We start from the raw sequence: 72,089 nt of genomic DNA, 5'->3' as shown, positions 1-72,089 counted from the left end.
AAACTTGGCTGTTCAGACGAACTTATGTATAAACAACTAGGACAACAGCAGTGGCCTCCTCTACCCCAGGACCCCTAGTATGAAACGGGGGTTATTAACAAGGCTGCTAGGCAAAAAAAAAACATTGGCACAATCTCCCGAGTCACTGTGGGCAGCACATAGATTCCTAGAGAATTGGCCTGAGGTATTTTCTTCGAGGAACAAGATAGCACCGGAGGCCCAGGCAGTCCTAATCAGTGCAGACAGCGCCAGTGTGCAGTGACCATACTGGTGCCTGTCAACTTTCAGCACGGCCGCCGTCGCTTAGTTTAATTCAAGAGCCTGGTTTATATTAGTAGCTCTGGGACTGCCGCACACACAGCCTACTCTGTAGATCTGGTGCTGCGGGGCTGTGCAGCAGGCAGTGTGCTCCAACTGGGGCAGACACCGCTCAGCAGTGCTGGTAATCACTTTTATTAGGGTTGAACCATCAGTAGTATAGTCAAGGCTAATACAGTGTCCTGGTTGGCTGTAACATGTGCCTCACACTCCTTATTTCTGGTGCTTTTCAGCAGTTTTAAGATCTTAGAGCTTCTTGTTGCTCAAATGGGTGTATTTTCTGATATGTATGTTTCACTCATCACGTGATTTTGCTCGCGACAAAGTGTCACTCATAGACATTGAAATGTCACTCATAATTACAGTAAAATTATGAAAATGTCACACATAGCAATCTGAAACCTTGGCAGCTATGTTTCAATACGAAGATTATATGTCTGTCTGTGGCAGATTCTGCTTTTAAGTGATTCAGTTCTCGATCTATTTTCAGAATCCATAGGCGGAGTTGTGGCCTGACCATCAGAGACGCCATCTTTAAATATGGGAAGCCACATTTGTGTTCAGGCTCTGTCTAATTTTCAGCAAGCCACTTATTCTGCCCTTGGCTAAAAAGGTGCATTGTGATGTGGCTCCTGTGTAAAGCATTCTGATGCCCAAGGACATAGGGGCATATTACCAATGGGGACGATAGGCAATAATCGCCAGTTTAGCGGCCGTTTTTGGCCGCTAAGCGGCGATGATTCTATCGCTTTATTAGCAAGCTGTCGCTAACAGTAGTTAGCGACAGCTTTTAGGCGATAGCGAGCGGTTTGGGGCCCGCTTTGCATGTCAGAGATATTTATCGCTAATGACATGCAAAGTGGGCGTACCCAACCTGTTAGCGACTGAAAACAGTGTATAACGTCACTATCACCTATTAGCAAGGCGGGCGGTGGAAATATTCCCGCTATCGCCAAAAACTAATGCCTGCTCAGACCAGTTCTTAGCCATGCTATCCAATGGGAGGTGGATAACATGGCTAAGAGCATTTTGTCGCTAATGGCGGAAAAATTATCGCTTTGGAGATAAACGTTGCTAATAGCAAGTTATCTCAGCGATAATTTCCGGCGATGATTAGCGATAACAAAATCGTTGCAAAGCCTAGTTAGCGATAAATATCGCTACTCATTGGTAATATGCCCCCAAGTTCGCACTACATTAAAAAACAGCAATAAGAAAATGCAGATTTTCATTTTCTTGTTTAATTAATTTTTCACAGTGATAAACGTGTGTTGCATCCACAGATTTATGGTAGAACTAAAGTTGAACAGGTACTGTTGCCATTAAAGATAATAACTAACAGTGGGGGATTTACAGAAATACTCTTTATCAATTATATAGCTCTGAATATTTCAGGCCATCTCTTTCTTGGGAGACAAAAAGGTTCAGTCGACCTGTTCTGGGATTCTGGAGAATTGATAAAGTAAAAATCTAGATAAGAATCCCAGCTCCTTCAGTACATAGCACTATTTTACATTTCCTATAACACTAGGCAATGAATAATATATATTAATAAAGAGAAATATATGAAACTCCCATTTCTCACTTTGCTGATTTCGTCTGCGAGTGGCAGGGCAGAAATGAAAACATATGAATGATATTGTGCCATACATCATTGCCCTTTTCCGTGATGCCTAATGACCCATTCAATCAATCAATCAGGTTTTTGTAAAGGGTAACTACTCACCTGTTAGGGTCTCAATGCACTTGGATGGGGCAAGGGGGTTGGGATCTGCTGTTCAGTCGAAGAGCAAGGTTTTGAGGTCCTTCCTGAATTGAAGCAGGGACTGTGATGCCTGAGATTTAGTGGCCGGGAGTTCCAGGACTTTGCAGCAAGGTAGAAGGATCTTCCTAAATTCGAGGTCTTTCAGATCTGTTGGATGGTGGCCAGGGTCAGTTGGGCAGAGCAGAGATGTCTGTGTGTGAGTAGGAGGTTGTGGTCAGGGGTGGCTCCTCCTCTAATGCGGAGGAGTGTCGCCTCACTGCTTTCTTGCAGTGCGAGAAGCAGAAACATAAAATGGTAAAACTGCCATTTTATATTTCTGCATCTCGCACTGTGAGATAGTAGAAGTGTTTGGTTGGGGTGGGAGGGGCTGCTCTAGGGCAGGGGAGGAGCGGCTTGCTCACTGCTGAGGTTGCTGACTGCCCTTTGGTGCCGACCAAACCAGTCATGTGCACTCTGCCTTTTCTCCATGTAGGCTGCATGCAGTCTACATGGAGAAAATGCCTTCCCCATAGGCGCCTGGCAGGTCGGCGTCCTATTGCAGTGTTGTGTTTGGCTTAGGGGAGGGGAGGGAGGCTGCCTGCTTCCTGTTCCTGCCAGAGGCAGGAGAGCAGCAGAGACAACATGAGATCAGGCATTCGAAGGTAAGTTAACTTTTTTAATTTTAATTTTAAATTAAACCACCCCCGCATGTTCCGCTGCCCCCCTGCCCGCAAGTCATGCCAGCTGCGACGGGTGGTGGTTGAGGTATGCAGATCTGGCGCTGTTGACAGCTTTGTAGGCATGTGTGAAGAGCTTGAAGATGATTCTTTTGGTGATCAGGAGCCAGTGGAAGTCTCTCAGGTAACTGGTGATGTGGCTATGGTGGGGGACGTTGAGGATGAGTCCTACTGAAACTTTTATCCAGCATGTAATATCCCCCCATGAGAGACCATTCAAAATGGAACTACAGGCCTGCCATTGCAGCCTGTGTAAGTTGGTGCATGCCCCACTTACTTAAGATATAGGTTTACTATATCAACGAGTCACTGCAGTTAAAACCTATAAGTTACCCCTATAGCAAGCCTTTACAATCATAAGAGCAGGATGCTTGGTTGTAAGTAAGAGGGTGCTCCTACGGATTCTATTCTCCCTGGTTGTCAGTGAAGCAGCCATATACTGATATAGAGTGCATTACGCAACAGCGTATTGACCATCTCGAAAACGGCCGCAACAAACCCTAACATGTTGGTGTCAAACACATTGAAATCATACCCCCACACTGGTAACCAGTGTGGGAGGTATGATTCCACCCTCCAGGAGGGCCCTTTGTGGGGCTCCTGGTGTTCCCTGTACCAGCCTTTTAGCTTCAGACAGCACAAAATGGTTTCTGTCGATCAGAGACACATTTCTGCTCTCCTGCTGCTGAGCCAAGCTCAAGCAGGGGAAGGCAGGACAATAGGCATCCTGTCACAGGGAAGTTTGACCACCTCCCAGACAGGATTTAGTTTATTAGGAGTGGGTGGGTGCACTTGCCAGCACCTGAAGGCGTGGGGCACATTTGGTGTCCCTGTGCATAGTCCAGTTCAAACCAGTCCTAGGAGCCATTGGCTCTGACGCGAAACTGGACAAAGGACATGGGAGTAACCTCCCCCCTGTCTAGACACTCACCTGGGAGGATCCCCTAATCTTTTCAACCCTCTCTTGTGGGTACTCAAGTGCTTACCTGGTTGTAGAACCTTAGATTCATCTTGGATAAGATTCAGAGCTGAAACCACTGCACCTCAACCGTCTGGGCACTCTGGACTTCACCGGACTTTGTTTGGGCCTGACTTCCTCTCCCTTTCACTCTGCTGCATTGTCTGTGCCTGTGCACTGTACAGGATCCGTGCAGGACCTGTGCGGAATGCAAGACACCTGAAGATAATCTCTCTTGGAGTGAAGGAGTCACTCCCCTGAATTCGCAGGCAATGCAACACTGCTGACCCCTCTGTTGATCTGAGGCTTCTATGGACTTTGAAGGGCTCAACTACACAGGAGGTGCGTAACTGCATCCCTCCAATACACAAGCTGCCCTCTCACTCAGTTTGAGGCCAGAATCCCTCGTGGGGATGCAATACCCGAACCCCTGGGCACTGCATCCTTTTGCAAGTGCAAGTGCTTGTTGGCAATTCTACAACAAGTGCATTGGGCTCCGAGTAGCCTCAACCTCTGGCAACTGCTCTTGCAAAGATCTTCAACCACCTCACACTGAGTGCTCTGTGGCCAGTTGTTTTGTGAAGCTGCTCGAGGTCATCTTGCGGCTCCTGTTTCTCCAGCCTGTGGGTCCAATTGAGTGTCATCTTTGTTTTCCTTGGCCTCTCCTGATTATTTGGGCCTGCTCTGACGCCCCTGTGTGTGGTAAGGAAAGGTAATAGTTTATTTGTACATGATTAATTAAAATCTTTACCATTTTTTTTTAAAACATCAGTAAAATACATATAGAAAATTCGTTTGTACTCAATCTTATCAGATTAAAAAAATTGGTTAAGATCAGTTCATGGTTATCCTTAAAACCTTACAATGTTCGTCGCACGCTCTTAAGTCTTTTTCCTGTTAAGTCAAAGAACTTTACAACCTGGCAATTTCATTTGGTGTTATTGGGGTTAAAGCACAGTTTAACAGCCTGACTGCACGTCCGAACGCCATGTAGTTTGAAGGATGGTCGTAATAAGTAGTACCTCAAGTCCTTTAGTTTGGGACAGATGCAAATCACATGGATGATGCCCTCCTTGTGTGTGGGAAGTCTCCTGAATCTTGCTGGTCTGAACCATACACTTCATTGACCTCCTGCATGGGTTGCCTTTGCCATGGCTTGTTGGTGCTCCTGTCAGACACCGACTCAGCAGCACTTGACATCTTTCGTGGGGCAGCTCGCATCGAATCCTGGTCAACCTCGACGTTGCCAGGTTTCCGCAGCTGCAGAGTCATGGTCACTGTCAACAATCCTGAAGCAGCCGACAATGGTAGGCATTTGTCTACCGAGCCCCTGATCACTCTAAAGTGAGCCAGAATCTATCCCCTCTGTTTTGAGGTACTCCTCAAGAAGAATCCATTGTTGGATTCCAATGGACACTTTCTTCTCTTCCAGCAGCAGCACTTTCCAGAAGTCCTCCATTGGGTTCAAACGTGGTTTCCAACAAGACTTCACACCTATGCACCCAGCTTCCCTGGGATAGGCAACTTGGGATCTTCAGTATCCAGGGGTGGGACGGCTCTCCAACCTTCTGTCTTCCATGGGGTAACTTCGAAGTCCACTGGGAAGGGCCCTTAAACTTTAAAATTCCAACTGTAACTTGCACATAGACTTGTACGGAGCATGTGGTAGTGTTCGCACGCGGCACACACACTCCGTAGGGTCCCTATCTACTCACTTGGGGTGGCTTCTTGGGGTCCCAGCAATTCTACTTCCTCTCAACATCGTCCTGAGTGGAGTTGTGGCTCTTATGCAACTTTCTTAGTATATGGTTTGCTCCCCCCCCGGAGGCCCACTCTGTATTAGTGCTACTTACTGTCATTTCTTTGCTAACATATTGTGTGGTTAGTGACCATCTCCATGTAGGAGATATTGTACTGTACTAGATTTATATTGAATACGTATTTTTATATCTACTGTGTGGGTATCTTTTCATTTAATCTATACTATAAGATTGTATTCTGGTAAAACAAGCTGCTTTACACTCCTTCAAGACTAAGCCTGAAGGCTGCTCTCCACAGCTACCACTTGGATACCTTTCTAAGGTTGTCTGAGACCTCTTAAATCACCATAAAAATTGTCTGGACTGGTGCAAGGTGCCCACTTCAATTAGTGGACATCGTATGCCAGGCCAGCTTCTCACAGCAACCTTTTAAGTAAAAGCATAAGACCTTGCTGTTTATGTACCTGATAGACCTACACCCCACATTTCTGCATCCACTGCCTCTTTCTCGTATTCTTATCGCAAGAATGCCGAATCATACTGCCATCATGTAAAAAATCAAGATAATTTTTATAGGAGTCATTTCGCACACAACTATTGATATGTCGTAGTGAGAAGGAGGAAAACATATATTCGTTTTGTTTGGGAATAAGCTTTACAATCATCAAAATGTTTCCTGACGCCAGACGTGAGAGAATCAGGAAAAAATAAATATTTTGAATAGTTTTAAAGGCATTATTTCGTTCTGTTTTCAATTGGCAACATATCCATAACGGCCATTGTTTCTTTATCCTATAGCCAGCTATGTGTATTAGGTTCACATTAATGTAAACCTCTTTTTCTTCTAAGAAATTAAGCAGACCTCTGGATAAACTTGAATAGAAAACCTGAGAGGTTGTTGGAATTCATTTTTAAAAAGAAGCCCTTAATTCTTCCCCGTGTTTACAGGCACATTGCCACTGAAACAGTTACATGTATCCTAAGAAGACAGGCTGAAATGTCCTGCTTTCTGCCTTATTGACGAGTTGCACTTTGGTCTGCTCCACATTCTAATCAACCTAAGGGAACATTTAGTTTCGTGGATTTGAAGATCCACAGATTCTCTTTGCGAGAGTTCTTGTAAACATCAGGCCAAGCGTTTGGCAGGAGCAGCCGCATGCAAAGCCTCCTTTGAAAATCTGGCTTGCATGGAAAATTAAAAAATGAAGTAAGGCTACACTGCTTCTCACAGAAAGCTTGTCTGGGCACTGGCAGTCTACTTTGCCGCAATCTACTTTCTATAGACCATTTACTGATTCCATGTGAACCAGGAGCAAAAACAAAAATTATGGCCAAAGCTCTCATTTTACCTTTGCTCATGCCCATTGCCGTACATGAAGTATTCATTGAAATTGGAACAAATAACAAAATCAGCATTGCTGGAGCCAATAGGTCTGACTTTTTAAGTGTAAGTGCTCCTTCAGTAGTCAGCGGATATATGTGAGTAGATGGGCGAGTGCGACATTGAGTGAATGGGCAAGTGGGCGATAGGTAAGTGAGTGAAGGGACAGATGAATGGATGACTCAGTGTGCCGACTGTTGATGAATGGTGACTGCACAAATGGGTGAATCAGGGAATATGTCGAAGGATGAATGAATGGGAAATAGAGTGCCTCAATGAATGGAGAGGTGAGTGAGGTCATAGAAAGGGGGAGGAGGGAGTGCATGGGTGGATGACAGGCCCAATAACAGAATTTGTGAATAGATAAATGTGTCTATGAGTGAGTGGATCGACAGACTAATGAATGGATGGATGAGTGAATGTGGTTCCAATGAATGAGACTTTTAGCATATGCAAATTACGTTTTTTTCTACCTTTTCTACACAGAAGGACGCTGGCTAAAGAACAGCGGAAAGGGGACATGCTATCCATCTAATTTCTCTCTTAGATATAATGATAGTGCATGCCTGCTCTCATTTAGCAAGCATGCTTGTTTAGCAGAGTTTCATTTGTAAAACAAGTGCCAGGGCCTAAAGTTTTGATTAGAAGCTACTGAATGTTGGCGTGTCGAATACAAAGTCTGTGTAATCTTTATTCCACCTCATCCACCTCTAGACAATCCTTGCCCCTTCATCTCTTGCACCTTCCTGCTTTCTCTCTTTGTCATGGTTTTCCATAGTTCTCACCATCCTTCTTGACCAGTGTTTCTTTCGTATTGGCAGGCATGTGAGGACCTGTAGATAAGCTCTCTCTGAGGCCCAAACTGGATCAATGAGAGCACTTGAGGAGGACTGATGGAGCAAATGAGGACTGAATGCCAGAGCAAGGTGCCCCTTTGAGTCATGAGTTACTGCACTGTTTGCCTGCTCATTAATATATATATATATATATATATATATATATATATATATATATATATATATATATATATATATATATATATATATATATATATATATATATATATATATATATATATATATATATATATATATATATATATATATATATATATATATATATATATATATACTATTGTACTGGGGATGCCAGAGGCTGTTGATGGGTCGGAATTTGCCTATCTATATGAGAAGGACGCAGGAGATGACTACTGGCAACAAGACACATACAGCTGGGAATGCTCTGCGGGGGCTGGCAGAATAATCTATCATTAGAACCTGCAAAGCGAGTGATTCAGTAGGTGATTATCTTTTAATTAGCAGGCACCGGGTATCATTGAGAATGAAACATCTGCTGGTTATCCTTGCAGCTTTCTGACACCGGCACATAACAGAACAATAAAGACAGATCTTGTTTTGGTCCGGGCTGATACCTTCAACACCACTATTTCACATACAAGTAGTCCACCATCACGGGCTAAATGAGCCCCCTGTGAAGTCATCTTCGGTAACATCGCCTACCTTCTACGAAAAGCAGCAAAAACAAATCGAACACTGATTTTTGCTCTCATGCTCTCATTTTTCACTGGGAAAAAGCAACGATTAAAGGGACGCTCTAGCTACTGGTGCGGCATTCAGGGGTAAAGACCACAACCCCCTTAATAAGTATAATTTGAAAATGAGATGGTCCTGCACTCCCAGGGGTTCCATTTGAACAATCTTGTTTTCAACAACCAGCCTCATTACAGAGCACCATGACAAGTTTTCCCATCCGTCTTTTTCAAATGGTAATCACGCTCAGCGGCTCCCATTTCCGTGCTTTTAGTCATGCACAAAGCATTCTGGGAAATGCAGTCCGTGTAGTAATATGTATGGGAACTTTACACTTTTTATTAATTACTGCTGAGGCTGACTTCTAAATTTTAATTTGTATTGCAGCTTTCTTGTTATACGTTCCCCTAAGTTCATTTCTTTCAGTTTGGACATTTAGATACATTTCCCAGAATTCTTTATACAAGAATAAAAGCACGGCAATGGAAGCAACTGATTGATCTTGAATAAAATATAGTTCAAATGGAACCCCTGGGAGTGCTACGTCATCTCCTTTGCTATATAAAACGTTGATAGAAAAGGAACGTGGACTATGTGCACCAATTAGAGGGATGCATTTACATATCAGCATTGCTTCATATATTGGAATAACAAGTACCAATTGAGTTGCTCATTGGTGGGCGATATGAGGTAAATGATGACTGAGACCACAATGCATTTGAGAACATTTTCCAATTGGTTGGTTTGTGAGAAGGACTATGGCTTTAAAGTGAGAGCAATTACCATTGGTCTGCTGAACTGCCGCTTGCACCCATGAATAGGGTCGCAAGACCAAAACACGTAGGGGAGGAACACTGCATTTTGTGTCCAATAATGGACTAAAATATTGAAAATTCGCTGCTGAGTTCATATCTTAGTCTCTGGTGGGCATTGGAGAAAATAGGAATATATGTGTATATATATATATATATATATATATATATATATATTCACTGAAAAAACCATAGGTTATAGACCATATATAGTTAGGAATTTGCATTTACAAAACCTTGTTTTACTCGCATAAAACCATTGAAATTCCATATATAGTTAGATGCGCTAACTATATATCGCGCACCCGCAATCCACTGCTGATGATGTCACATATTACATCATTCATGACATGGTCAGTGACATCACTGATGACATCACTGATGACATCTCAAATGACATCACTGATGACATCACTGATGACAACACCCAGTGACTGTATGTTTCTGTAAAGTTAAAATATGTCTTACATATTGAAGAATGAGTGGATGTATAAGTGTCTGGATGAAGGATTTAGTAGGTGCATGACTGACTGTATGAGAGAATGATTAAATGTGTCTCACTGAGTGCATGGGTTAGTGATTAAAGTGTCTTAATTTGGCAATCATTATTTATGTTGATCTGTAAACTGTTGCATGTTTAAATCAGTAGCTATATCAGAAACTATATGGGTTATTGAATGGTTGCCCAAGTATTTGTATGGGAGACTGAGTATGTGTGTGGGTGGCTGGGAGGTGTATAACTCTGTGTATAGATGTGTGAGCAGTTGATTCCCTAGGTGTATGGGTTCAAAAGTGCATGTAGAAACAGCTGTATGGGCAGTTGACTGTGTGCATGAGTATATTGGTGAGTGAATGGATATCTCAGTGCTACATGTCAAAGTAAGTACATATGTAAAACACAGAACATGTGAGAGTTGACATATATAAATAACTGAACATAAGAGCCAGTGAATGTGAGAGTGGCTGTATGAATCATTGTGAACTTGTATCAAGGATTGTATAAGAGAGTAAATATGTGTTAGTATATGTTTGAATAAGTAAGGTGTGTATAACTGTATAGTTGAGGAAATGGAGATGTGATTGATTCTTTGCATGACTGACTAGGTGTGTGAGTAACTCCATGGATGTGTGACAGTCTGTGAGTGCCTGTTTACACTGAGTGTATCTAAGGTTATATTAGAGTCTGAAGATGTATTATCACATAAATTATATAATCAGTGATGTAACCAGTAATGTCAAATGAGATGTCAGTGATTTCATCAGTGATGTCATTTGAGATGTCATCAGTGATGTCATTTGAGATGTCATCAGTGATGTCATCAGTGATGTCACTGACCATGTCATGAATGATGTAATATGTGACATCATCAGCAGTGGATTGCGGGTGCGCGATATATAGTTAGCGCATCTAACTATATATGGAATTTCAATGGTTTTATGCGAGTAAAATAAGGTTTTGTAAATGCAAATTCCTAACTATATATGGTCTATAACCTATGGTTTTTTCAGTGAATTTTCAAGGTTTTGTAAATGCAAATTCCTAACTATATATGGACTATAACCTATGGTTTTTTCTGTGAATTTCAATGGTTTTTTAATAGCAAATATCAAAAGCTGTCAAATGTCAAGTACGTGATAGGTAAAAACGTTTTCGTGTTTATGCACGCTGATGTGCTTTGAACGCTGCCCCCCCCCCCTTTTCTCTTAGTAGTACTCTCTCTTTGCAGACAGTGAACGGTAGTTAACGCAGGCCTTTGCCCCCGTTGTAATCCGTCGTGCCTGCTTGTCTCTCCATTTGATTGATTGTTATCCAAGCATTTACTGTTTTAGAATTGGTTCTCTTTGGATCATTCTCTATTTACAAACAAGCACAAAGTCGCAATACTCTGTTTAGTCTTTGCAGATAGTGAAAAATCGTGTAAAAAAATAAAAGTAATCGAACAAAATCAGTAGACCACTAATTGGATCTCTTTTTGACCTCGCTAAAATAGAAATATTAGGAACAACCCTTCATGAGAAATACGAAAATAGTGAGATGAACTGAGCTCCACACCATGAGGACTGCAAGACAGCTCGACTCCATCACCCACCCCGCCCAAAATAACGACAAACCCTATGCAAATATTTAAAATATAGACAACACACCAGCAAAGAAACAGGGTAAAACATTTTATTAAATAACTATTTACATAACTATTTTATACTTTTTATTGCCCGATCCGGCTAGCTCAATCGATCGAGCATGAAACTCATGCACTCTGATAGCAAGCGTTGCTACTGATGCTATGCAGACCAAAACTGGTTTTCAGTTTGTACATTTTTCTAGATTTTTCAATCCAAGGTTGGTTGACTTTGTAGAACGATGGCTTCAGATTTTCAACATACGGTGTGGTGGCGCGGACTTGGAGGGGGCGCTTCGCTCCTGCCCCCTCCCCAAGTAAGATTTTCATACGTGAAAGTACGTTAATGGTTTTGGTCCCTGAGTTGCTTCAATGTCACTGCCATTCTCAAATGGCATAAGTTCTGGATGTTGGGTGCCATAGTTCAGAGTTCTGAGCAGCGCTTGTAACACTGTCTGAAGCTTATTTCCACCTACTGCAGCTTCACTATTCTCAAAGTAAGTGAGTGTCGTTTGTGGATCTGACTGCATTTGAAAACAATGTGATATGTTACCTTCCTAAACAGCTTGACGGAGGCCCCCGAGGGGCGATGTGATGGCCATGGACTCGGAGAAGACGCTTGGCTCCGACCCCCTCCCCAAGTCTTATAGCACTGGTGTAGCCTGAGATCGCCCCCGACATAGGCGGCCGGCTCCCGGGGTCCGGCGGAACTTTTTGCCTTTTGATGACTCTTCTATTCTGGACCTTGTCCCACAATCCGTTTGACCTGAAGACACGCTGTAGTGGGGCGCCCCTTTACCGTTTCAGTTGCCATTCCGCCCGCTTTTGCTACACTGTGCCTCTTCCGCCATTCAGCTGTTTACCGCCCGCTCTTGCGACTACAGCGTCTCGCTCACCATGTAGTTGAGTTGCTCCCGCTCTTGCGGTGCAGCGATAGGCGGCTGCCACAGGACTCTCAAAATGGCGGCCGGCTCTTCGGTTTTGGGCCTGGTCCACTAAAATGGCCCTGGGACACCTTTGAACTCGGACGCTTCCCTGATAGGGCTTGGGTCCCATTCTCGAAAGCGTCCCCTCAGCCGTGAAGATTCTACAAAAGTCTTGGGGGCCCCCGACTCCCGCAGGCTTCTGGTGGGGAGCGGCTGCCATGTCTGCTCGTGGAATGGCCACGACGGAGCTACGAGATGGTAGTGCTCTCATGCTGACGCCAGCTTTAGTCTGAAACATCCAGAAACACTGTAGACTACCAATTCGATCAGTTCCGGTAGCGCCCCAACATGACCCGGAAGAGAAGAACTTGCCCTCCCCTCTTTGACTGATGGTTCTTGTTGCCTGTCCCCTCTGTTGTCATTTAACAGAACTTTTTGGACTGCTGAAAGGGGTTGTGTTCCGAACGCTGGTTGGTGGAGACATTTTGACTATATTCTTGACCTACGTTGTCGCGTAATGCGTTATATGACACGCCGCGTTAGCGCACCCGGAAGTGATCCGAGGCGCGGCGCGCAGCGCGTAACGTAAGCAAAACAGGTCATGTGACTTGTTAATAAAACTTTTCATTGGTTCATTTTACTTTTGTTATTTTAATGATGTAAAGCTTGGTCATATGACCTAAAAATTACGCTTTTTATTGTTTTCGAACATTATTTTTTTTTAAACATATGTTATAATATTCCAGGCTAATGTACTTTCCCGGAAAATTTACAACTGTCCTGCAAGTAAAATATATTCCTTTTTCGAGAAAAAGGGCGTTTCTTCGTTCCATGACGGAGCCGTTGAGTAAAAGAGACTCGGCCTGCTGTCTTAGTCGCCGATACGCCTGATTATCAGATTCTTATCGATCACTTTATGTTGCAGAAATGAAAAACACAACTGCCCTTGACCATTTATCTTTACTGCGTTCCTACATATTATACCTTTTATCCGTCATGTAATTGGACTACTTTATTTCACTTGCCTTTTCCTGATTCGAAAACAGTGACTAAAAGTAAAAACGTTACCAATGTAAATACTACTACCATGTTTTGTTTTAAAAACCTTTATTGTGAAAATGTCAGTATACAAATACGGGCCTATAACCACGTGGGCCGGCCACGGAGCAAACTGGAATCGTATATGATGAGGAGACATTTACATTATGGAGGAACGTAACGAACGAGCCATTAGGTTGCAAGAACTAAGGTGTCTAACAGTTGCGGAATCGGTGGACGTACATTTTGTAATTAAAATACGACAGGGCCACTTACAAAAAAGTTATCTAGATATACATTTGCGTGCAAGTACCATGGGTGACGTTAATTCGAACTTTCAATAGTACAGTAATCAATAACACATCAGAACTTAATATCAATAGGGATGTCGAAATATTCAATCAATTCTCGTCCCCGCCCGCCATGAGCATCAAAACTGCATTCATATCTCGTGATATCAAGGTTGTTCAACTAGTACACAACAATGAGTTACGAGTCCCATTTATACCGGCGCCATTTTGGGCGAGGCCGGGCAGGTCCAAGATATAGTCAAAATGTCTCCACCAACCATCGGCCAGACCAGAACCCCTTTCGGCCCTTTATGCTACAAGATGGTGTCTTCCATTCAGAAAATATTATTGGCAGCATTTTGAAAGGAAACATAAACAGCCGTTCTCCTAGTGAGTTTCACATTGTTACATTTAGGAAGAATGTTGAAGAGTAGTATGTGGAAAATCTGAAGCCATTTTTCTACAAACTCTCAATCAGCCTTGGATGGAAAAAAAATCCTGAAGAATGTACAAACTGAAAACCAATTTTTGTCTGTATAGCATCAACAGCAACGCTTGAGTCAGCTTTGTGTCAAGCCGCCATTTTCATTCACTCAATAGCGTCCCCCTGCAAACATTCAGGGACCTGGTTGTGTTTTCAGATGAAACGGATTGTAGGACAAGAAGCAGAAAAGAAAAGGAAAAAAGTTCCGCCGGACCTCGGGAGCCGGCCGCCTATGTCATGTGCGACCTTTGGCCACACCAGGGCAATAGTGAAGCTGCAGCAGGTGCAAATAAGCTTCAGACAGTCTTACAAGCACTGCTCAGAACTCTCAACTATGGCACTCAACATCCAGGACTTGCCATTCGGATCTTGGCGCCTTGTGCTGGTTCCGACCTATTCACACATCGGTCCACTACTGACATCACCTCATAAGCCAACGGGGCACCCCACACTGACTTTCGGCGCAGCATTGTAGGATGGCCACACCAGTGCGGCAACTTGCTGGACACCACCTCGGTGCCATCCGGATCTCGGAGCGTTCGAGTCACTGTACCGCAAGAGTGACCGGAACTCAGCTGGTCACGCCGTCTTTCGGCGCAGCATTGTAGGATGGCCATACCAGTGCGCCAACTTGCTGGACACCACCTCGGTGCCATCCGGATCTCGGCGCGTTCGAGTCACTGTACCGCAAGAGTGACCGGAACTCAGCTGAACACGCCGTCTTTCGGCGCAGCATTGTAGGATGGCCACACCAGTGCAGCAATTTGCTGGACACCACCTTGGGCAACAGTGAAGCTGCAGCAGGTGCAAATAAGCTTCAGATAGTCTTACAAGCACTGCTCAGAACTCTCAACTATGGCACTCAACATCCAGGACTTGCCATTCGGATCTTGGCGCCTTGTGCTGGTTCCGACCTATTCACACATCGGTCCACTACTGACATCACCTCATAAGCCAACGGGGCACCCCACGCCGACTTTCGGCACAGCATTGTAGGATGGCCACACCAGTGCGGCAACTTGCTGGACACAACCTCGGTGCCATCCGGATCTCGGCGCGTTCGAGTCACTGTACCGCAAGAGTGACCGGAACTCAGCTGGACACGCCGTCTTTCGGTGCAGCATTGTAGGATGGCCACACCAGTGCGGCAATTTGCTGGACACCACCTCGGTGCCATCCGGATCTCAGCGCGTTGTGCTGCCTTCGGCCTATTCGCACATCGGTCCGCTACTGACGCCGCCTCACGTGCCAACGGATTTTCTACGCTTTTTGTAGCCCTATGCCGCATAACAGGTCATGTGACTTGTTTATAAAACTTTTCATTGGTTCATTTTACTTTTGGTTTCCTAAAGATGGAAGGCTTGGTCATATGACCTAAAAATAACACTTTTCATTGGTTTAGAACATTTTTTTTTCCCAAACGATGAAAGCCCCACCTTGTTTCTGGATGTTTCAGACTAAAGCTGGCGTCAGCATGAGAGCACCACCATCTCGTAGCTCCGTCGTGGTCATTCCGCGAGCAATCGTGGCAGCCGCTCCCCACCGGAAGTCTGCGGGAGTCGGGGGCCCCCAAGACTTTTGTAGAATCTTCACGGCTGAGGGGACGCTTTTCGAGAATGGAGCCCAAGCCCTAGCAGGCAAGCGTCCGAGTTCCAAGGTGTCCCAGGGCCATTTTAGGGGACCAGGCCCAAAACCGAAGAGCCGTCCGCCATTTTAAGAGTCATGTGGCAGCCGCCTATCGCTGCACTGCAAGAGTGAGAGCAACTCAACAACATGGTGAGCGAGACGCTGTAGCCGCAAGAGCGGGCGCAACTCAGCTGCATGGCCGCCACCTGGGGAGGCCCGTTCACGCCGCCTCCCCCACGCCCCACCCCCCCCCCCCCCGGGCCGCCCCACGCCAATTTTCGGAGCAGCATTGTAGGATACCAAAACCAGTGCGGCAGTTTACTGGACATCACCTGGGTGCCATCAACATCTCAGCGCGTTCTACTGGCCTTGGGACTATTCGCACAACAGACCGCTACTGACGAGGCCTCCCCCCGCACCACCCGGGACGCCCCACGCCAATTTTCGGAGCAGCATTGTAGGATACCAAAACCAGTGCGGCACCCAGGCGACATCACCTGGGTGCCGTCCAGAACTCAGCACGTTGTGCTGCCTTGGGACTATTCGCACAAAAGACAGCTTCTGACAATTGTTGCTTTTTTTGGTGAAAAATGTTTAAAAGTTTTTACAGTTTTTGTTCCGTTCATTATATTTAAAAGTTAATAAAGTTTTATAATCTTACTTTGTTGGAGTGTTATAAATTTTTTTAAAAACGGGTGAATGGGGCCTTGAATCGGGTTATTGTCATGTGTGGGCTTTGCAAGTGTACTGCTACAGGATCGGACATTTCAAACTCAAATGCACGTTCTTTTTCTTACCTTTCCGAAGCATGGAGCGCAATAGCAGGCAGAGAAAGGGTGATGCAAGTGTTGAACACTGCCTAGCCTGGAAGTTGCTGGCAGTGCTCCCCCCCCCCCGCCCGCTCCTGAAAGAGGACACACACACACCGCCGCCCCGAGTACTTCACAGATCTTTAACCCCTTCGCTGCTAGGCCTTTTCCCCTCCTGTGCTAAGCCCTTTTTTGGCGATTTGGGGTAGTGCGCGCTTAGGCCCTTGTAACTTTTTGACCACATAAGGTATCCACGCCAAATTTGCGTCCTTTTCTTCCAACATCATGTGGATTCTAAAGGTGCGCAGGGTTTGTGGATTACCTTGGAGGGGTCCCAGAAATTAACCAAAATATAGTGATTTTTTTGTTTTTTTCAGAAAAATGGGAAAAACGGCCTGCAAATGAAAGCCTCTGGGTTTTTCCCTGAAAATGTTATCAAAAAAGGGTTTGTGGGGCTGAAATCTCCATTTTCTCAGCTTTTAGGAAATGACAGTCTTTTGTCAGAGAACCGACATTTTCACACAGTTTTGGCATTGTTCTGGGACATAGCCTATTTTTGCTATTTTTAGAGCTTTCCACCTCCTTCCAGTTAATGGTAGAAATGAGTTTGAAAGCAATAATGGATCCTAAAAAGCTGTACATTTTCAAAAAGTAGATAAAATTCTGAATTCAGAAAGGGGTCATTTGTCTAAATCCATGAAGGTTTCTTTATAGAAACTAACAGTTAAATATTGGAATAATTAAAAAATTTGTTGAAAAAAACAGCCTTTTGTCTCAACGTTTTCACCTATAACTTTTTCTAGTTTTGACAGCTCTTAGAAAGCAATATACCGTTACATCCGTTAGACCTTCCTGGTTGTGGGGATATATAGGACTTGTAGTTTCACCAAGAACCCGACGAACCCAGATCCAAAAACTGAGCAGCAACTTGCAATGGTATTTTTTCATTTACTGGGTATAGAGCACTTTGTCTTGGAAAATGTATACATGGAAAAATCTGTATGAAAGACACCTATGTATTTCTGAATTGGGTACAAAATATAGAGTTCAGAAACAGTATATTATTGCTAATTTTCAAAATTGGGAATACTCATACTAGCATGAGAATTATTGGTCATTTTTCAAAATTATTTTTTTTTTACACAATGTCTTTCATTGAAAGGGAGAAATGCGCAAAAGCTCAATTGGTAATAACAGTTGATTTACAAATCTGAATTACCCAAAGTCTCCCGATAAAAACGGTACCTCACTTGTGTGGGTCGCCCTTGTGCCTGCGACAGGAAACGGCGCAAAATGCAAAGTGGTGACACCTAAATTTTGCAGTTACAAATTGACCCTTTTTTAGCAAAGTGCCTACCTGTAGTTTTTGCACCCTGGCTCTGCCGGCACCTAGGGAAACCTAGCAAACCTATACATTTTTGAAAAGTAGACACCCAGGGGAATTCAGGATGGGGTGACTTGACTGCCTACCACCAGGTCTTGTTACCCAGAATCCCTTGCAAACCTACAAATTTGACAAAAAAAACACATTTTCCTCACATTTCTGTGGAGGAAAGTTCTGGAATCTGCTTGGATCAACAAATTTCGACCCACCCAGTGTTCCCCCAGGTCTCCCGAAAACAATGGTACCTCACTTGCATGGGTAGGCATAGTGGCCGCGACACGAAACAGCACAAAACGCAACGTGGTTGCACCTCAATTTCCCAGTGAAATCTTGCGCTCTTTGAACAAAGAGACTACCTTTTGTTTTTGAGCCCTAGCTCTGCCAGCACTTAGGGAAACCTAGCAAACCTATACATTTTTGAAAAGTAGACACCCAGGGAAATTCAGGATGGGGTCAGTCGACTACCTACCCCCAGGTTCTCTTACCCAGAATCCCTTGCAAAGCTAAGAAATTTGAAAAAAAAACGCATTTTCCTCACATTTCTGTGGTGGAAAGTTCCGGAATCTGCGTGGATCAACAAATTTCCACCCACCCAGCGTTCCCCCAGGTCTCCCGAGAAAAATGGTATCTCATTTGCCTGGGTAGGCATAGTGGCTGCGACAGGAAACAGTGCAAAACGCAACGTGGTCACAACTCAATTTTTCAGTGAAATTGTGCACGTTTTGGGCAAAGAGACTACCTTTTGTTTTTGAACCCTAGCTCTGCCGGCACCTAGGGAAACCTAGCAAACCTATACATTTTTGAAAAGTAGACACCCAGGGGAATTCAGGATGGGGTCACTCGACTGCCTACCCCCAGGTTCTCTTACCCAGAATCCCTTGCAAAGCTAAGAAATTGGAAAAAAAAACGCATTTTCCTCACATTTCTGTGGTGGAAAGTTCCGGAATCTGCGTGGATCAACAAATTTCCACCCACCCAGCGTTCCCCCAGGTCTCCCGAGAAAAATGGTACCTCACTTGCGTGGGTAGGCATAGTGGCTGCGACAGGAAACAGTGCAAAACGCAACGTGGTCACAACTCAATTTTTCAGTGAAATTGTGCACGTTTTGGGCAAAGAGACTACCTTTTGTTTTTGAACCCTAGCTCTGCCGGCACCTAGGGAAACCTAGCAAACCTATACATTTTTGAAAAGTAGACACCCAGGGAAATTCAGGATGGGGTCACTCGACTGCCTACCCCCAGGTTCTCTTACCCAGAATCCCTTGCAAAGCTAAAAAATTGGGAAATAAAACGCATTTTCCTCACATTTCTGTGGTGGAAAGTTCCGGAATCTGCGTGAATCAACAAATTTCCACCCACCCAGCGTTCCCCCAGGTCTCCCGAGAAAAATGGTACCTCACTTGCGTGGGTAGGCATAGTGGCTGCGACAGGAAACTGTCAGGATTCTTGCCCTTGCTATGCCATGTGCCGGTGCTTGTTGCTGCCAATGCTTGTTACTATGCACCTACTATTGCTGTTATCAGTGTGTCCGCTTATTGTTACTGGATTCTTGCCCTTGCTAAGATACCAATGCTTATTATTGCTGCTGTTAATCACGGTACCTCGCCAATGCTTGTTGCTTGCATCACCTGTGTGCCAATGCTTGTTGTTTCAAATGTTTATCAAAGCGTCTTGCCCTAGCGTCTTGCCAATGCTTGTTACCTTTCGCCTCAGAAGTTCCTATTTCGAGTTTTGCTGCCGAGGTCTTTGTTCCCTCTGCAGCCTCCGTACTTCAGCATGGGACTATAAAGGCGGCCACGCCCAAACCATCGCGCGGATTATTCCCTTCTGGTTCCTGAGATCGGAGGTCCTCTGCTTCGGTTCCGGTCTTCGCTGGAGGTCTTCGCTGGAGTTCCAAGCAATCCTGTTTCCTGTAAATGGTAGTAAACTACCACGAAAATCCGCTTGCAGAAATCGCAGGTAGGATTTATCCAATTTCATTTTGCCGGCTGGAGGAACTTTCAAGGCTTTAATGGACAAACGCGAAGGGCGTTTCCTTCGTTGTTTTTTGGACTTGGTTGATCGGATTAGATTTCTGGATTCTTGCTTCATGTTATGAGACTTCTAAAAACTTCTTCAGCCTCGGTGGAGGGCTTAGGGCATAGATTCTGTTCTGAGTTCTTGTGGTCTCATTTTGACTCTTTGGATATTTGAATGTTTGCAAGGATAGAAAGTTTGCAATGAACAATGCTGTGAATTGAACAGTAGTTATTTCTTGAGAATTATTCATTCTTTGTGTACCAACCTGAGGTTAATGTGAGGAAACTTAACTTGCGTGTATTATTTTGAAACAAGCTTCAATGCATCACGTTTTTGGAGAAACACCTGTGTTTATGTGAACCTTTATGCACCACGTATCGAATAATTCCTGTGCTATTGTAACCATTTTGAATCTTGACAGAATCTGTGACACATGTTGATACTTAATGTCTATGCAGATTAACGCCAATCTACATGCAGAATATCGCTTGCTGAATATAAAGATTGCATGGTGAAAAGTTACTTGTTTTTCCTTTTCAGACTGAGTTATTTGTCTAATCTTGTTAAAAGGGGAAGTACAAGCATTTCAGCAGATAGTTGATTCCAGGGTAGTGCTCCTGAGAAACTCTAGGGGAGTCTTAAGAAACCAAGGTCCTGACAGAATAATCCGCCCACGAATTTTGTTTCTCCCGAGCACAACCAAATGAATGCCACCATGGATGATCTATGTGCAATGATTGGGAATTTACAAACCGAATTAACAGTCAGTAGGACTGAAACAGCAGCATTAGCCAATAAGGTTATTCATTTGCAATCACGTTTGGATTCAGTTCCATCTACAGCCCAGCATCCAACAAATGCATCAAGTTTGTCACCCTCTGTTTCAGTTACTGTTCCTGCTACTGTCCCGCTAGCCCAGCCTGAGAGGTTTGGTGGGGAACCAAACAAATTCCAAACCTTTCTTACGCAGGTTCAGTTACATTTCATGGTTAAACCAGCTTCTTTCCCGAATCCTCAGTCACGAACTGCCTTTCTGATTTCCTTTCTGAGTGGCGATGCAGCTATGTGGGCGGTTCCCTTGGTGCAATCCGATGATCCAATATTATATAACTGGGTGCAGTTTAAAAGAGAATTTGAGAGAATTTTCGATAGAAGAACAATAACAGGATCAGCCGATAGAGAACTGCTAGAATTAAGACAGGGAAACAAGGAACTTGTACACTACCTTACCCAATTCAACCGTCTCATTGCTGAAACGGACTGGCCAGAAGCGAAGAGGGCAGCTCTCTATTACCAAGGGCTAAGAGATGAGCTTAAAGATCTTATCGCACCAATAGAACCGCAACCTCGAACATGTGCAGATCTTATAGCACTCAGTCTTCGTTTGGACCATCGAGTTGCTGACCGCAAAGGAGATAAGAAACGAACTGATGTTAGAATTTTTTCCAGAACTAAGGATAGATCGCTTCCTAGTACCCAGGAATTCACAGAGCCTATGGAGATAGGAAGTTTGAGAAAACCCTTAACTTCTGAAGAAAAAGAAACCCGGCGCAAGAATGGTCTATGTCTTTATTGTGGAAAAAAGGGACATTTTGTTAGGGAATGTTCACTCAAGCCTAAGAACTCTTGGTCTCGAGATAAGAAGGAAACTAAGTCGGAAAACTAGAGAACTCGAAATTGGATCAGGAGACTTTTTCGAGTTGGCTGTCCCCTCCTGAACAAACCATTGCGAACACCTTGCAGTTAACTGTGCCTCATCTCACTTTGAACGTTTCTTTCAGACTACCTAAACTTAACCCAATCCTGGTGGCAGCAATGATAGACTCTGGTGCCACCGGAAATTTCATAGACTCCAAGTTCATTGCAAAAACAGGCATACCCATTATCATGAAGGAGAAACCTGAAATAGTCTACGCAGTTGACGGAACCCAATTAACTTCAGGAATGATCACGCACTGCACCTCTCCCATAGAGATGGTTTGTGATGTGGGCTCCGAACAACACCAGGAAACAATATCTTTCGATGTGATTGACGCACCTCAATTTGGAGTTATCTTGGGCATTCCCTGGTTAACGATGCATAACCCCACTATCAATTGGTCTGAACGTACGCTTGACTTCACTTCCTCTTGGTGCAAGCAGGGATGCTGTGGGGGTCCGATAAAGGACTCTAAGAGCTCTCCAAGCTCCTTTTTACATTCTGCATCCGCCCTTTATGTCTCCACAGCCGCTGAACAAGACATAGATCTTCCTCCCATCTATGAGGAATACTCAGATGTTTTTTGTGAGCAAAAGGCAGAAACCTTACCACCGCATAGGGACTATGATTGTGCCATAGATCTAGTGCCTGGGGCCAAGATACCCTGTAGTAGAATCTACGCCTTGACCGACCTAGAAAATAACCATCTTAGGGAATATCTTGATAAATTTTTAAAGAATGGTTTCATCCGGCCCTCCAAGTCTCCCGCAGCTTCTCCGCTCTTTTTTGTGCCTAAGAGCAGTGGAGAATTGCGCACCTGTATCGATTACAGAGCACTTAATAATATCACCATCAAGAATAGATACCCTCTACCCTTGATCCCGGTGCTTCTTGATCAAGTGCGCTCAGCCACGATTTTTACGAAGCTCGACTTACGAGGCGCCTACCACTTGGTCCGTATCAGACCAGGTGACGAGTGGAAGACCGCCTTCAGAACTCGTTTTGGCCTGTTTGAGTATTGTGTAATGCCTTTTGGCTTATGCAATGCTCCGGCTGCATTCCAATTTTTCATTAATGACGTCCTTCGGGACTTCTTAGATAGGTTCGTCATAGCCTACATTGATGACCTTTTAATTTTTTCATCCTCAACGGAGGAACACATTAGGCATGTGAAGACCATTTTAAACACCTTGAGATCGCATGGTTTGTTCTGCAAGCTGTCTAAATGTGAGTTCCATACCACCAAAGTAGAATTTCTTGGCTTTATTCTTTCTCCATCTGGAATTACTATGGCCCCAAGAAAAATCCAAGCAATCCTTGATTGGCCTACCCCAACTTCAGTGAAAGATATCCAACGTTTTCTTGGGTTTGCCAATTTCTACCGTCGTTTCATCAAAGATTTTTCAACCTTGGCCACACCCTTGACCCAGCTGTTAAGGAAAAATGTTAAGTTCACTTGGTCCTCTAACACTGACTCCTCCTTTCAAACCCTTAAAAGAACCTTTACGCAAGCACCCATTTTACGACATCCTGATTCGGACTTGCCTTTTATCGTAGAAGCGGACGCTTCTGACTTTGCAGTAGGAGCGATTCTTTCACAAAGAGACCAAGAAACCAATGAACTGCATCCCATTGCCTTTTTGTCCAGAAAGTTTCTACCTGCAGAAACTAACTACACCATTGCTGAGAAAGAACTCCTGGCCATTCGCTATGCCTTCAAGGAATGGCGTCATTATTTACTAGGAGCAAGACACACAGTAACCGTATACACCGACCATCGGAATCTGCAATTCCTAAGATGCGCAAAAGCTTTAACCCCCAGACAACTCCGTTGGACATTGTTTTTTGCAGAATTTGACTTCATCATAACTTTTAGACCTGGAACAAAGAACAACAAAGCAGATTCCCTATCACGGTATGATCATAAACCAGATGACTTCCTTTCAAATCCCAAGCCTACTAATATGCTCTCCGAAAAACAGATCATAGGTGCCACAATGTCCGATGTTTTCTTTCAGCAAATTAGACAAGCAATGCCTATACCCAAACTTCTTTCCTGGGTTCGGGATGGGCCCAATAGAACAATTCATCAGAATCTCCCCTTCTTCTCCAACCTCTTATTTGTTCCTACAAAGACTCTACAAAATCAAGTTCTACAGTGGTGTCATGTTAGCCAATTGGCCGGTCATCCTGGTATCACAAAGACCAAAGAGTTGCTACAGCGGAATTTCTGGTGGCCAACCTGGAACAGGGATGTTCAAACTTTCATTCAAAACTGCGATGTTTGTGCCCAAGCTAAAACTGAACATGGTCGAAAGAAAGGCCTTCTTCTTCCGCTTCCCACCCCAACACAGGTCTGGGAGGACATTGCTATGGACTTTATCACTGATTTGCCAGAAGAAAAAGGCATGAACACTATCCTGGTGGTGGTAGATCGTTTATCCAAGATGGCCCACTTTATCCCTTGTTCTAAGCTTCCTACTTCGTCCCATTTGGTCCAATTACTCCTGGAAAATGTGGTTCGTCTACACGGCCTTCCTAGATCCATTACTTCTGATCGAGGTCCACAGTTTATCTCGCAGTTCTGGAAGGCTTGGTGTAAGGCTCTTCACATTACTTGTAACACTTCTACTAGTTTTCATCCAGAGTCAGACGGGCAAACCGAACGAGTCAACCAGGTCCTGAAACAATATCTGAGGTGTTTCCTGTTCAAAAAGCAGGGTTCCTGGTTAACTCTTTTATGGGAAGCTGAGTTCGCTTACAACAACCTGCAGAACGCCTCCACGGGTCTGTCGCCCTTTTTTGCTGTTTTTGGCCGACATCCTCATTTTTCACCCTTGCTACTGGCTCATCACAAGACCCACATACCTTCCTTGGATTCGCATTTCAGGGAGATGGAACGCATCACTAAAGCCTTACAAACAAATGTATTAAAGGCCAAAGCCACGTATAAGAAGTTTGCGGACAGGAAGCGTCAAAAGGGTCCAGATCTTCATGTAGGCGATGTCGTTTGGCTTTCTACCAGGAACTTTCAGTTCAGGAAAAGATACAAGTTCCATCCTAAATTCATTGGACCATATAAGATTATTCAGTGTGTGAATCCTGTGACTTACAAGCTGCTCCTTCCTAACAATATGAAGATTCACCCTGTATTCCATATTTCTCTGCTGAAGAGGGCTACTGTCAAACGGCGTCCTCGCCCTCCTGCCCTTCTTGTGAAGGGTCAGGATGAGTACGAGGTGCGCTGTGTTAAGAACTGTAAGCGGGTTAGGGGGGAGCTTTGGTACCTCCTCTCCTGGAAAGGCTATGGACCTGAGGAGGACTCATGGGTCTCTGAGGCCAATGTTCATGCTCCCCGTTTGGTGCGAGCCTTTCATGCCCGGCACCCGATCTCTCAATTTTGAAGTCCTGGGGGGGGGTGTCTTCATTTTTGTTGGGGGGCACTGTCAGGATTCTTGCCCTTGCTATGCCATGTGCCGGTGCTTGTTGCTGCCAATGCTTGTTACTATGCACCTACTATTGCTGTTATCAGTGTGTCCGCTTATTGTTACTGGATTCTTGCCCTTGCTAAGATACCAATGCTTATTATTGCTGCTGTTAATCACAGTACCTCACCAATGCTTGTTGCTTGCATCACCTGTGTGCCAATGCTTGTTGTTTCAAATGTTTATCAAAGCGTCTTGCCCTAGCGTCTTGCCAATGCTTGTTACCTTTCGCCTCAGAAGTTCCTATTTCGAGTTTTGCTGCCGAGGTCTTTGTTCCCTCTGCAGCCTCCGTACTTCAGCATGGGACTATAAAGGCGGCCACGCCCAAACCATCGCGCGGATTATTCCCTTCTGGTTCCTGAGATCGGAGGTCCTCTGCTTCGGTTCCGGTCTTCGCTGGAGGTCTTCGCTGGAGTTCCAAGCAATCCTGTTTCCTGTAAATGGTAGTAAACTACCACGAAAATCCGCTTGCAGAAATCGCAGGTAGGATTTATCCAATTTCATTTTGCCGGCTGGAGGAACTTTCAAGGCTTTAATGGACAAACGCGAAGGGCGTTTCCTTCGTTGTTTTTTGGACTTGGTTGATCGGATTAGATTTCTGGATTCTTGCTTCATGTTATGAGACTTCTAAAAACTTCTTCAGCCTCGGTGGAGGGCTTAGGGCATAGATTCTGTTCTGAGTTCTTGTGGTCTCATTTTGACTCTTTGGATATTTGAATGTTTGCAAGGATAGAAAGTTTGCAATGAACAATGCTGTGAATTGAACAGTAGTTATTTCTTGAGAATTATTCATTCTTTGTGTACCAACCTGAGGTTAATGTGAGGAAACTTAACTTGCGTGTATTATTTTGAAACAAGCTTCAATGCATCACGTTTTTGGAGAAACACCTGTGTTTATGTGAACCTTTATGCACCACGTATCGAATAATTCCTGTGCTATTGTAACCATTTTGAATCTTGACAGAATCTGTGACACATGTTGATACTTAATGTCTATGCAGATTAACGCCAATCTACATGCAGAATATCGCTTGCTGAATATAAAGATTGCATGGTGAAAAGTTACTTGTTTTTCCTTTTCAGACTGAGTTATTTGTCTAATCTTGTTAAAAGGGGAAGTACAAGCATTTCAGCAGATAGTTGATTCCAGGGTAGTGCTCCTGAGAAACTCTAGGGGAGTCTTAAGAAACCAAGGTCCTGACAGGAAACTGTGCAAAACGCAACGTGGTCACAACTCAATTTTTCAGTGAAATTGTGCACGTTTTGGGCAAAGAGACTACCTTTTGTTTTTGAACCCTAGCTCTGCCGGCACCTTGGGAAACCTAGCAAACCTATACATTTTTGAAAAGTAGACACCCAGGGAAATTCAGGATGGGGTCACTCGACTGCCTACCCCCAGGTTCTCTTACCCAGAATCCCTTGCAAAGCTAAAAAATTGGGAAAAAAAATGCATTTTCCTCACATTTCTGTGGTGGAAAGTTCCGGAATCTGCGTGAATCAACAAATTTCCACCCACCCAGCGTTCCCCCAGGTCTCCCGAGAAAAATGGTACCTCACTTGCGTGGGTAGGCATAGTGGCTGCGACAGGAAACAGTGCAAAACGCAACGTGGTCACAACTCAATTTTTCAGTGAAATTGTGCACGTTTTGGGCAAAGAGACTACCTTTTGTTTTTGAACCCTAGCTCTGCCGGCACCTAGGGAAACCTAGCAAACCTATACATTTTTGAAAAGTAGACACCCAGGGAAATTCAGGATGGGGTCACTCGACTGCCTACCCCCAGGTTCTCTTACCCAGAATCCCTTGCAAAGCTAAGAAATTGGAAAAAAAACCGCATTTTCCTCACATTTCTGTGGTGGAAAGTTCCGGAATCTGCGTGGATCAACAAATTTCCACCCACCCAGCGTTCCCCCACGTCTCCCGAGAAAAATGGCATCTCACTTGCCTGGGTAGGCATAGTGGCTGCGACAGGAAACAGTGCAAAACGCAACGTGGTCACAACTCAATTTTTCAGTGAAATTGTGCACGTTTTGGGCAAAGAGACTACCTTTTGTTTTTGAACCCTAGCTCTGCCGGCACCTAGGGAAACCTAGCAAACCTATACATTTTTAAAAAGTAGACACCCAGGGGGATTCAGGATGGGTCACTCGGCTGCCTACCCCCAGGTTCTCTTACCCAGAATCCCTTGCAAAGCTAAGAAATTGGAGAAAAAAAACGCATTTTCCTCACATTTCTGTGGTGGAAAGTTCCGGAATCTGCGTGGATCAACAAATTTCCACCCACCCAGCGTTCCCCCAGGTCTCCCGAGAAAAATGGTACCTCACTTGCCTGGGTAGGCATAGTGGCTGCGACAGGAAACAGTGCAAAACGCAACGTGGTCACAACTCAATTTTTCAGTGAAATTGTGCACGTTTTGGGCAAAGAGACTACCTTTTGTTTTTGAACCCTAGCTCTGCCGGCACCTAGGGAAACCTAGCAAACCTATACATTTTTAAAAAGTAGACACCCAGGGGAATTCAGGATGGGGTCACTCGACTGCCTACCCCCAGGTTCTCTTACCCAGAATCCCTTGCAAAGCTAAGAAATTGGAAAAAAAAACGCATTTTCCTCACATGTCTGTGGTGGAAAGTTCCGGAATCTGCGTGGATCAACAAATTTCCACGCACCCAGCGTTCCCCCAGGTCTCCCGAGAAAAATGGTACCTCACTTGCCTGGGTAGGCATAGTGGCTGCGACAGGAAACAGTGCAAAACGCAACGTGGTCACAACTCAATTTTTCAGTGAAATTGTGCACGTTTTGGGCAAAGAGACTACCTTTTGTTTTTGAACCCTAGCTCTGCCGGCACCTAGGGAAACCTAGCAAACCTATACATTTTTGAAAAGTAGACACCCAGGGGAATTCAGGATGGGGTCACTCGACTGCCTACCCCCAGGTTCTCTTACCCAGAATCCCTTGCAAAGCTAAGAAATTGGAAAAAAAACGCATTTTCCTCACATTTCTGTGGTGGAAAGTTCCGGAATCTGCGTGGATCAACAAATTTCCACCCACCCAGCGTTTCCCCAGGTCTCCCGAGAAAAATGGTACCTCACTTGCCTGGGTAGGCATAGTGGCTGCGACAGGAAACAGTGCAAAACGCAACGTGGTCACAACTCAATTTTTCAGTGAAATTGTGCACGTTTTGGGCAAAGAGACTACCTTTTGTTTTTGAACCCTAGCTCTGCCGGCACCTAGGGAAACCTAGCAAACCTATACATTTTTGAAAAGTAGACACCCAGGGGAATTCAGGATGGGGTCACTCGACTGCCTACCCCCAGGTTCTCTTACCCAGAATCCCTTGCAAAGCTAAGAAATTGGAAAAAAAACGCATTTTCCTCACATTTCTGTGGTGGAAAGTTCCGGAATCTGCGTGGATCAACAAATTTCCACCCAACCAGCGTTCCCCCAGGTCTCCCGAGAAAAATGGTACCTCACTTGCCTGGGTAGGCATAGTGGCTGCGACAGGAAACAGTGCAAAACGCAACGTGGTCACAACTCAATTTTTCAGTGAAATTGTGCACGTTTTGGGCAAAGAGACTACCTTTTGTTTTTGAACCCTAGCTCTGCCGGCACCTAGGGAAACCTAGCAAACCTATACATTTTTGAAAAGTAGACACCCAGGGGAATTCAGGATGGGGTCACTCGACTGCCTACCCCCAGGTTCTCTTACCCAGAATCCCTTGCACATCTAAGAAATTGGAGAAAAAAAACGCATTTTCCTCACATTTCTGTGGTGGAAAGTTCCGGAATCTGCGTGGATGAACAAATTTCCACCCACCCAGCGTTTCCCCAGGTCTCCCGAGAAAAATGGTACCTCATTTGCCTGGGTAGGCATAGTGGCTGCGACAGGAAACAGTGCAAAACGCAACGTGGTCACAACTCAATTTTTCAGTGAAATTGTGCACGTTTTGGGCAAAGAGACTACCTTTTGTTTTTGAACCCTAGCTCTGCCGGCACCTAGGGAAACCTAGCAAACCTATACATTTTTAAAAAGTAGACACCCAGGGGAATTCAGGATGGGGTCACTCGACTGCCTACACCCAGGTTCTCTTACCCAGAATCCCTTGCAAAGCTAAGAAATTGGAAAAAAAAACGCATTTTCCTCACATTTCTGTGGTGGAAAGTTCCGGAATCTGCGTTGATCAACAAATTTCTACCCACCCAGCATTCCCCCCGGTCTCCCGAGAAAAATGGTACCTCACTTGCCTGGGTAGGCATAGTGGCTGCGACAGGAAACAGTGCAAAACGCAACGTGGTCACAACTCAATTTTTCAGTGAAATTGTGCACGTTTTGGGCAAAGAGACTACCTTTTGTTTTTGAACCCTAGCTCTGCCGGCACCTAGGGAAACCTAGCAAACCTATACATTTTTGAAAAGTAGACACCCAGGGGAATTCAGGATGGGGTCACTCGACTGCCTACCCCCAGGTTCTCTTACCCAGAATCCCTTGCAAAGCTAAGAAATTGGGAAAAAAAACGCATTTTCCTCACATTTCTGTGGTGGAAAGTTCCGGAATCTGCGTGGATCAACAAATTTCCACCCACCCAGCGTTCCCCCAGGTCTCCCGAGAAAAATGGTACCTCACTTGCCTGGGTAGGCATAGTGGCTGCGACAGGAAACAGTGCAAAACGCAACGTGGTCACAACTCAATTTTTCAGTGAAATTGTGCACGTTTTGGGCAAAGAGACTACCTTTTGTTTTTGAACCCTAGCTCTGCCGGCACCTAGGGAAACCTAGCAAACCTATACATTTTTGAAAAGTAGACACCCAGGGAAATTCAGGATGGGGTCACTCGACTGCCTACCCCCAGGTTCTCTTACCCAGAATCCCTTGCAAAGCTAAGAAATTGGAAAAAAAACGCATTTTCCTCACATTTCTGTGGTGGAAAGTTCCGGAATCTGCGTGGATCAACAAATTTCCACCCACCCAGCGTTCCCCCAGGTCTCCCGAGAAAAATGGTACCTCACTTGCCTGGGTAGGCATAGTGGCTGCGACAGGAAACAGTGCAAAACGCAACGTGGTCACAACTCAATTTTTCAGTGAAATTGTGCACGTTTTGGGCAAAGAGACTACCTTTTGTTTTTGAACCCTAGCTCTGCGGGCACCTAGGGAAACCTAGCAAACCTATACATTTTTGAAAAGTAGACACCCAGGGGAATTCAGGATGAGGTCACTCGTCTGTCTACCCCCAGGTTCTCTTACCCAGAATCCCTTGCAAAGCTAAGAAATTGGGAAAAAAAACGCATTTTCCTCACATTTCTGTGGTGGAAAGTTCCGGAATCTGCGTGGATCAACAAATTTCAACACACCCAGCGTTCCCCCAGGTCTCCCGAGAAAAATGGTACCTCACTTGCCTGGGTAGGCATAGTGGCTGCGACAGGAAACAGTGCAAAACGCAACGTGGTCACAACTCAATTTTTCAGTGAAATTGTGCACGTTTTGGGCAAAGAGACTACCTTTTGTTTTTTAACCCTAGCTCTGCCGGCACCTAGGGAAACCTAGCAAACCTATACATTTTTGAAAAGTAGACACCCAGGGGAATTCAGGATGGGGTCACTCGACTGCCTACCCCCAGGTTCTCTTACCCAGAATCCCTTGCAAAGCTAAGAAATTGGAAAAAAAACGCATTTTCCTCACATTTCTGTGGTGGAAAGTTCCGGAGTCTGCGTGGATCAACAAATTTCCACCCACCCAGCGTTCCCCCAGGTCTCCCGAGAAAAATGGTACCTCACTTGCCTGGGTAGGCATAGTGGCTGCGACAGGAAACAGTGCAAAACGCAACGTGGTCACAACTCAATTTTTCAGTGAAATTGTGCACGTTTTGGGCAAAGAGACTACCTTTTGTTTTTGAACCCTAGCTCTTCTGGGACCTAGGGAAACCTAGCAAACCTATACATTTTTGAAAAGTAGACACCCAGGGGAATTCAGGATGGGGTCACTCGACTGCCTACCCCCAGGTTCTCTTACCCAGAATCCCTTGCAAAGCTAAGAAATTGGAAAAAAAAACGCATTTTCCTCACATTTCTGTGGTGGAAAGTTCCGGAATCTGCGTGGATCAACAAATTTCCACCCACCCAGCGTTCCCCCAGGTCTCCCGAGAAAAATGGTATCTCATTTGCCTGGGTAGGCATAGTGGCTGCGACAGGAAACAGTGCAAAACGCAACGTGGTCACAACTCAATTTTTCAGTGAAATTGTGCACGTTTTGGGCAAAGAGACTACCTTTTGCTTTTGAACCCTAGCTCTGCCGGCACCTAGGGAAACCTAGCAAACCTATACATTTTTAAAAAGTAGACACCCAGGGGAATTCAGGATGGGGTCACTCGACTGCCTACCCCCAGGTTCTCTTACCCAGAATCCCTTGCAAAGCTAAGAAATTGGAAAAAAAACGCATTTTCCTCACATTTCTGTGGTGGAAAGTTCCGGAATCTGCGTGCATCAACAAATTTCTACCCACCCAGCGTTCCCCCAGGTCTCCCGAGAAAAATGGTACCTCACTTGCGTGGGTAGGCATAGTGGCTGCGAAAGGAAATGGTTCAAATTGTACGGTGGTGAATTTACAATCCCAAATTGCAAAACAACCTTGATTTTGGGGGGGGGCACCTGAGTTTTTGGCCCGGGGCTCGGTGGTATTCTTTGGAAAGTACAAAACCCAAACAGTTCTGAAAAGTAGACCCCCGGGGGAGTCCAGGGAGGTATGGCATGCGTGGGTCCCCGAACGTTTTCCTACCCAGAACACCTTGCAAACCTTAAAATTAGGTAAAATAATCACTTTTTCAAACTTTTTCGCGTGGAATTACCGTGCCGGCAAAAATGTCCTACCACCCAGCGCTCCCCTTGTTCTCCCGAGTAAAAGGATACCTCACTTGTGTGGGTGCCCCAAAGCAGAACAGGCCAAAAACGAATGTTGAAAAAAGTAGTATTTCAGTGTAACAAATTAAGCCCCCCTGCCTTAGTCACAGGCCTTTGGCCCACCCACACAAGTGAGGTATCATTTTACTCGGGAGAAAAAGGGGAACGCAGGGTGGTAGGACCTTTGTGCCGACACGGCGATCCCACGCAAAAATGTATGGAAAACTGTTTTTTTAACCTAAATTTGTGGTTTGCAGGGATTTCTGGGTAGGAATACATTGGGGGACCCACGCATGCCATACCTCCCTGGACTCCCCCGGGTGACTAGTTTTCAGAACTGTTTGGGTTTGGTAGTTTCCAAAGATGCCCGCCGAGCCCCGGTCCAAAAACTCAGTCCCCCCCCCCCAAAAAAAGAAGGTAATCTTGCTATTGGTTATTGTAATGTCTCCACCGTACGATTTGGACCGTTTCCTGTTGCAGCCACTATGCCTACCCACGCAAGTGAGGTACCATTTTTATCGGGAGACCTGGGGGAACGCTGGGTGGGAGGAAATTTGTGTGAGCCCAGTGACGCCACGCTTTCCCACACAAAAAAAGTGTGTAAAAACTGATTTTTCCATCAAAAATTGAGGTTTGCAAGGGATTCCGGGTAAAGGAACGTTGGAGAATCCACGCAAGCCATACCTCCTTGGAAGCCCCCGGGTGTCTACTTTTCAGAAATGTGTGGGTTTGGTAGGTTTCCCGACATGGCCGTCTCGCACGGGGCCAAAAACCCAGGTAACCCCTCTTGCAAAAGCTGGAGGTATTGAATGTCAATCCCACCAGCTTTTGAAAGAGGGGTTACCTGGGTTTTTGGCCCCATGCGAGACGGCCATGTAGGAAAACCTACCAAACCCACACATTTATGAAAAGTAGACACCCGGGGGCTTCCAAGGAGGTATGGCTTGCGTGGATCCTCCAACGTTCCTTTACCCAGAATCCCTTGCAAACCTCAATTTTTGCAGAAAAAGTCAGTTTTTTCACACTTTTTTGTGTGGGAAAGCGTGGCGTCACTGGGCTCACACAAATTTCCTCCCACCCAGCGTTCCCCCAGGTCTCCCGAGAAAAATGGTACCTCACTTGCGTGGGTAGGCATAGTGGCTGCGAAAGGAAATGGTTCAAATTGTACGGTGGTGAATTTACAATCCCAAATTGCAAAACAACCTTGATTTTGGGGGGGGGCACCTGAGTTTTTGGCCCGGGGCTCGGTGGTATTCTTTGGAAAGTACGAAACCCAAACAGTTCTGAAAAGTAGACCCCCGGGGGAGTCCAGGGAGGTATGGCATGCGTGGGTCCCCGAACGTTTTCCTACCCAGAACACCTTGCAAACCTTAAAATTAGGTAAACTAATCACTTTTTCAAACTTTTTTGCGTGGAATCACTGTGCCGGCAAAAATGTCCTACCACCCAGCCCTCCCCTTGTTCTCCCGAGTAAAAGGATACCTCACTTGTGTGGGTGCCCCAAAGCAGAACAGGCCAAAAACGAATGTTGAAAAAAGTAGTATTTCAGTGTAACAAATTAAGCCCCCCTGCCTTAGTCACAGGCCTTTGGCCCACCCACACAAGTGAGGTATCATTTTACTCGGGAGAACAAGGGAAACGCAGGGTGGTAGGACATTTGTGCCGACACGGCGATCCCACGCAAAAATGTATGGAAAACTGTTTTTTTAACCTAAATTTGTGGTTTGCAGGGATTTCTGGGTAGGAAAACATTGGGGGACCCACGCATCCCATACCTCCCTGGACTCCCCCGGGTGTCTAGTTTTCAGAACTGTTTGGGTTTGGTAGTTTCCAAAGATGCCCGCCGAGCCCCGGTCCAAAAACTCAGTCCCCCCCCCCAAAAAAAGAAGGTAATCTTGCTATTGGTTATTGTAATGTCTCCACCGTACGATTTGGACCGTTTCCTGTTGCAGCCACTATGCCTACCCACGCAAGTGAGGTACCATTTTTATCGGGAGACCTGGGGGAACGCTGGGTGGGAGGAAATTTGTGTGAGCCCAGTGACGCCACGCTTTCCCACACAAAAAAAGTGTGTAAAAACTGATTTTTCCATCAAAAATTGAGGTTTGCAAGGGATTCCGGGTAAAGGAACGTTGGAGAATCCACGCAAGCCATACCTCCTTGGAAGCCCCCGGGTGTCTACTTTTCAGAAATGTGTGGGTTTGGTAGGTTTCCCGACATGGCCATCTCGCACGGGGCCAAAAACCCAGGTAACCCCTCTTGCAAAAGCTGGTGGTATTGAATGTCAATCCCACCAGCTTTTGAAAGAGGGGTTACCTGGGTTTTTGGCCCCGTGCGAGATGGCCATGTAGGAAAACCTACCAAACCCACACATTTATGAAAAGTAGACACCCGGGGGCTTCCAAGGAGGTATGGCTTGCGTGGATCCTCCAACGTTCCTTTACCCAGAATCCCTTGCAAACCTCAATTTTTGCAGAAAAAGTCAGTTTTTTCACACTTTTTTGTGTGGGAAAGCGTGGCGTCACTGGGCTCACACAAATTTCCTCCCACCCAGCGTTCCCCCAGGTCTCCCGAGAAAAATGGTACCTCACTTGCGTGGGTAGGCATAATGGCTGCGAAAGGAAATGGTTCAAATTGTACGGTGGTGAATTTACAATCCCAAATTGCAAAACAACCTTAATTTTGGGGGGGGGGGGCACCTGAGTTTTTGGCCCGGGGCTCGGTGGTATTCTTTGCAAAGTACAAAACCCAAACAGTTCTGAAAAGTAGACCCCCGGCGGAGTCCAGGGAGGTATGGCATGCGTGGGTCCCCGAACGTTTTCCTACCCAGAACACCTTGCAAACCTTAAAATTAGGTAAAATAATCACTTTTTCAAACTTTTTTGCGTGGAATCACCGTGCCGGCAAAAATGTCCTACCACCCAGCGCTCCCCTTGTTCTCCCGAGTAAAAGGATACCTCACTTGTGTGGGTGCCCCAAAGCAGAATTGGCCAAAAACGAATGTTGAAAAAAGTAGTATTTCAGTGTAACAAATTAAGCCCCCCTGCCTTAGTCACAGGCCTTTGGCCCACCCACACAAGTGAGGTATCATTTTACTCGGGAGAACAAGGGGAACGCAGGGTGGTAGGACATTTGTGCCGACACGGCGATCCCACGCAGAAATGTATGGAAAACTGTTTTTTTAACCTAAATTTGTGGTTTGCAGGGATTTCTGGGTAGGAAAACATTGGGGGACCCACGCATGCCATACCTCCCTGGACTCCCCCGGGTGTCTAGTTTTCAGAACTGTTTGGGTTTGGTAGTTTCCAAAGATGCCCGCCGAGCCCCGGTCCAAAAACTCAGTCCCCCCCCCAAAAAAAAGAAGGTAGTCTTGCTATTGGTTATTGTAATGTCTCCACCGTACGATTTGGACCGTTTCCTGTTGCAGCCACTATGCCTACCCACGCAAGTGAGGTACCATTTTTCTCGGGAGACCTGGGGGAAAGCTGGGTGGGAGGAAATTTGTGTGAGCCCAGTGACGCCACGCTTTCCCACACAAAAAAGTGTGAAAAAACTGACTTTTTCTGCAAAAATTGAGGTTTGCAAGGGATTCCGGGTAAAGGAACGTTGGAGAATCCACGCAAGCCATACCTCCTTGGAAGCCCCCGGGTGTCTACTTTTCAGAAATGTGTGGGTTTGGTAGGTTTCCCGACATGGCCGTCTCGCACGGGGCCAAAAACCCAGGTAACCCCTCTTGCAAAAGCTGGTGGTATTGAATGTCAATCCCACCAGCTTTTGAAAGAGGGGTTACCTGGGTTTTTGGCCCCGTGCGAGACGGCCATGTAGGAAAACCTACCAAACCCACACATTTATGAAAAGTAGACACCCGGGGGCTTCCAAGGAGGTATGGCTTGCGTGGATCCTCCAACGTTCCTTTACCCAGAATCCCTTGCAAACCTCAATTTTTGCAGAAAAAGTCAGTTTTTTCACACTTTTTTGTGTGGGAAAGCGTGGCGTCACTGGGCTCACACAAATTTCCTCCCACCCAGCGTTCCCCCAGGTCTCCCGAGAAAAATGGTACCTCACTTGCGTGGGTAGGCATAGTGGCTGCGAAAGGAAATGGTTCAAATTGTACGGTGGTGAATTTACAATCCCAAATTGCAAAACAACCTTGATTTTGGGGGGGGGGCACCTGAGTTTTTGGCCCGGGGCTCGGTGGTATTCTTTGGAAAGTACGAAACCCAAACAGTTCTGAAAAGTAGACCCCCGGGGGAGTCCAGGGAGGTATGGCATGCGTGGGTCCCCGAACGTTTTCCTACCCAGAACACCTTGCAAACCTTAAAATTAGGTAAAGTAATCACTTTTTCAAACTTTTTTGCGTGGAATCACCGTGCCGGCAAAAATGTCCTACCACCCAGCGCTCCCCTTGTTCTCCCGAGTAAAAGGATACCTCACTTGTGTGGGTGCCCCAAAGCAGAACAGGCCAAAAACGAATGTTGAAAAAAGTAGTATTTCAGTGTAACAAATTAAGCCCCCCTGCCTTAGTCACAGGCCTTTGGCCCACCCACACAAGTGAGGTATCATTTTACTCGGGAGAACAAGGGAAATGCAGGGTGGTAGGACATTTGTGCCGACACGGCGATCCCACGCAAAAATGTATGGAAAACTGTTTTTTTAACCTAAATTTGTGGTTTGCAGGGATTTCTGGGTAGGAAAACATTGGGGGACCCACGCATCCCATACCTCCCTGGACTCCCCCGGGTGTCTAGTTTTCACAACTGTTTGGGTTTGGTAGTTTCCAAAGATGCCCGCCGAGCCCCGGTCCAAAAACTCAGTCCCCCCCCAAAAAAAAAGAAGGTAATCTTGCTATTGGTTATTGTAATGTCTCCACCGTACGATTTGGACCGTTTCCTGTTGCAGCCACTATGCCTACCCACGCAAGTGAGGTACCATTTTTATCGGGAGACCTGGGGGAACGCTGGGTGGGAGGAAATTTGTGTGAGCCCAGTGACGCCACGCTTTCCCACACACAAAAAAGTGTGTAAAAACTGATTTTTCCATCAAAAATTAAGGTTTGCAAGGGATTCCGGGTAAAGGAACGTTGGAGAATCCACGCAAGCCATACCTCCTTGGAAGCCCCCGGGTGTCTACTTTTCAGAAATGTGTGGGTTTGGTAGGTTTCCCGACATGGCCGTCTCGCACGGGGCCAAAAACCCAGGTAACCCCTCTTGCAAAAGCTGGTGGTATTGAATGTCAATCCCACCAGCTTTGAAAGAGGGGTTACCTGGGTTTTTGGCCCCGTGCGAGACGGCCATGTAGGAAAACCTACCAAACCCACACATTTATGAAAAGTAGACACCCGGGGGCTTCCAAGGAGGTATGGCTTGCGTGGATCCTCCAACGTTCCTTTACCCAGAATCCCTTGCAAACCTCAATTTTTGCAGAAAAAGTCAGTTTTTTCACACTTTTTTGTGTGGGAAAGCGTGGCGTCACTGGGCTCACACAAATTTCCTCCCACCCAGCGTTCCCCCAGGTCTCCCGAGAAAAATGGTACCTCACTTGCGTGGGTAGGCATAGTGGCTGCGAAAGGAAATGGTTCAAATTGTACGGTGGTGAATTTACAATCCCAAATTGCAAAACAACCTTGATTTTGGGGGGGGGGGGGCACCTGAGTTTTTGGCCCGGGGCTCGGTGGTATTCTTTGGAAAGTACGAAACCCAAACAGTTCTGAAAAGTAGACCCCCGGGGGAGTCCAGGGAGGTATGGCATGCGTGGGTCCCCGAACGTTTTCCTACCCAGAACACCTTGCAAACCTTAAAATTAGGTAAAGTAATCACTTTTTCAAACTTTTTTGCGTGGAATCACCGTGCTGGCAAAAATGTCCTACCACCCAGCGCTCCCCTTGTTCTCCCGAGTAAAAGGATACCTCACTTGTGTGGGTGCCCCAAAGCAGAACAGGCCAAAAACGAATGTTGAAAAAAGTAGTATTTCAGTGTAACAAATTAAGCCCCCCTGCCTTAGTCACAGGCCTTTGGCCCACCCACACAAGTGAGGTATCATTTTACTCGGGAGAACAAGGGAAACGCAGGGTGGTAGGACATTTGTGCCGACACGGCGATCCCACGCAAAAATGTATGGAAAACTGTTTTTTTAACCTAAATTTGTGGTTTGCAGGGATTTCTGGGTAGGAAAACATTGGGGGACCCACGCATCCCATACCTCCCTGGACTCCCCCGGGTGTCTAGTTTTCAGAACTGTTTGGGTTTGGTAGTTTCCAAAGATGCCCGCCGAGCCCCGGTCCAAAAACTCAGTCCCCCCCCCAAAAAAAAGAAGGTAATCTTGCTATTGGTTATTGTAATGTCTCCACCGTACGATTTGGACCGTTTCCTGTTGCAGCCACTATGCCTACCCACGCAAGTGAGGTACCATTTTTATCGGGAGACCTGGGGGAACGCTGGGTGGGAGGAAATTTGTGTGAGCCCAGTGACGCCACGCTTTCCCACACAAAAAAAGTGTGTAAAAACTGATTTTTCCATCAAAAATTGAGGTTTGCAAGGGATTCCGGGTAAAGGAACGTTGGAGAATCCACGCAAGCCATACCTCCTTGGAAGCCCCCGGGTGTCTACTTTTCAGAAATGTGTGGGTTTGGTAGGTTTCCCGACATGGCCATCTCGCACGGGGCCAAAAACCCAGGTAACCCCTCTTGCAAAAGCTGGTGGTATTGAATGTCAATCCCACCAGCTTTTGAAAGAGGGGTTACCTGGGTTTTTGGCCCCGTGCGAGACGGCCATGTAGGAAAACCTACCAAACCCACACATTTATGAAAAGTAGACACCCGGGGGCTTCCAAGGAGGTATGGCTTGCGTGGATCCTCCAACGTTCCTTTACCCAGAATCCCTTGCAAACCTCAATTTTTGCAGAAAAAGTCAGTTTTTTCACACTTTTTTGTGTGGGAAAGCGTGGCGTCACTGGGCTCACACAAATTTCCTCCCACCCAGCTTTCCCCCAGGTCTCCCGAGAAAAATGGTACCTCACTTGCGTGGGTAGGCATAGTGGCTGCGAAAGGAAATGGTTCAAATTGTACGGTGGTGAATTTACAATCCCAAATTGCAAAACAACCTTGATTTTGGGGCGGGGGGCACCTGAGTTTTTGGCCCGGGGCTCGGTGGTATTCTTTGGAAAGTACAAAACCCAAACAGTTCTGAAAAGTAGACCCCCGGGGGAGTCCAGGGAGGTATGGCATGCGTGGGTCCCCAAACGTTTTCCTACCCAGAACACCTTGCAAACCTTAAAATTAGGTAAAATAATCACTTTTTCAAACTTTTTTGCGTGGAATCACAGTGCCGGCAAAAATGTCCTACCACCCAGTGCTCCCCTTGTTCTCCCGAGTAAAAGGATACCTCACTTGTGTGGGTGCCCCAAAGCAGAACAGGCAAAAAACGAATGTTGAAAAAAGTAGTATTTCAGTGTAACAAATTAAGCCCCCCTGCCTTAGTCACAGGCCTTTGGCCCACCCACACAAGTGAGGTATCATTTTACTCGGGAGAACAAGGGGAACGCAGGGTGGTAGGACATTTGTGCCGACACGGCGATCCCACGCAAAAATGTATGGAAAACTGTTTTTTTAACCTAAATTTGTGGTTTGCAGGGATTTCTGGGTAGGAAAACATTGGGGGACCCACGCATGCCATACCTCCCTGGACTCCCCCGGGTGTCTAGTTTTCAGAACTGTTTGGGTTTGGTAGTTTCCAAAGATGCCCGCCGAGCCCCGGTCCAAAAACTCAGTCCCCCCCCCCCAAAAAAAGAAGGTAATCTTGCTATTGGTTATTGTAATGTCTCCACCGTACGATTTGGACCGTTTCCTGTTGCAGCCACTATGCCTACCCACGCAAGTGAGGTACCATTTTTATCGGGAGACCTGGGGGAACGCTGGGTGGGAGGAAATTTGTGTGAGCCCAGTGACGCCACGCTTTCCCACACAAAAAAAGTGTGTAAAAACTGATTTTTCCATCAAAAATTGAGGTTTGCAAGGGATTCCGGGTAAAGGAACGTTGGAGAATCCACGCAAGCCATACCTCCTTGGAAGCCCCCGGGTGTCTACTTTTCAGAAATGTGTGGGTTTGGTAGGTTTCCCGACATGGCCGTCTCGCACGGGGCCAAAAACCCAGGTAACCCCTCTTGCAAAAGCTGGTGGTATTGAATGTCAATCCCACCAGCTTTTGAAAGAGGGGTTACCTGGGTTTTTGGCCCCGTGCGAGACAGCCATGTAGGAAAACCTACCAAACCCACACATTTATGAAAAGTAGACACCCGGGGGCTTCCAAGGAGGTATGGCTTGCGTGGATCCTCCAACGTTCCTTTACCCAGAATCCCTTGCAAACCTCAATTTTTGCAGAAAAAGTCAGTTTTTTCACACTTTTTTGTGTGGGAAAGCGTGGCGTCACTTGGCTCACACAAATTTCCTCCCACCCAGCGTTCCCCCAGGTCTCCCGATAAAAATGGTACCTCACTTGCGTGGGTAGGCATAGTGGCTGCAACAGGAAACGGTCCAAATCGTACGGTGGAGAAATTGCAATACCCAAATGCAAAACAACCTTGATTTTGGGGGGGGGGCACCTGAGTCTTTGGCCCGGGGCTCGGTGGTATTCTTTGGAAACTACCAAACCCAAACAGTTCTGAAAAGTAGACCCCCGGGGGAGTCCAGGGAGGTATGGCATGCGTAGGTCCCCCAATGTTTTCCTACCCAGAACTCCTTGCAAACCTTAAAATTAGGTAAAAATATCACTTTTCCAAACTTTTTTGCGTGGGATCTCCGTGTCGGCAAAAATGTCCTACCACCCAGCGTTCCCCTTGTTCTCCCGAGTAAAAGGATACCTCACTTGTGTGGGTGCCCCAAAGCAGAACAGTCTGAAAATGAATTTTGAAAAAGTAGTATTTGAGCTTTACAAATTAAGCCCCCTGCCTTAGACACAGGCCTTTGGCCCACCCACACAAGTGAGGTATCCTTTTACTCTGGAGAACAAGGGGAACGCTGGGTGGTAGGACATTTTTGCCGGCACGGAGATCCCACGCACCCCTGGGACCAGAAACTGTAAAAAAAAAAAACAGCCACACCGCCCCCAGGGGGGGGGGGGGCAGAATAGTCTACAATATTTATAATGCCCCCTGGAAGCTTCCGTTATAAATATACTAAAATCCCTGGTGTCTAGTGGGCTTTTCTACCCCCCCTGGGTCCAGATGTGGCCCAAAAAATGGGTGATCTGCCCCCAGGGGGGGGCAGACAAGTCTACAAAAAATTATGGGCCACTAGGAAGCGACCCTTCCCCAAGGGGGTCGCTTCCTTTACAATTAGAAATAAATCCCTGGTGTCTAGTGGGCTTTTCTGCCCCCCCTGGGTCCAGATAACGCACTAACATGGGCGATCTGCACCCAGGGGGGGCAGAAAAGTCTGCATTGAAAAATGATGGCCCTAGGAAGCGACCCTTCCCCAAGGGGTCGCTTCCTTTACAACTATACATAAATCCCTGGTGTCTAGTGGGCTTTTCTGCCCCCCCTGGGTCGAGATCGCTCGCTAAAACGAGCGATGTCGACCCAGGGGGGGGCAGAAAAGTCTGAATGACAAAATAATTGCCCCTGGAAGCGACCCTTGCCCAAGGGGTCGCTTCCTTTTCAAACATAAACAATCCCTGGTGTCTAGTGGGCTTTTCTGCCCCCCCTGGGTCGAGATCGCTCGCTAAAACGAGCGATGTCGACCCAGGGGGGGCAGAAAAGTCTGAATTATAAAAATATTGCCCCTGGAAGCGACCCTTCCCCAAGGGGTCACTTCCTTTACAATTATACATAAATCCCTGGTGTCTAGTGGGCTTTTCTGCCCCCCCTGGGTCGAGATCGCTCGCTAAAACGAGCGATGTCGACCCAGGGGGGGCAGAAAAGTCTGAATTTCGAAATATTTGCCCCTGGAAGCGACCCTTGCCCAAGGGGTCGCTTCCTTTTCAAACGTAAACAATCCCTGGTGTCTAGTGGGCTTTTCTGCCCCCCCCTGGGTCGAGATCGCTCGCTAAAACGAGCGATGTCGACCCAGGGGGGGCAGAAAAGTCTGAATTACAAAATAATTCCCCCTGGAAGCGACCCTTGCCCAAGGGGTCGCTTCCTTTCCAACAAAAAACATCCCTGGTGTCTAGTGGGGGCATTACTGGTGCAGGATTGCGACGCTGTGCGCGATCCTGAACCAGTAATGCCCAGCATTGGGACATCAGGGGAGAGGAAACAGTGTTTCCTCCCCCCTGATGCCTCAAGGCACCGAGAAATGGCCCCCCCGCCCCACCGGAGCACCAAACACCGACCTTGTTCCTGGACGCGCTGGAAACAAATGGCTTCCAGCGCGTCCAGCGCTTCCTGATGACGTCGGCGCGCGCTGTGCGCGCTGACGTCACCAGGAAGCGTGGGGGGGCCAGGGGGTGGCAGCGGAAAGTCTTCCGATGCCACCCCAGCAAAAAAACCCAAGATCGCTGCACAGGGGGGGGGGGAGCGCCAGCGCTCTCCCCCAGGGCTGTACTGATGACGGAGCGGTTCCGTCATCAGCACAGCCCAACCGATGCTGATGACGGAACCGCTCCGTCATCAGCATCGAAGGGGTTAAAAGACCATGCGCTTGTTTATGAGGCTTAAATGGTTTATCACCCCTTCTAGAACCCCTGCATCGACCCTCTGACGTTTCCTGGAAGAATTACCACGTAACACAATACCAAGCCCTGTCAGCTGAAACCCCCGAGGAATCATGGGGCATATTATCAAGGGGGTTTATCTCCGCTTTTTTGGCTTTAAAAGCCAAGAAAGCGGAGATAAAATTATCTCCCTATTACCAAGCTGTCGCTAACACCAGTTAGTGACAGCTAAAAGGAGATAGCGACCATCGTGGGCCCCGCTTTGCATGTCAGTGATAGTGCCCTGAGCAGTTCTTAGCCATGTTATCCAATGGGAGGTGGATAACATGGCTAAGAGCATTTGCTCGATGATACATGAATATCGCTGACTTTTCTGCGATATTCATGCATTGCGGCCGTTTTTTATCGCATTTGCGATAAACCTTGCTAATAGCAAGGTTTATCTGCGATAAAAATCGCCGATGTGCGGCGATAATTTTTGTCTCTAAACAAGTTAGAGACAAAACTTATCGCTAGTTGTTGGTAATATGCCCCCGGGTTTTTGCTTGCAGAAATCCGGAGGCGGGAGACTAGCACTGAAATCAGTAGTCTCACGCCTGAATCGGGAGGGTTGGCATGTCTGGATTCTCTACAGCTGGGGCCATAAACTACATCCGCAGGGGTAGGTGATAGCTGGGACCAGCCTGGCATCTAAAATGGCTGCCGTGCACGACAAAATTGTGGCATTGGAAAAAAGGCAAGATGGCGCAGACAATGTTTATCAATAAGGATTCATTTATAACAAAATATTTTATCGCAGTGACAAATTGGCGGTCAACACTTCCTGATTTCCATCGAATCGAACGTTAACAGACGTCACGCAGCAAAAAAAATAAAAAGCTCACGCACAGCCGCTGGAAGAGATGTATCAACATATATGAGCCTCCTCAGCCACCCTCATGAAACATAGGGGATTAGGATACGTCTCCCGCACCCCCTTATACCTAGTAATTTAATTAAAACGAAGCACAAAATGGCGAATTCCCGTTTCGCTACCAGTTTGCAGCCCAGTTCGCGGCCCGTGAAGCGCTTCTACCGTGAAAAATCATTTTTTTTTATTTTCCCCACGGGACCCTTTAATAACCCCAACAACATTCCTAGGGGGTCAAGAGGGGTATACCTTGCCCCCTTTCATTAAATTCCCCCTTCGTTTTTCACCTCTTCTTCTCTCTCGATCCTACCGAGAGATAAGATGGCGGCCGCTCCGGACTGTTTAGAATGTTGACAGACACGGGGGAGCCAATCAGCTTCGCATCGCAAAGTTCCGTTTCGCGAAAAGTAAGCGAACCGGAGCGCAGCCTGGAGCGCTGTTACAGATATATATCTTGTTTTAAACGTTAATTTCTCAAAAACTACTGGAGCACATACATTGAGACCTAGCAAAGGCACATCGGGCTAACAGTCCCTACAATTTTGCCAAGTTTCGTGCAAATCCATTCAGCCGTTCGAGCTAAAAGTGAGTCCAACCGTCCTATGGAAATTAACATGGGAAAAACGCGTTTTGGGACCCCCCTTTTTTCTCGGCCCCCCCTCGACAAAACCCCCCCAAATTTCCAGGAGCTGCTCAGAAACAAAATGTGCCATTTTCCTGAAAATTTCAGCCGATTCCGTCCACAAACGCCAAAGTTATTAGACATAGAATTTTCAGAAATCCCATAGGGAAAAAATCCTAACTATATATACCTACTGGCGACCGCCAGTAGGTAATATATATATATATATATATATATATATATATATATATATATATATATATATATATATATATATATATATTCAAGCTCCGCAGTCCAAAAAAGACAGAAACAGCACTCTTAGTAGGTTAAACCTATTAAGGTTTATTGCACAAAATTAAGAAACAGACGCGTTTCAGCACTTGCCTTCGTCAGTGACAGCTGGCGACGGCAAGGCGGAAGTTGATAAAGGCAATAATAAACACCATAGAAAACGGATCTTGATCCAAATCATGAGCGCCATCTTGGAATGGCAAAATAAACTCAAGCAAAATTGCAGCAAATTAATAAAGGCAATATTCGTTAATGTTGAAGACAATGAATGTGCTATGAGTTTACACTTAATAGACAATCTTGTGTTTTCTTATTCTGCCCTGAATGGGCAAATCAGTTTAAACTAATGTTTAGAAAAACAATTCATTAAATCAACATTGTACGTATTGCACTTACATTTATTATATCCTTTGGTAGAGGTTTAAAAAAAGTCTAATAAATAACAACCCATGACAGAATTAATTACTTCAAGCCCCAATGGGCTAAACAGTGAAACTACAAACCATACTGCCCAATATCCCATTCACCATTTTTCTTAATAGACCGTGAAAATCAAATTAGTCTAAAAGGGTCTATAAACCAACTACCAACTGAATTTCTTCAAAGCATTTTTAGAAAAAAGAGATGATACACTCTCAGGCATAGACACAGCTCACCATGTACTATTTTAGTTTCTGATCTTATAAATGTGATAGGAGTTCTTCCCCTGCATTAAGACCTCCAGGAGATTTATTTTGGAGGTCTATGATGTATCTTGACTCCAACCGCCTTAGCTTCCGCTTCAGGTCCCCTCCCCTTACATCTTGTGGGACACAGTCTAAGCTAAAGAAGCTAAGTAGTGTTCTATCGCTGTTGTGATGAGAAGCGAAGTGTCGGGCCATCGGATAATTCTCGTCTTTGTTCGCTATGGCCCGTTGGTGCTCTAAGATTCTCAGCTTGACTGCCTTTGTAGTGCTCCCCACGTACCGAAGTCCGCAGGGACACTTGAGGCAGTACACTACATTTGTAGTGGAGCATGTAATGAACTTGCCAATCCTGATATTCGAATCCTTGTGTGGCACCTGATATGAAAGCACCCTCTGACTGTTGCTGCAGGCCTTGCATTTCCCACATGGGTATGACCCATGCATGGCGTGCAGTTCTCCTTTGGACCTTTCCTTGGACAGGTGGCTTTTAACTAGTCTGTCCTTCAGTGATCTTGTCTTTCTAAATGTGATCATGGGGTGTTCCTGCAGATCTTTACCGATTACGGCATCGGATTTGAGGATACCCCAGTTTCTGGACATAATGGCTCTCACCCTATTCGCTGCCACCGAATAGTAGTTATTAATCTGATTATGCCATTGCCACCTTTCATGGTTCTGCCCTTTTTCTCAGTCAATAGGGTTTGCCTGTCTATAGCTTTCGCTTTCTCTTTTGCTTGTTGGAGTACTGTTTGCCGATAGCCGCGTGATTTGAAGCGTTACACGCTTCTCTCTGCAGCCTCTTCAAAGTCTTTTTCCAAGGAACTGTTGCGTTTTATTCTCAACAGTTCCCCGTAGGGGATACTCTTTACGAGGGAAGTTGGGTGACTACTTCGTCCATGTAGGACGGAATTCCCTGCCGTCTCTTTTCTATAGAGCGCAGTCTGAATTGCGCCTGAATCAACGAAAACTCTCAAGTCCAGAAAGCTAACCTCTTTCCTGCTCATACTATGGGTGAATTTCAGATTCAAATTATTTGTATTAAGGGCCCTTATGTAGTCTTCTGCTGAGGATTCGGATCCCCTCCAAATGAGGAAGAGATCGTTGATGTATCTCCTCCAGCAGATCACCCTATCGACCCATTCTGTTTTGTCATCCGCCCAGGCCACCTGCTTCCATATATATATATATATGTATAGTCAAAAATTTTATTCAGGCTTTCAGTCCATAAAAGTGCAAAATCTAATGCAATACATAAATGTTGTTCAAAAAAGGGCAAACCGCAAAAATAAAGCACAGTATAAAATATCCAGTTACCACTAGTCAGTATAAAATAGATGACTAAATAGCCAGTCATCCCTTAAAAAATGTCACTGTTATTTAAGAAAAGATACATCAATTAAAATCAAAAAATGTGTAAAATTCACATTTCAAGCTCAAAATCAAGAGAAATAAGAAAAAAATGACCTTATTATTTACTCCAGTGCCCTGTTTCTAATTGACCAGCTCCAATACAGAAACTTGGATACCGCACATATGACTATCTGATTGCATTCTGTATGAAGGAGCCACATAGCTACCTCGAGTTTGCTACAGCCAAGTTGCTTACACAGTGGAATAATCCAACATTTCCTAAGACGAGTATGTGAGAAGTTGGCCTGGTATATGCTGTCCACTAAGGGGCACCTTGCACCAGTCCAAACAACCCTTATTGATGATTAGGTTTAAGACAACCTTTATTGAAATCTACCCTAGCGGTAGCTATGGAGAGCATCCTTTAGGCTAAGTCTTGAACGGGGGTAAAGCAGCTTGGTTTATCAGATTATAACCTCTTGAATGACCTAATGAAAGCAGAACCACACAAGGTATATATAAAATATATTTATTTATTACTAAACACTCTCTCCAAACCTCTTTATGAGATTAGAGAGCAAGATACACAATATCAACACACTAAAACATAAGTAAATAGCACAATATACAATGGGTCTCAGGGGAGACCAAACCATATATTAAGAAAGTGGTATACGAACCACGATTTGACTTGACACAGGGCCTAGAACATGTAGAATCACTGGGAACCCAAGGAACCACTCAAGGTAGTGACACAGGGAACCCACCGGGGACGCGTGCAGTGTGAGAACACAGCCGGGAGCTCCGTACAATCCTATGGGAAAGTCACGGTTGGAATTTTAAAGATTAGGGACACTTCGGAGAGGACTTGGAACAAACCCTTTTAGGCTGCTAAGGTTCTAAGGCCAGCACCCATGTGAGCACTGGAGTACTCATGTTACCTCACCAAGGGAAGCCAAGTGCATTGGTGTCAAATGGTGTCTGGAATCGTCGCTGTTTTCAATGACGAGTTGCTGCAAAGTACTGCTGCAGTGGAAAGGAAAAGGGTCCGGTGTGATCCAAGCCTGTATCGGAGATGGGAAGAACCTGAAAGCAGAAGGGACATAGTCTGGGTCACTTGAGGGTGACCAGGGGCACAGTAGACCAATGTCCACCAAGGTCGGGTGTTTTCAGGTGCGATGAGGTGAAGCTTGACTCCGCTGCCACGGGGACCAGGAGATGTTGATGCCTAACAGAGTCCACAGGTGAGCTGTCCCACAAAGGATATTGAGTGCTGGGAAGTTGGTGTCCGGATCGGAGACCAACAAGCCTTGGCAACAGCAACATACATGATGAGAGTAAAAAGGCTTTGTGTGGACCAGAAAGATCCTGGTGACTCCACAAGCGATGGAGAGTCAGGGCCCATCTAGAGCAAACAGGTAAGCCCATTGAAAGTTACAGTACCTTTCTTAGGGACCCACAAGTTGACAGACAAGAGATCGCGAAGGGACCTCGAGAGGAATCACGAAATACCAGCTCACGGGTTACTTGTGGTGTGTAGGCCAGTAATCTTCGATGGAATCACTGCTCCGGGTTGGGACCATAAGTACTCCAAAGCACAGCCTAAGGGGTCACCAAAAAGCATATGCTGCTGGCAATGTGCACATTGTCCAGGGGTTCGGGTTGCACGGTCCCCAAGAGGGTTTTGGATCTCAGGTTTGCTGAGAGCATGGATCGGCCTCAGGGAAGATTGGAAAGCCATGTTCTGTGTTGCAAAGTCTTCGGAGTCCTTCAAGAGCTGCCTAGTTGCAAACCGGACAGATGCGTCTTTCGTGCCTGTCTTGCATGGGAGTAACTCCTTTACTCCAAGGGAGACTCTTCGATCATCCAACGAAGTGTAGATAGTTGAAGTTCTGGGATTCTGTAACAGAGTTTCATCCAGGTAAATCTAAAGTCCTGTAGTTAAGGGTTCCTACTGTATACCCAAGGAAGGGGTGGGACAAACTCTGGGGAACCACCTATGGGAGGGTCGGGAAAGAGGGGTGGTTACACCCATGTCCTTTGTCCAGTTTTGCGCCAGAGCAGGGGCTGAGTGCCCCAGCAACCGATTTGAGCTGGACTATGCACAGGGACACCAAATATCCCCCCAGTGCAGACATCCAAGCACTCTTGGAGTGCACCCACCCAGCCCCAATACACTAAAACCTGTCTGGGGGTGGTTACACCTCCATTTGACAGGAAACCTATTGTCCAGCATCCCAAGCCGGAGCTGCATCCAGCAGCAGGAAGGCAGATGCGTGTCTGTGGCTGGCAGCATCCATCTTGTGATGCCAGGGTTCTGTTAAGTTGGTACGGGGCGTACCAGTGTAGTCATATTTCTCCCTCTAGGAGCGCCAAAGGCAAGCCCGTCTGCGCCCGTCCGCGCCCAGACGGGACCAGGGGCCACCCCCCTGCCCAAAACCCCACAGCTTCCACTTATTCGAGAGAGACACTGCTAGCCCTTAAGGCGAGACGCAACGATAAATGTAGAACACTGAACCCAGATTCTCCCACAAGCTGTTGTCAACATTGCAACTTCTCCTTCTCCCACGTATAAGCTAGCGCTCAATACTTACCACCTATCATGTAAAATCGCCAGGGGAAACTTTACCAAAAATACGATCTTAGAAGCGCAGAATCATTCAGGGACCCTCTTTAAGGTACTTAAAAATTTAGCTGGAGCAGCAACTCTACCTGAACCTCCTGTTTTATCACCTACCCAATGCAATAACATTGCTAATTTCTTTCACGAAAAAATAGCTACGATATACACCAATTTTACACCCAATAATGATGATATCAATATCAGCTCCCCTACACCTCTCAAAAAAGATCAACGTCAGCTCCCTAGGAATCAAGAAATTAGAACATGGCAACCAATAGACGCTCTGGCCTTTAGGGCTGCCTTGAATAGCATAAAATCAGGTTCACCCCTAGATCCTCTACCTGCACATGTTCTTAAACAATTAGACAGTCCTACCCTGGAGGTACTTAGAGCATTATTAAATGCCTCCCTAGAGGAAGCTATACTACCAAATGACTGGAAACACGCAATGGTAGTCCCCTTGCTAAAAAAGGCCAATAGTGACCCCAAAATGTTCTCTAATTTTCGCCCGTTATCTTTACTACGGATCATGTCTAAAATTTTAGAAAAACACGTCAACAATCACTTATCAGACTTTGTCAATAACAATAATCTGCTTCACTACTCACAATCAGGCTTTAGAAAAGGTCACTCCACGGAGTCCACCCTACTTGGGGTTACCGAGGTCATACGACAAGAACTGGACAAGGGAGGCACGGCGGCACTCATTCTTCTGGATTTGAGTACCGCATTCGACACCATATGCCTTACCACCCTCATCAAGTGCCTAGAAGACATTGGTATTAGAGGAAAAGCATTAAAATGGTTGGAGCAATTTCTCCTGCACCGCACTTATCAGGTCTTCTCCAAAAGCAATCGGTCTGAAATACATACGTCCCCCTATGGAGTGCCCCAGGGCTCTAAATTGAGCCCCCTTCTTTTTAATGTGTATGTCACGCCCCTAGCCAAAATTGCAGAAGAGATGGATCTTACCATCCATTCATACGCTGATGACACACAACTTGTGTTCTCCCTTACACCTTCAGAAAAATCTGACATCTCTCCCCTTCGATCAGGACTACTCAAAATGGCCAACTGGCTCCACTCTAAAAAACTAAAACTGAATGGGGAAAAAACAGAGCTGTTAATTTTTGGCAATCAAAAGAATCTCTGGGGCCCAACTCACTGGCCCGCGGAAATGGGTGCCATCCCTACCGCAGTTCAATCCGCACGTAATCTAGGGATCATAATTGATGATAAACTGTCCATGCGGACACACACAGCCAAAATGGCCTCCACATGTTTTCTCATCCTTAAATGGCTGAGAAAAATATTGTGGCAACTGCCAGATGGGGCCCAGAGGACTGTTATACAGGCATTAATTACGTCTACATTAGATTACGGTAATGTACTATTTGTAGGAGCTACGAATAGAACTCTGAACCAACTGCAAATAGTACAAAACTCCGCGGCCAGAATGCTCCTCAATCTTCCAGGACGCACGAGGATGACAGACCATCTTAGAAATCTACACTGGCTGAGAGTGTCCAGCAGAGTAAAATTCAAGGCACTGTGCTATATGCACAGAATTAGCTTAGGAGCAGCCCCGGAGTACCTATGTAAAATGGTCCAGAAATACCTACCTGCGCGTAACCTGCGCTCAATGAATCAAGCAAAATTCATTGTGCCCAAGATAAAAAGGGTTCGACTAGGAGGTCGCTCTTTCTCCTTCTTAGCGCCGACACTATGGAATTCACTACCCCTCCAATTACGGCTAGAACCATGCTATTTACGCTTTCGCAAGGGAGTGAAATCATGGCTGTTCAATCAAACTCTGTCCCCTGTTTCCTTTCAGTAACATTGATCCAGGGCGCCGGGAAACCCTCAGGGTAGCTGTCGCGCCATATATAAATGCAATAATAATAATAATAATAATAATAATAATAATAAGGAGGGTGGAATCATTCCTTCCCCGAAATTACTGGTGGGACGGTATGATTCCAAGGTGTTTGACACCAAACACAACATGTTTCCTTGCAGCCATTTCAAAGTTAGCATTTACCGCAAGGTTATAATGCACTTAAGAGCATATGGTATGGCTGCATCACAGAACAACCCCGGAGAATAGATTCCGAAGGCTGCAGAGGGCCCTGCTCATGCCTGGGCACCCTCTCATAATAAAACCCAGCACCCTGCCTTCAGGATTGAAAAGGACTGCCATAGGTTGACTGATAGGTATATATGTGCAATGATAAGGTTGATATAGTGAACCTTATCTAGGTAAGGGATGCATGCACCACCTTACTCAGGTTGCAGTAGCAGACATGGGGTGTTAATTTGAGTGGTGTCTCAGGGGTGGCACAATACATGTTGCAGCCCCTGGGAGGCCACTGGGCTACCTATGTCCTGAGTATATAGTATACCATATACTAGGGACTTATAAGGGTACCGTACTCCTGAATCCAATATGAAGTGTACCTAAAGTACATGCAATCAGTTTAAAGGATAAATCAGCTAGGCTGGGGTCCCGAATAGCAGGATCCCAGCCAAACTAAGTCGAAAACATTGAAACATCAGGAAAAAGCAGCCTCAGCAACAGCTTGCTGTCAGAGGGGTTCAAGAGAAGGGCAGCTCAGCCGCTCCTGGCTCAGATCTGCCCTGGAAGGGCCCCCTGTCCCTAAGAACTCAACCTGATCAAGCTCAAGCTCCTTTGGGACAGTTCCATCTTCAGGACTGAGATCATCTCTCTCAAGAGACTGATCGGGACTCAGAGTCAGGGGGAAGGCACTGCCTTACCCCTACTTCTCCTTTCCTTGGAAGGTGCCTGGACCATTTTTCCAGGATCCAGGACCTATTCAGTGGATTACATTTTTGACTGCGACCTAGTCATAGAAAACACATCTGCAGGGATGCCCATCATTTCTTCATGAGTCCTGAGCTCCACTTCAGCCCAAGCTGAAGTTTCCAAATCATTGCCCAACAAGCATTCAAAATGGGAGGTCTGCACTTACCACAACCTTCTTAGGGCCAGTTACCCCTACCCAGGTGAAATTAACAACTGCCAAGGAATGGCCCGTCCTGATATTGCTAGCATTGGTCACTTGGTACATCTCCCCAAGTATGATTTGCTCAGGAGCCACAAGATCTTTTGTCACTATGGTGACACTTGCTCCTGTGTCCCTGAATGCCAAGGCCTTTTTTCCAATTATCAAAGGTTGCTGTCTGTATTTGCCCAGATTACTGGGGTTGACAAATAAGGAGCCCATATCCAGGCCTCCATCACAGATCAGTACAGCCTGAGTTGGAACTCTGACTAGGCCAGAGTACATCTCAGATGCCAGGGTTAAACCTACTACACCCTTATTCTGAGTACCACCACTTGGAGCTGAACTAGAAGGAACAGTTGCCTTAGGGGCAGTGGTGGTGGAAGCTGAGTCCTTGGACTTGTTACAGTCACTTGTCCGATGGGTCTTCTGTTTACAGATTTGACACCATGGTATCGTCTTGCCTGTAGTCAACACAAAACCCATTTCTCTCTTGCCGTCTTTGGTGTGAAGTTTTTGGACTAAGACTACTGGAAAATAACAAGGACTATCTGAGGGTTCAATAACTCCAAATTCCAACATTTTTTGGAATTCAGACATGGTCAGGTTGCCTGTTACTAGGTCCTCCAGATTGGTAACCTCTCCCTTCTGCTCAATTATGGTATGAGGGCCACTCCACTTGTCTTGGAGGGCTGCTGTGGCCACAGGCTCTAAAACCCATACTTTCTGCCTTTGCTGGTATACAGTCAGCAGGGCCCTTTGGTCATGACAGTTCTTCTGTAATTCCTGGCTAACCTCAAGGTTTTTAGTTGCCTTCTTCATGTACTCAGCTGCCTGGAGCTGAGAACAAGTACATAGTCCACAATATCCTGTTTAGGGGGTTTGAGAGGTAACTCCCATCCCACCTTCACTAGACACAATGGACCCCTAACTGGATATCCAAGCAGAAGCTGAAAGGGGCTGTAACCAACCCCCTTCTGTGGAGCCTTTCTGTAGGCAAAGAGAATGCAGGGCAAAAGTATGTCCCATCAGTGCCTAAGCTTTTCTGGGAGACCTTTAATCGTGCCCTTTCAACTAACCCATTGCATTGTGGGTGATAAGGGGGTAAATTTGTAATTTACTCCACACTCCTTCCACATAGCAGACATGAAGTTTGCATCTCTGTCTGAAACTACCTCCTTAGGAAAACCCACCCAGGAAAAGATTCCCAGGAGGGACCTTGCCACCACAGGAGCAGTGGTGGTCCTAAGTGGGATTGCTTCTGGATACCTAGTGGCATGGTCCACCACCACCAGTATAAATATGTGCCCAGATTCAGTTTGAGGATCCATGTGACTAACTATATCAATCCCAATCCTCTCAAAGGGAACCCCCACCACAGATAGTAGCATCGGGGGACCTTTGTTGTACCACATGCCTTACAGGTGACACAGGAGCGACAAAACTCCTTTGTGTCTTCAGACATGTGAGGCCAATTATTTATTTTAGTGCTGAGTATTGATATTAATGTATTGTTAATCAATAATTAATTGGTAATAACTTTTTAATGATTAATATTTATTGCTTTGGGAAATTAATTTATTGTTCATTAATCATTAATTGGTAATTACATTTGATTATTTTAATTTATTGGTATTTATCAATACCAACAAATTATGAATAATCAAATGTAATTACCAATAAATTATTAATAAACAATAAATTAGTTTCCCAAAACAATAAATATTAATCATTAAAACGTTATTACCTATTATTATTGATTAACAATACATTAATTATCAACACTAAAATAAATAATGACTTAATTACAAATAAATTACACCCCACCTTATTGCCCGGTAACTTCAAAACACACTTCAATAATAATTTAATACACATAACTTTTTTTGTTTACATTTTTTTATTGGGATTTGTGCTTTCCAAGGTACTTCAATATATTTCGTTGATTAAACACATAATAACAGGTGAACACAGGTAGTTCAGACATTAAAAAAGCATTATGGAGCATCCATTCCAGCATATATTATATACTTCAAGTATGAAACATCAAATTGTACATGGATTATACCTTCAGTGGTCTGATGCGAAATTTGATAGGATGACTTGTGCCATGTGCCTGTTTATGTGGGTTTCCGCAAGGGTGCAGGTTGATATGTAGTCCCCCACTCTATCCCAGTCTACCTCTTTGGTTGATGTCCATGTTTGTGTTCCCAATGTATAGAAGCCACCTTTGTGATGTCAGAGGGTGAACATGAAGCAGTGAACTGTGGGGGGAGGTAGGGGAATGGGAGGGGTCCAGGGAGCCCACAAAATGTATTGTGGTAGGTATCTGTCTTGTAGTCGGTTCCAGTTCGTCTACGAGATATCTGTGGCATCAGAATTGAGGAAAGGGGGTTGTCTAAGGCAGGCTATGTCTCCTGTCACGAGTCGGGGTGCTAGTTTGGCGGGACCCTATTAAAGGATCGGTCCTTCTGATATGGCTACTGCATATTGGCATTTGCTTGTACCATCAGGGAAAGGGATGGAGTCTGGAATTGGGATGGCGTAACCCTGGGTGAGCCTTCTTGTGTTGTCTCTTGCATGAACTGAAACAGGAGTTGTGCCCATTCCATAGAGATGGGGTGTTTTCGAATCCCTTTCACCTCCTCATCCCTCAATATTGCTTCCTCCGCTGCCCCCCATTTTTTAACCGCACCTATTGAGGCTGTCTCAGGGGGTCCTGCCGGCGCTCTCCAATGCATGGCTATTCCCTGTTTCTCCAGGAGTATGGCTAAGGATGGAAACCTGCACTGCACCTTTTCTGCCTTCTGCCTGCGGAAGACTCCCAGGGCGCATGCCTCCCATGTGGTAATGTGCATGGGGTGTACAGTCGCCCCCAGTACCTGATGTATCCTACCCCAATATGGTTGGATTGTGGGACAGTCCCAGAACATGTGTTTGAAGTTTGCCTCAGGTGTTTGGCATCTGGGGCATGCGAAATGTGTGTCTGGGTAAAAGCGGTGAAGCTGGTGCGGTGTTAAATATGCGCGATGTAAAATATTGAATTGAATGTTTTGAAACGTGCGTTCCTTGAAACTATCTTTGGGTACTCTAGAGCCTTTTCCCATTCTTGGTCATTAAGCACTCGTCCTATCTCGTCCTCCAATTTTTGGCGTAGGACCTGTAGAGGGGCTGTGGTCAGTTTCCTTACAATGCCAAGTGACTAAGTGTCTGTCCCTGCCCATATGTAGGATTGTATGTAGTATCGGGTGTGTCGGTGGCTCCCCTTCAGTGAGATCCCAGCATTGTCGGGCGCTGTCTACTAATCATCTGTGCAGTAGGAATTGTCCTGGAGGGAGATTATAGCTATACCTCATTTGGGCATATGTTTTCAGCTGCCCATCTTCAAACAGTGTCTCAATCTCCGTCACCTCATGTTCCGTCCATATCCAGAGGGCTCCGGATATAGTTCTCTCTCTGTGGGAATCCCAGTAGTGGGAGCAGTGGGGAGTAGAGGGGAATATCCCTTGACATACGGTGTATGTACATCATGCATTTGTGGGTTATCGACACCTGTAGGGGGTGTGTACATGTAGGCTTAGGGCCTGTCATCAGCAGTCTCTAGATGGCTGGGAGTGGTATTCGATCTTCATTAGTAAATGTCTCCTCTATGTGGCTTTCTACTGTCCAATCGTAAATGCTGTACCTCAACTTCTTCTCTGGGTATGGGAGGAAGGGTATTTTAAAACAAAGGTAGATTTAATGTTTGATCCTTGTGCTTTAAACAATGTATATATATATGAATTGTATCTAATCGAAAGCTTATTTATTTATTGGTTTTAACTATATTATGTACAGAGGATGTATGTATTGTTTTTCTTTTGTGATTTTAATTAATCGAAATAAAGATTGTTTGACTGACTGACTGACTGCTGTCCGATGGGACAGCCATTGAAGCTGTGCCGCTAGGAAATAAGCTTCGAAGGAGGGGACCCCTAAACCCCTTTGTGTTGTAGGTAAGTAGAGGGTGTGTAAGGCTACCTTGTGTCTACCACCTCCCCATATCAACGTCGTGAGTAGTGTGTCTAGTTCTTGAAAAAAGGAGCGTGGCAGTATCACCGGGAGATTGGTAAAGGAGTAGAGCAGTCTGGGCACCATAATCATTTTTGCTAGGGCTACACTCTCTAAGGGGGCCAAGGGCAGGGTCTTCCAGAAGGTAACTGCTGCTCGTAGTCCTGCTAATGTTTTTCGGTGGTTCCCCGCATAGATGTTTTTGGGTGAGTGGTACAGACTCACCCCCAAGTATCGTGGTGCCGCTGCACTCCAACCAAGTGTCTGGGGTCCTAACATGATCTCCTAGGGAGCTAGGTGAGGGCTGAGAGGAAAGATCGTTGATTTTTCCCAATTAACTTTAAGTCCGGAGACCTCTGCGAAGTTCTGCAATATTGCACAGATCGGCGTAAGATCGCTTGTGATATCCTGCACATAGATCAGGAGATCGTCGGCATATAGCGATACACAATGAACTGCATCTGCGATTGGAATATCCCAGGCTTCGCCCCCCTGCCATAGACGGATGGCCAGAGGTTCTACTGCCAAGGCAAAGAGGAGGGGGGACAAGGGAAACCCTGCATCGTACCCCGCTCCACCCAAATTGGAGCTGAAATGTACTTTCCCACCAGCCACAGCCCGTGGAGGGAGTTCTGTGAGGCAGAAAGGCGGGGCGGGAGAGGGGCAGGGTGGGGGGGTGGTAAACACCGGAATATGGATAATGTGAGGTAAGTAAACAATTTAATAAATAAAACAAATTTTGTAGCGCGCCCTGCATCTCATTTTGAGTCACTCAAGTTTAGGACTCCAGTGTCACCTCTCTCAGGGGTCTGGTATGTCAAACTTGGAGTGTCAGATCAGAGTGTCTTGCGCTTTTGGGGGTCCCTATTGGCGGAGTCATTGAGCATGTTTCTGTCGCTGCCTTCCTCTTCTGATGTGAACAGGTGCGGGCCTCTCTCGCCATCCGAGCTGTCCCCCGGGAGACCCACCTCTGCAGCTGCTTGAAGTGCTTTTCTGCGTTCTGCAATGATTTGAGTAAGGTCCGGAGAGTTCTTGTTAGAGAAATCAGAGTGTGAAGTTAGCTGGGTGAGTGTGACTTTTTTCTGTTGCCCTCATTGGCGACCTGATGGTCAATGGTATGTGCCTTTCTGGGGATGTCCAAGTTTGTCAGGTGTTGATCAACCCAATCGCTGGCCTCCACGGGGTCCGAGAAGAAGTGCGCGGTTCTGTTGTGGATGATCTTGAGCCGAGCTGGGAACAGAAGTGCATATTGGATGTTCTTTTGTAATAGGATGCGTTTGACTGCTACAAAGGTGGACCTTTGTTGTTGAACTGCCCGTGAGTAATCCGGGAATAGCATAACCTGCTTGTCCTCCACTCAGATTATGCCCTGTCACCTCGCGGCTTGGAGGATAGTGTCTCTGTCCGGGTAATGGAGCAATTTCAGAAGAAATGGTTGGGGTGGCTACCCTGGTGGTGGTCTGAGGGCTGGTACCTGGTGTACCCGTTCTTTGGAAAAAAATGGGGTCAGTTCTCCTGATGGAGTGAACGTTGCGATCCATGTTGCGATGTAGCTGAGAGGATTGGTCCCCTCCACTCCTTCCGGTAGATTGATAATGCAGATGTTACTTCTCCGGGAACATCCTTCTAAGTCATCTGTTCTGCTCTCTAGGATCTTCACACACGATTGCAGGTCTTTCAGGGTGTCTTGATGTTGCACTTGCGATTCCAAAGTGTGCAGCATTTTTTCTCCTTGTTTTACCTGTACATGTTTGAAGTTCCAATCACAAATCCTGGATTGAATCCTCGGCTAAACGTGGGATCTTTCCTCAATACGACGGCCTTTGTCGCGTTTGAATTGTGTTGCTGTTCAGATATTTTCCTGTCCCCTCATTTCCCACTGTTGAATGCCCTGATGAAGGTGCGGCCCTAGATCTGACACGGCACCGAAATGCGCGTTGGTGTTGTTTTACTCTGTCCTGCAATTACGATATCTGGTCCCTGGTTTTACTGGGAAGACGCCGCAGGACAGCTATAGTGTGCTACATCTGAAATCGTGTTAATGATGAGTGACGAATTAGGTGATAGATATATGGGTATGTTTGCTGGAATGTGTTTGGAGAGGATGTAAAGAATGTGATTAAGTGCTGTTGAGTGAATGAAAGAATTTTGGGTTGTGTGGGACGGTCTAGTTCTGATCTGTGAATATGGTTATTTGTGTTTTCTCTGATTATGGAATTATTTATTTGTGATGAATTCAATAAATAAAACTTATGTATTTTTCTATTATGTTGTTCTGTTAATTTTGTGGGCTGGCTATGCCTTGTGGTGAGCTCAAATCTGCGATGTATTAATATTGGACTCTACGTGAGCCATCTGTATTAATTAGAAGGGGCAGACTTTTCTGTTTCTGGTTGGTTCTGTTTTCCCCTGTTGGTCTGCCCTTGATCAGTTTTCAGGGGGCCCCTACATATTATTGATTGATCTCTGCGCTGGCCCACCAGACACCTCCCACCAGTGTTGTTGGTATTGTGTCTCCTGCGGTACGTTGCAATAGGGTATGCGGGTTCTGCGGTGTTCCTGGATGTCGTCACTCTGTCCCTGTCAGTGGGGTCCACTTCAGAGCGGGAGTTTCGGCGGCCCGGGGAGTCCGTGAGCGGCCACTGCAATGCTCTCACCTGCCCTCCTCAAGTCTTTTCCGCCGCCTGGGTAGTCTCCGGATCTCACGTAGGGAATGTTGACAGGTCTAGGGGACAGTGCCTGATGGGTCTCTCTATCGGTCCCGGCTCGGACGCGGAAGCGCCTGGGCCTCACAGGGTGCCACCATTTTTTTATCTTGGCCGCCACCCCCTTCACAGCTTCCGGCGTCTTCATACTCGCTTCCCTAGTCATTCCATCGGAGCCGGCCGGTGCCCCCCGGTTGCCTCGGCTGAACTGGCTTTTATCGCGCGTTGTAGTGGCTATGTGGCATATTAGAGTCGCATGTAGCTGGCTGCCGTGTGCACGTGTGGAGTGCTATGGGAGTGCTGCCGCCATCTTGGGCTGCTTTGCCACGCCCCCATTAATACACTTAATATAATTACCAATTAATAAAAAATAACTACCAATTAATAAAAATGAATTACCTATTATTAATTATTTAACATAAAATTAATTATCAATACCAATAGATAAAATGTAAATAATTACTTAATTACAATTAAATTAGTTCCTACCCTATTCTCCTATAAACCCTCAACCCGCTACAGAACTAAAACGCAAAATGTATTTTAAAATATTTACTAATTCCTAAAAAAATTAATGAATTTACTATAATTAAATTACTTCCCACCCTATTCCCTTATAAACCCACAACCCGCTACGGTACCAAAATGCATAATTTACTTAAAAAAATTATCACTAACTTCTAAAATGCAATACATATATTTTTAAATGAGTACAATAATTGACAAAAATTATAAAAACAAAAATATAAAATACATAATAAAATACATAACACTAATATTAATATCAATATTAGTAACATCGATATTTTTGCTATCGATATTACTTACTTCAATATTAACAATAAAGATATTTCTTACCTTCGTGACAATATTCTGGTCGTCGATAATCTTGATTTCGATATTCTGTCCCTCCGATATTTCCAACTCGATATTCTTGTAGGTCAAAATAAAAAACTCTATATTTAGACAGTTTACTGGGGGGTCTCTACTCTCCGAGTAAAGGATTCCATCATCCCAGTAGATCCTATGGGACCCACTATCACTCCCAGCAGCCTCAGCAACAGCTTGTTGTCTGAGGGGTTCAAGAGAAGGGCAGCTCAGCTGCTCATGGCTCAGATCTGCCCTGGAAGGGCCCCCTGTCCCCAAGAACTCAACCTGATCAGGCTCAAGCTCCTCTGGGACCATTTCTTCTTCAGGACTGAGATCTTCTCCCTCAAGAGACTGATCTGGACTCTGAGTCAGGGGGGTAAGACACTGCCTTACCCCAACTGCTCCTTTTCTTGGAAGGTGCCTGGTCCATTTTTCCAGGATCCAAGACCTTTTCAGTGGATAACATTTTTGCCTGTGACCTAGTCATAGCAAACACATCTGCAGGGATGCCCATCATTTCTTCATGAGTCCTGAGCTCCACTTCAGCCCAAGCTGAAGTTTCCAAATCATTGCCCAACAAGCATTCAAAATGGGAGGTCTGCACTTACCACAACCTTCTTAGGGCCAGTTAACCCTACCCAGGTGAAATTAACAACTGCCAAGGAATGGCCCGTCCTGATATTGCTAGCATTGGTCACTTGGTACATCTTCCCAAGTATGATTTGCTCAGGAGCCACAAGATCTTTTGTCACTATGGTGACACTTGCTCCTGTGTCCCTGAATGCCAAGGCCTTTTTTCCAATTATCAAAGGTTGCTGTCTGTATTTGCCCAGATTACTGGGGTTGACAAATAAGGAGCCCATATCCAGGCCTCCATCACAGATCAGTACAGCCTGAGTTGGAACTCTAACTAGGCCAGAGTACATCTCAGATGCCAGGGTTAAACCTACTACACCCTTATTCTGAGTACCACCACTTGGAGCTGAACTAGAAGGAACAGTTGCCTTAGGGGCAGTGGTGGTGGAAGCTGAGTCCTTGGACTTGTTACAGTCACTTGTCCGATGGGTCTTCTGTTTACAGATTTGACACCATGGTATCGTCTTGCCTGTAGTCAACAAAAAACCCATTTCTCTCTTGCCGTCTTTGGTGTGAAGTTTTTGGACTAAGACTACTGGAAAATAACAAGGACTATCTGAGGGTTCAATAACTCCAAATTCCAACATTTTTTGGAATTCAATCATGGTCAGGTTGCCTGTAAATCTTAATGTTAACAGCAGACTGTCCCCAGTGTCCACTTCATGAGTGCACCAGGTAGTCTGAACTGGAGTCAGTGAAAACATATTTCTAAACTATTGTAGAACGTTTGTGCAATCAGTTTGTTGCTGCTCAGTGAGGCTGCCTGCCAAGGCTACACCATCTACTGAACCATCATCAGGGTTTTGTGAGAGCAGGTCCGGGAGTGGATCACTCTCTTCCTCCTGTCCCTCATCAGTAGCCATGAGCAAGCCCATGTGTGCCCTGTCAACGTATGGTTTGAGCTTGTTGACATAGAGCACCCTATCGGAGCTCCGGGGAGTTACTAGGTCCTCCAGATTGGTAACCTCTCCCTTATGCTCAATTATGGTATGAGGGCCACTCCACTTGTCTTGGAGGGCTGCTGGGGCCACAGGCTCTAAAACCCATACTTTCTGCCTTTGCTGGTATACAGTCAGCAGGGCCCTTTGGTCATGACAGTTCTTCTGTAATTCCTGGCTAACCTCAAGGTTTTTAGTTGCCTTCTTCATGTACTCAGCTGCCTGGAGCTGAGAACAAGTACATAGTCCACAATATCCTGTTTAGGGGGTTTGAGAGGTAACTCCCATCCCACCTTCACTAGACACAATGGACCCCTAACTGGATATCCAAGCAGAAGCTGAAAGGGGCTGTAACCAACCCCCTTCTGTGGAGCCTCTCTGTAGGCAAAGAGAATGCAGGGCAAAAGTATGTCCCATCTGTGCCTAAGCTTTTCTGGGAGACCTTTAATCGTGCCCTTTCAACTAACCCATTGCATTGTGGGTGATAAGGGGGTAAATTTGTAATTTACTCCACACTCCTTCCACATAGCAGACATGAAGTTTGCATCTCTGTCTGAAACTACCTCCTTAGGAAAACCCACCCAGGAAAAGATTCCCAGGAGGGACCTTGCCACCACAGGAGCAGTGGTGGTCCTAAGTGGGATTGCTTCTGGATACCTAGTGGCATGGTCCACCACCACCAGTATAAATATGTGCCCAGATTCAGTTTGAGGATCCATGTGACTAACTATATCAATCCCAATCCTCTCAAAGGGAACCCCCACCACAGATAGTAGCATCGGGGGACCTTTGTTGTACCACCTGCCTTACAGGTGACACAGGAGCGACAAAACTCCTTTGTGTCTTCAGACATGTGAGGCCAATTATTTATTTTAGTGCTGAGTATTGATAATTAATGTATTGTTAATCAATAATTAATTGGTAATAACTTTTTAATGATTAATATTTATTGCTTTGGGAAATTAATTTATTGTTCATTAATCATTAATTGGTAATTACATTTGATTATTTTAATTTATTGGTATTTATCAATACCAACAAATTATGAATAATCAAATGTAATTACCAATAAATGATTAATGAATAATAAATTAGTTTCCCAAAACAATAAATATTAATCATTAAAACGTTATTACCTATTAATTATTGATTAACAATACATTAATTATCAACACTAAAATAAATAATGACTTAATTACAAATAAATTACACCCCACCTTATTGCCCGGTAACCTCAAAACACACTTCAATAATAATTTAATACACATAACTTTTTTTGTTTACATTTTTTTTATTGGGATTTGTGCTTTCCAAGGTACTTCATTATATTTCGTTGATTAAACACATAATAACAGGTGAACACAGGTAGTTCAGACATTAAAAAAGCATTATGGAGCATCCATTCCAGCATATATTATATACTTCAAGTATGAAACATCAAATTGTACATGGATTATACCTTCAGTGGTCTGATGCGAAATTTGATAGGATGACTTGTGCCATGTGCCTGTATATGTGGGTTTCCGCAAGGGTGCAGGTTGATATGTAGTCCCCCACTCTATCCCAGTCTACCTCTTTGGTTGATGTCCATGTTTGTGTTCCCAATGTATAGAAGCCACCTTTGTGATGTCAGAGGGTGAACATGAAGCAGTGAACTGTGGGGGGAGGTAGGGGAATGGGAGGGGTCCAGGGAGCCCACAAAATGTATTGTGGTAGGTATCTGTCTTGTAGTCGGTTCCAGTTCGTCTACGAGATATCTGTGGCATCAGAATTGAGGAAAGGGGGTTGTCTAAGGCAGGCTATGTCTCCTGTCACGAGTCGGGGTGCTAGTTTGGCGGGACCCTATTAAAGGATCGGTCCTTCTGATATGGCTACTGCATATTGGCATTTGCTTGTACCATCAGGGAAAGGGGTGGAGTCTGGAATTGGGATGGCGTAACCCTGGGTGAGCCTTCTTGTGTTGTCTCTTGCATGAACTGAAACAGGAGTTGTGCCCATTCCATAGAGATGGGGTGTTTTCGAATCCCTTTCACCTCCTCATCCCTCAATATTGCTTCCTCCGCTGCCCCCCATTTTTTAACCGCACCTATTGAGGCTGTCTCAGGGGGTCCTGCCGGCGCTCTCCAATGCATGGCTATTCCCTGTTTCTCCAGGAGTATGGCTAAGGATGCAAACCTGCACTGCACCTTTTCTGCCTTCTGCCTGCGGAAGACTCCCAGGGCGCATGCCTCCCATGTGGTAATGTGCATGGGGTGTACAGTCGCCCCCAGTACCTGATGTATCCTACCCCAATATGGTTGGATTGTGGGACAGTCCCAGAACATGTGTTTGAAGTTTGCCTCAGGTGTTTGGCATCTGGGGCATGCGAAATGTGTGTCTGGGTAAAAGCGGTGAAGCTGGTGCGGTGTTAAATATGCGCAATGTAAAATATTGAATTGAATGTTTTGAACCGTGCGTTCCTTGAAACTATCTTTGGGTACTCTAGAGCCTTTTCCCATTCTTGGTCATTAAGCACTCGTCCTATCTCGTCCTCCAATTTTTGGCGTAGGGCCTGTAGAGGGGCTGTGGTCAGTTTCCTTACAATGCCAAGTGACTAAGTGTCTGTCCCTGCCCATATGTAGGATTGTATGTAGTATCGGGTGTGTCGGTGGCTCCCCTTCAGTGAGGGCCCAGCATTGTCGGGCGCTGTCTACTAATCATCTGTGCAGTAGGAATTGTCCTGGCGGGAGATCATAGCTATACCTCATTTGGGCATATGTTTTCAGCTGCCCATCTTCAAACAGTGTCTCAATCTCCGTCACCTCATGTTCCGTCCATATCCAGAGGGCTCCGGATATAGTTCTCTCTCTGTGGGAATCCCACTAGTGGGAGCAGTGGGGAGTAGAGGGGAATATCCCTTGACATACGGTGTATGTACATCATGCATTTGTGGGTTATCGACACCTGTAGGGGGTGTGTACATGTAGGCTTAGGGCCTGTCATCAGCAGTCTCTAGATGGCTGGGAGTGGTATTCGATCTTCATTAGTAAATGTCTCCTCTATGTGGCTTTCTACTGTCCAATCGTAAATGCTGTACCTCAACTTCTTCTCTGGGTATGGGAGGAAGGGTATTTTAAAACAAAGGTAGATTTAATGTTTGATCCTTGTGCTTTAAACAATGTATATATATATGAATTGTATCTAATCGAAGGCTTATTTATTTATTGGTTTTAACTATATTATGTACAGAGGATGTATGTTTTGTTTTTCTTTTGTGATTTTAATTAATCGAAATAAAGATTGTTTGACTGACTGACTGACTGCTGTCCAATGGGACAGCCATTGAAGCTGTGCCGCTAGGAAATAAGCTTCGAAGGAGGGGACCCCTAAACCCCTTTGTGTTGTAGGTAAGTAGAGGGTGTGTAAGGCTACCTTGTGTCTACCACCTCCCCATACCAACGCCGTGAGTAGTGTATCTAGATCTTGAAAAAAGGAGCTTGGCAGTATCACCGGGAGATTGGTAAAGGAGTAGGGCAGTCTGGGCACCATAATCATTTTTGCTAGGGCTACACTCCCTAAGGGGGCCAAGGGCAGGGTCTTCCAGAAGGTAACTGCTGCTCGTAGTCCTGCTAATGTTTTTCGGTGGTTCCCCGCATAGATGTTTTTGGGTGAGTGGTACAGACTCACCCCCAAGTATCGTGGTGCCGCTGCACTCCAACCAAGTGTCTGGGGTCCTAACATGATCTCCTAGGGAGCTAGGTGAGGGCTGAGAGGAAAGATCGTTGATTTTTCCCAATTAACTTTAAGTCCGGAGACCTCTGCGAAGTTCTGCAATATTGCACAGATCGGCGTAAGATCGCTTGTGATATCCCGCACATAGATCAGGAGATCGTCGGCATATAGCGATACACAATGAACTGCATCTGCGATTGGAATATCCCAGGCTTCGCCCCCCTGCCGTAGACGGATGGCCAGAGGTTCTACTGCCAAGGCAAAGAGGAGGGGGGACAAGGGAAACCCTGCATCGTACCCCGCTCCACCCAAATTGGAGCTGAAATGTACTTTCCCACCAGCCACAGCCCGTGGAGGGAGTTCTGTGAGGCAGAAAGGCGGGGCGGGAGAGGGGCAGGGTGGGGGGTGGTAAACACCGGAATATGGATAATGTGAGGTAAGTAAACAATTTAATAAATAAAACAAATTTTGTAGCGCGCCCTGCATCTCATTTTGAGTCACTCCAGTTTAGGACTCCAGTGTCACCTCTCTCAGGGGTCTGGTATGTCAAACTTGGAGTGTCAGATCAGAGTGTCTTGCGCTTTTGGGGGTCCCTATTGGCGGAGTCATTGAGCATGTTTCTGTCGCTGCCTTCCTCTTCTGATGTGAACAGGTGCGGGCCTCTCTCGCCATCCGAGCTGTCCCCCGGGAGACCCACCTCTGCAGCTGCTTGAAGTGCTTTTCTGCGTTCTGCAATGATTTGAGTAAGGTCCGGAGAGTTCTTGTTAGAGAAATCAGAGTGTGAAGTTAGCTGGGTGAGTGTGACTTTTTTCTGTTGCCCTCATTGGCGACCTGATGGTCAATGGTATGTGCCTTTCTGGGGATGTCCAAGTTTGTCAGGTGTTGATCAACCCAATCGCTGGCCTCCACGGGGTCCGAGAAGAAGTGCGCGGTTCTGTTGTGGATGATCTTGAGCCGAGCTGGGAACAGAAGTGCATATTGGATGTTCTTTTGTAATAGGATGCGTTTGACTGCTACAAAGGTGGACCTTTGTTGTTGAACTGCCCGTGAGTAATCCGGGAATAGCATAACCTGCTTGTCCTCCACTCAGATTATGCCCTGTCACCTCGCGGCTTGGAGGATAGTGTCTCTGTCCGGGTAATGGAGCAATTTCAGAAGAAATGGTTGGGGTGGCTACCCTGGTGGTGGTCTGAGGGCTGGTACCTGGTGTACCCGTTCTTTGGAGAAAAATGGGGTCAGTTCTCCTGATGGAGTGAACGTTGCGATCCATGTTGCGATGTAGCTGAGAGGATTGGTCCCCTCCACTCCTTCCGGTAGATTGATAATGCGGATGTTACTTCTCCGGGAACATCCTTCTAAGTCATCTGTTATGCTCTCTAGGATCTTCACACACGATTGCAGGTCTTTCAGGGTGTCTTGTTGTTGTTGCACTTGCGATTCCAAAGTGTGCAGCATTTTTTCTCCTTGTTTTACCTTGTACATTTTTGAAGTTCCTATCACAAATCCTGGATTGAATCCTCGGCTAAACGTGGGATCTTTCCTCAATACGACGGCCTTTGTCGCGTTTGAATTGTGTTGCTGTTCAGATATTTTCCTGTCCCCTCATTTCCCACTGTTGAATGCCCTGATGAAGGTGCGGCCCTAGATCTGACACGGCACCGAAATGCGCGTTGGTGTTGTTTTACTCTGTCCTGCAATTACGATATCTGGTCCCTGGTTTTACTGGGAAGACGCCGCAGGACAGCTATAGTGTGCTACATCTGAAATCGTGTTAATGATGAGTGACGAATTAGGTGATGGATATATAGGTATGTTTGCTGGAATGTGTTTGGAGAGGATGTAAAGAATGTGATTAAGTGCTGTTGAGTGAATGAAAGAATTTTGGGTTGTGTGGGACGGTCTAGTTCTGATCTGTGAATATGGTTATTTGTGTTTTCTCTGATTATGGAATTATTTATTTGTGATGAATTCAATAAATAAAACTTTTGTATTTTTCTATTATGTTGTTCTGTTAATTTTGTGGGCTGGCTATGCCTTGTGGTGAGCTCAAATCTGCGATGTATTAATATTGGACTCTACGTGAGCCATCTGTATTAATTAGAAGGGGCAGACTTTTCTGTTTCTGGTTGGTTCTGTTTTCCCCTGTTGGTCTGCCCTTGATCAGTTTTCAGGGGGCCCCTACATATTATTGATTGATCTCTGCGCTGGCCCACCAGACACCTCCCACCAGTGTTGTTGGTATTTTGTCTCCTGCGGTACGTTGCAATAGGGTATGCGGGTTATGCGGTGTTCCTGGATGTCGTCACTCTGTCCCTGTCAGTGGGGTCCACTTCAGAGCGGGAGTTTTGCCGGCCTGGGGAGTCCGTGAGCGGCCACTGCAATGCTCTCACCTGCCCTCCTCAAGTCTTTTCCGCCGCCTGGGTAGTCTCCGGATCCCACGTAGGGAATGTTGACAGGTCTAGGGGACAGTGCCTGATGGGTCTCTCTATCGGTCCCGGCTCGGACGCGGAAGCGCCTGGGCCTCACAGGGTGCCACCATTTTTTTATCTTGGCCGCCACCCCCTTCACAGCTTCCGGCGTCTTCATACTCGCTTCCCTAGTCATTCCATCGGAGCCGGCCGGTGCCCCCCGGTTGCCTCGGCTGAACTGGCCTTTATCGCCCGTTGTAGTGGCTATGTGGCATATTAGAGTCGCATGTAGCTGGCTGCCGTATGCATGTGTGGAGTGCTATGGGAGTGCTGCCGCCATCTTGGGCTGCTTTGCCACGCCCCCATTAATACACTTAATATAATTACCAAATAATAAAAAATAACTACCAATTAATAAAAATGAATTACCAATTATTAATTATTTAACATAAAATTAATTATCAATACCAATAGATAAAATGTAAATAATTACTTAATTACAATTAAATTAGTTCCTACCCTATTCTCCTATAAACCCTCAACCCGCTACAGAACTAAAACGCAAAATGTATTTTAAAATATTTACTAATTCCTAAAAAAATTAATGAATTTACTATAATTAAATTACTTCCCACCCTATTCCCTTATAAACCCACAACCCGCTACGGTACTAAAATGCATAATTTACTTAAAAAAATTATCACTAACTTCTAAAATGCAATACATATATTTTTAAACCAGTACAATAATTGACAAAAATTATAAAAACAAAAATATAAAATACATAATAAAATACATAACACTAATATTAATATCAATATTAGTACCATCGATATTTTTGCTATCGATATTACTTACTTCAATATTAACAATAAAGATATTTCTTACCTTCGTGACAATATTCTGGTCGTCGATAATCTTGATTTCGATATTCTGTCCCTCCGATATTTCCAACTCGATATTCTTGTAGGTCGAAATAAAAAACTATATATTTAGACAGTTTACTGGGGGGTCTCTACTCTCCGAGTAAAGGATTCCATCATCCCAGTAGATCCTATGGGACCCACTATCACTCCCAGCAGCCTCAGCAACAGCTTGTTGTCTGAGGGGTTCAAGAGAAGGGCAGCTCAGCTGCTCATGGCTCAGATCTGCCCTGGAAGGGCCCCCTGTCCCCAAGAACTCAACCTGATCAGGCTCAAGCTCCTCTGGGACCGTTTCTTCTTCAGGACTGAGATCTTCTCCCTCAAGAGACTGATCTGGACTCTGAGTCAGGGGGGTAAGACACTGCCTTACCCCAACTGCTCCTTTTCTTGGAAGGTGCCTGGTCCATTTTTCCAGGATCCAGGAACTTTTCAGTGGATAACATTTTTGCCTGTGACCTAGTCATAGCAAACACATCTGCAGGGATGCTCAGCATTTCTGCATAAGTCCTAAGCTCCACTTCAGTCCAAGCTAAAGTTTCTAAATCATTGCCCAACAAGCATTCAACAGGGAGGTCTGCACTTTCCACAACCTTCTTAGGGCCAGGTACCCCTCTCCAGGTGAAATTAACAACTGCCAAGGAATGGCCGTTCCTGACATTGCTAGTATTTGTCACTTGTACATCTCCCCAAGTATGATATGCTCAGGAGCCACATGATCTTTTGTCACCATGGTGACACTTGCTTCTGTGTCCCTGAATGCCAAGGCCTCTTTTCCATTCACCAAAGGCTGCTATCTGTATTTGCCCGGATTACTGGGGCTGACAAATAAGGAGCCCATATCCAGGCCTCCATCACAGATCAGTACAGCCTGAGTTGGAACTCTGACTAGGCCAGATTTCATCTCAGATGGCAGGGTTAACGCTACTACACCCTTATACTGAGTACCACCACTTGGAGCTGAACTAGGGGGAACAGTTGCCTTAGGGGCAGTGGTGGTGGAAAATTAGTCCTTGGACTTGTTACAGTGACGTGTACAATGGGTCTTCTGTTTCCAGTTATTACACCATGGTTTCTTCTTGCCCTTTCCCTTGTTTGATTCTGACTCCCCACCAGTAAAAGATTTTTGGGGCCCTTAAGAAGACTTCTGGTCTTTACCCTTTTCCCCACCCTTGTCTGAGTGTTTTCAATCTTGCTTCTTGGAGTCACCAACTTGGTTCTGAACCATCTGCCTCACCCTAGTTCTGACCCATTTGTCTGCCTTCTGACCCAATTTTTGGGGGGAGGTCAGATCAGAGTGCACGAGGTACTGATGCAACAACGGATTTTGACAATTATTAAGGATCTGCTCCCTCCTAATTAAATTGTACAATCCTTTACAATCTCACACTTTACTGCCAAGTAACCAGCCTTCCAGAGCCTTAGTATCACAATCAACAAAGTCAACCCAGTCTTAAGTCTGTGCCTTTTGGGTGTCTCTGAACTTATTCCTGTATTGTTCTGTGGTTAAGCCAAACCCATCAATCAGAGCCCTCTTCAAGACTTTGTAATTATCAGTATCCTCTTCCTTAACAGTGAGGAGCTTGTCTCTACCTTTGTCTGCAAAGGAGAGCCGCGATATTGCTACCCACTGCTCCTGTGGGACCCTCTGTACTTTACAGGCCATCTCAAGTGCAGTTATCCATTTGTGGATGTCATCCCCAGTCTGATAGGGAGGGACAATCTTGTTCAGGTTCCCATTTTCATGAGTATGTTCTCTACCTCTAGGGACACTGATGCTGCCACCATGGGGCACTAGCCCTTACTTTTGTTAAGCTTTCTGAAGCTCCAGGGATTCCCTGTGTAAGGCCAACTGCTCTCTCTTGATTCTAAGCTTAGCTTTTTTAAACTCAAGCAGTCTACACTTTCTCTCATAGGAGGTCTCTCTCCTGTGAGAATCTGAGGTCCTATAAGAGACAGATGTCACTACAGATGTACCAGAATGAATAGATTTCTGTGAAGGAGATCTGGATCTTCTAGGTAAACACTGTGAACTCTTCCTGGTGGAGTGAAGAGAGGGCCACTGGGGTTCTCTTCTTCATCCACAGGGAGAATCGGATTGTCCAGGTTAGAATCATTATGATCCTCCTGGTCAGCTTCACAGTCTAGCTCTTGGATGTTTTCACTTCCTAGCATTTCTTCTTCTGCTGGCCTACCCAATCTGCCTGCCTCATCAGACCCTGGGGTCTTTCCGAGGTCATATAAAAGCAATACCTCTATGAGGAGTTGAGCTCTAGGGTTTTTCATGGTCTTCAGTTGTCTAGAGGCACATATGTTCCTCAATTCTTGAAATGGGACATGGTCATACTTAGTTAGCATTGTGCCACTGGCTTCTGCCCTTGAAGACATACTAGTGTTATGTGCCTACCTAACCTAGTGCGACTACTAAACTCTCTCTTGAGTTGGAGAAAGGGTGTGATAGACCCTTCACTTACCCAACTCTAAATTCAGTAGAACTTACTTTATTCTAGACTTGTTTTTTTATGTTCCTAAGTACCTATGGTGGGTTTCAGTTAGTCACTCAATGCTATTATCTGGCAAAGCAATAGCAAGCTTGAAATTGGGCTGGTTTATGCTGTCCACTAGTTATAGTGGGCACCTTGCACCAGTCCAAACAACCCTTATTGATGATTAGGTTTAAGACGACCTTTATTGAAAGCTATCCTAATGGTAGCTATGCAGAGCAGCCTTCAGGTTATGTCTTGAAGGAGAGTAAAGCAGCTTGGTTTACCTGATTATAACCTCTTGAATGACCAGATGAGAGGAGAACCACACAAGGTATATATAAAATATATATATATTTATTGCTAAACACTCTTCTAACATCTTTATGAGATTAGAGAGCAATATACACAATATCAACACACTAGAATGTAAGTAAATAGCACAATATACAATGGGACGCGATTGAAAACTGACCTGTGCTGTGGCCATAGACTCGATATTCTGCCCATTTGCTGCTTTGCCGCCTTGGACCTCCCTGTTGCCCGTGGGTGAACTAGTGTGCTTGAGGTGCTCCGAGACACCCGCTGACCGGCCGCAGCCCAACCACAAGATCCAGGGCGCAGCGCAGTCTCGTGGGAGGTGCCCGCCACTAGCCCCGCCCTCTCTGGGACATTTAAATCCTGGGCGGGAGAACGCGTTGCGGGACGCGATTGAAAGCTGACCTGTGCTGTGGCCATAGACTCGATATGCTTCCCATTTGTTGCTTTGCCGCCTTGGACCTCCCTGTTGCCCGTGGGTGAGCTAGTGTGCTTGAGGTGCTCCAAGACACCCGCTGACCGGCCGCTGCCCAACCACAAGATCCAAGGCGCAGCGCGGTCTCGTGGGAGGTGCTCGCCACTAGCCCCGCCCTCTCTGGGACATTTAAATTCTGGGCGGGAGAACGCGTCGCGGGACGCGCGCGGACTCGCCCGGGCGAAGCCCGGGCCAAGGGCAGGCCTGTCCTTGGTTTTTCGGTTTACTTTACTCTCTTGTCCTAAATATTTTGTACCCACTCTTATCTTCCATTTATTTCCACCTGGTTTGTCCCAGAGTCTAAATAGAAAAGCCAGATAGAGGGCTCTGTCAAAGCTCAGGGTTGGATTGTATAGGCAGCGACAACTCAGAATTTAGAAATGGGTAAAAGAAAGCCAC

This window comes from Lissotriton vulgaris, chromosome 6, assembly GCF_964263255.1.
Source record: "Lissotriton vulgaris chromosome 6, aLisVul1.2, whole genome shotgun sequence".
Lineage (NCBI taxonomy): Eukaryota > Metazoa > Chordata > Amphibia > Caudata > Salamandridae > Lissotriton > Lissotriton vulgaris.
This window is presented reverse-complemented; position numbering follows the sequence as displayed.